This window comes from Pleurodeles waltl, chromosome 1_1 (genome assembly GCF_031143425.1).
Source record: "Pleurodeles waltl isolate 20211129_DDA chromosome 1_1, aPleWal1.hap1.20221129, whole genome shotgun sequence".
Classification (NCBI taxonomy): Eukaryota; Metazoa; Chordata; class Amphibia; order Caudata; family Salamandridae; genus Pleurodeles; species Pleurodeles waltl.
In genome coordinates, this window is record NC_090436.1 from 690401234 (window position 1) to 690473322 (window position 72089).

General features: G+C 42.3%; 1 pseudogene; it reads left to right on the forward strand.

Moving 5' to 3' along the window:
- Nucleotides 1-18150: 18150 nt before the first annotated feature.
- LOC138286659 (peroxiredoxin-6 pseudogene) lies at nt 18151-19700 on the forward strand (annotated as a pseudogene).
- Nucleotides 19701-72089: the final 52389 nt, after the last annotated feature.

The window sequence follows — 72089 nt, forward strand, 5'->3', positions numbered from 1 at the left end:
CTGTACATATGTGGATACACTGTTGTCACACATGAATACATATGCATGACGTTGGTGTAACAGACCAATCACACCCTCATCCCATTGCTGCATGGACTTCCACATGTGACCATACACAATATGCCACACTGTAGCACATCCCATGTCATTTGTATGTTGATACAGGTTGCATCTAAAGACAATGGAACAAAAACACGTTATCAGTAATTAATTCAAAATAATTGACTCAAATGCGTTTAAAACATCAGCAAACGCAAAGAATATGACACATGGGCCATTAGCGTGAATTCCACCTTCTCACTCTTCTCAATGCTGATTTTCAGTGAATTCAACACATAACGGTAATGGTTCAATAAAAACGACGCACATGCATCAAGTGTGTCATATAAATACACGCATAACTGAAAACGAGACGCACAGGGACATGAAGTGATGTAATAGGAAATTCTGTTTACAAGTATGGTACAGTGGGTGTAGTTTCACTTTCTCTTCACAGTCTGTGCCTCTTTTGACTGTGTGGTTGTGTTCTGGAGTTGGTGGTTGTGATTTCCCTGAGTATTGTATCTTGTGGTGTCCCTCCTTTTGTGTTTTATTAAATATTGTATTTGTTTTGCCCAGCATTTGTTTGTGTGTTTTTTGTGTATATTTGTATTTGTCCAGGGTAGTTGTTAAGTTGGGATAGTTGGGATTAGTTATTGGGCATAAGTTTCCATTCATTTCATTTTTTTCTAAGTATTTCTGGTAAACCTTTCCAGTAATAACATATCTGGTAGAGGGATGCTGACCAGGATGGGAGAGGAAGAGTTGGGTGGCTTTGCGTAGCTGGTAGCCCACTACCTCCCGATGATGCTGGAGATGGGGGGTCAGGTCATACAGGGCTACCTGACCGAGGCCAGGCGGCTGCAGTGGGGCAAGGTGCTCTGCCACCTGGAGAGGGTCTATAAGAGCACTAGTAATGAGCACCAGCTGAATCATCGCTGGGCAGATCTGGTCGCCAGGGAGCAGGATCTGCTTGATCTTCTTGGTGTCGAGATCGGTGGACCTGGTGGTGAGTCTCCATTTGGCATACTTTTCACTGTTCACCATTCTTGAATGACAGTAGCAGATGTGTAGGAGTGCTGCATGCAATGCATGCAAACAGAATGAAGTGTAACTGCACCAGTCTAGACATGGAGTTCACATGTCCTACCATTATACCAATGCAGGTCAGGTGTTTGGTGAGCCATGCACAACCGTCACTAAGTCACGCTTTTCAGGGGCCATGGAGACACCTGTGCCCCAGCATAGTGTCAAGTATGATATGCCAAGACACCGCCAGCCTACCATATTTACCTGGATTGTGTCAACAAAGTATGTTGGAGAAGTGTGGCACAATGGTTAGAGCAGCAGACCCTGATGCCGGGATCTGGCCCAGGACCAGGGTTCAATTCCCACCTTGGCGGGTCTTGGGCTCAATTCCCTTGAACCTGATAATTCTTGCCTCGGTGCCTAATCTAATTAATGAGTCCCACTTTGTAACTCTGGGCAATAGGTTGCTTAATCTCCACCACGGCCCTCACTTGGATGCCTGGCTTCACCCTGGAGCTGCCCAGGAGTGGGTCCCTCACAGGGAAAAGCCAGGACGGGTTCCACAGCGGTATGCATACAGCGCCTTGAGACCCTAACGGGTGAGTAGTGCGCTATACAAGTGCAAAGTTTACAGTTGTTACATGCATATATAGTGCTAATTTGTCATCAATTAACGCACATGATCCCTTCACCTGCCCTTATGTCAGAGAAGGGGGCTTACCTGCCTTAGGGGGCAATGTAAATGGGGCATTTGATACCATCAGCCAATTTTGCCACATCAGTCATGGATTACTCAGTGCATGATCAGTACAGACTTATAGTTGAGCCGCATGTCCATCACAAAATGACTCTGGGTGCCTCGCAGGACAAGCTTGAGTACCTGAGTCAATTGTCTTGCAAAGCACCAGGGAAGTGTCATGTATTTGTTACACAACTCCCCCTTATACCATGGAGTTCCATCTTCTATAAATTGCCCACATACGGTTGCAGATGTGTGGCTCTCACTCACCTTAGTATCTGGGTAATTGTGTGTTTGTAGTGGTGTGTATGTTGCTCTGTTATACACTAGGATAACTAGCTCACGCCTCTAAAATAGTACACACTGAAATTTGTTGTCCACTAGTAGTTACACTTATATGACACTAAGCATGTTTTTCCAGTCATATCTTACAGGTGGACCAGCCCCCTACACGATTGGCGAAGTGGCGCGATTTGAGGACCCAGATATATCCAGTAAGTGTGATAATGTGTGTCCTGTGAAATAATCCAGGGTTTGTTGTGAGTGAGTCATATATGTTGCACACAGTGCTAGATGTGATAAGCTGTCAAATGATCAGTTATCCAAGTTGGCTGGGTGGTGACATTGTGTCCCATTGAAAGGTTCCCCTTGCACCACCAGAGGGTCACTTCTTGTGAGGCTTGTGGTGCTAAATGGCTAGCATTGTGTAAACAAGGTGATGACAAGCCACATGTAGGGCCATATGTGACTAAGAATTGCAACACAGTGAGAATATTGGCAGTGGGGAACTCCGTCATTCTCACAACACAGGTATGCACCAGTTTGAACCCAATTTTCTGCATCTCTGTATTGCCATGAATATGGAGAACTGGGCTGGCGATTGTCCCCCGGCATAGTGCTCCATATTTTTCACTCCATGTACGTAACACTTATGAGGAATGTAATTGCTGTGCATGCAGGTCAAGTCCAAACGTGTGCTGGCATGGAAATGGGTGTGTAAGGAATAGTATTGGCAGATCAGATATTGATGGTTGTCCACACCTGGACACATGAATGTAGATGTGATAGACCAATGGATACCAGCTTCCTAGTTGTCAGCCTTTCTAACATATGGTCCTCTCCCTGACTCCATGTGTGAGTGGGCATACCTTGGTGGATGACAAGGACAGTTGAGATGATGGATTGCATGGCCAATCTCCCTTAGACACAGGAGGAGAGGAAAACCAAATTTGTAGGTAGATGTGATGCTCACAGTGTAGGTGACAGTCGTATTGATCAGGCTTGCCTGTGTATCTATCAGCACTGACCCCTTATGGTTACCAACAGCCTCCCATCCTCCCAATAACGTTTTTAAGTTACTGGTGTTGTATGGTTGAAAATTGACACAGATGATGAGGAAGTTTGGGCCTGATCTATGTGAAGTTTACGCTGCCTTTGCATTATTACATATTGTGCAACAGCAATGCACACCTCATTTGGTTTGGTTCATAATCTTGTGTGATGCTTTGGTATCAAAAAAATTATGCTAAGGCAGCGTTGTCATTGCATTTATCAGGGTCATTGTCTTATCTGGAATGTGAGTTGGAGTGCATGTGTAATTAGATGTAGAGTGTAAGCCAATAAACTGTACATACTCCACACAATGCTGACACTGATGGTTGCCTGTCTCCATTTAACAGCTGCCAAGATGAGCAATGAGTAACTGTATTTGTTCCAAAAGAGGACAGTCCTCTACCGACATATGCTGGCAGTGGGATCTGGGTTCCGGCGAATGGCTTACCGCTATCATGCTGAGAGATCAATGGGGGCATGGCAGGCATTCACACAAGGGGGCCCACACTGGCAGTGGCCACACAGAGGAGATCCAGCTCCACAGCAGTGCAGGGGGGCACATCTGCCACCACGACAACAGACACAACTGCAACATCTTTAACCTCGGTGCCCACATCACATGCTGACATGGACCCTAAAATGCTGGAGGATCTGCAGACGGATGTTTCACTAGTATTGCAACAGTTGGGCAGTTTGGAGAAGGAGGTGCAGCCAATGCTAAGAGACTAAAATACATAAGGAAAACCCTCAAGAAGGCAAAGCTATGATTGTCTTTGGAACTCTCACCTCCCAGTTCTGTCCCCTCCCTCATCATTTGTATTCATGTTTTATAGTAGGTTTTAGGGGGTTAGTGTTAGGTTAGTGTAGGTATGTAGTTTGGTTAGGATAAGTGGGTTTGGGGGGTGGGTTTTCTACTTTGTACATGTTAGTTTATGGGTGGTTGGGTGGGGTTCATGTTGGGATATATATGTGTTTAAAAAAATGTTTAAAAAAATAATATATGTTTGTTTAGCTATAGTTAGTACATGTGTAGTTTAGTATATGTTGTTCTGCATGTGTCTCGTAACATAAGGGAGGTGCGGGGCCAATGTTTAGAGTGTGTTGTTAAATGTGTTGGGTAAGTTTAGCATTGGATAGTTAGGCTTAGTTGTTGGTAATGTATAGTTAGAATAGGTTAATTTAGGTTAGGATAGGTTTTCTTCAACTTTTTAGTTTAGTATCATTGTTAATAAACAGTTTGGGGTACTCCTTTACTTTTTATGTCATATGCTTGTGTCTCAGGGTCTTCCCATGTGTACACAGTGAAAACTGTGTGTTGGCCTAGCAATTCCGTCCTTCCACCAAATCCCTCTCTTGACATGTTCATCACCTGTTTACAACTGAGCTGTCACATTGGCCGCAACAACACATCTACTTGTCTATGCATCTGCCATCCAGTGTACCCATACCTCAAGGTGACTATGTTTACTTTGTATTGGACAGGTAGGTGTGGTAATTCAGCTGTCAGTGTTAGGGTCCTGTGAAGGAATGTTGGGCACTGTGGCAAATCTGACAACAGCCTACATTTTAAAACAATTCTGCAGAACTGACCAGTCGCAATTACAGATAAGGTTAAGTACCTCTGTTTCACACCAATGTGTTCTACTGGTACTCCCAGCTGACGATATTGCCTGAGAACTGTTTCACAGCCATTCCTGCTGTATCTAGTGGGTAAAGCATACATGTTCTACATTTTTGACATAATCAGTGAATTGCTTGTAGGAGATGAGACCAACATTGTCATTTTTCATGTAGAAACCTTGTGTGTAGATATGTGCCCCCATATTCCTGCACTCTTGTACTGACACTCTGTGACTGAAGACATGGTTACACACATCACAATTCCTAAGCGTAGTAGATGTGTCACAATACACAAAGAAACGCTGGTGTAGGAGGTGTTTATTTACAAGTGTCATAGTGCAGTATTCACAATGTCCAGGTCTGTGACCCCATTAGTGAAATCCATGTGACACAACACAAGTCCAAGTGTTGAGGGACATGTTATCCAACATGCTTGGGTGAAATGTAGTTAAGTGCTGAGGAACATGATTTGCCAATTTGTAGGTGAGAGACAATGACAGTTCATAGCAGACAGGTCAACAGTGTGTCTTTGAAAAGTGCACATATCTAACTGTGTTAACACTGGCATTATTTTAAGCACAGGACAAAGGAAATAACAGGCCAAGTGGCATAGGCTGGTGCTACCGGAGCTCTTACAGGTGAAGACGATCTGTTCCACATCTTCATCCTCCGATGTGTGTGGTATCTCCTCTGCCTTTGATGGTGGTGGTGGGGAGGTAGGGGGGGTTCCACACACTTCAGTGGTTGGAGATGTGGACTCCCAACCCCGGGCAGCTGCCATCTGTGGAACAACATATGGCATCACTGCAGCAAGGAGGAACTGCTGATTTTTTAGAATAGCAGCAACATCCCTGTGGTAGGCAGCCATGTCTGCCCTGAGGGAGGCCACTTCCTTGTGAATGGAGTCCACCTTTTCTCAATCACGCTGCTGCCAGTTTGGGACAGCAGTTGTTTTGGCCTCTCCCTCATGGCAGCAGCTATGTCCCTCAGACTCTGCTGGACACCATGCATTGGAGAGTGTGAGCCTCGTTTGGCTGCAGTCTGTTTATTGGCTATAACTAGGCACGTGTGCATACCCTCTAGGCTGGCTGCCATAGTCTGCATCCCCACCCACACCTCCTTGGCCAGATCCTGCTGGACTCCAACCACTGTCCTTTCAAAGCTGGCCCCTGGGTCCTCAGAGTCCTAAGCTGTGTCGGTGCTGGCAGGTTGTACTATTGGGGTGTTGAGTGGGGCATTTGTGATGGCTTCTATATTATTACTCCTCCTTGCGACTGGAGGTGGTGTCTGAAGGGATATGAGGACATCTTGAAGGGTCTCTTGGCTGATGGCTGTCAGCTGGTCATCCAGGTTATCGGGGTACTCCAGGACAGGCAGATCATCAGGAGAGCCATCATCCTCTTCAATGAGATTGTGTAAAATCAATCTTTCTGTGTTGCGGCAGTTGATATGTCACAATACTGACTTGCTATTGGAGGCTTATTCTTATCATAGTCCCCAAACATTGTTCCTGTACATCATGGTTGCAGTCTATCAGCCCTTTGCACCACCTGAGTGTCACATGAGGGGAAGCTCAGGTGGCCCAATTGGCTGAGTCATATCTACTAGGTGTGACGTATATTCTTTCTGTGGCTTCACACCATCTTATTATTGCCAACCCTCCCTATGCATCCATTGGCATGGTGAGGCTTTGCAATGGGCGTCACAGTGCTCAAGCCACAGCACCACATATGTCAATGTGACGCTGTCCCAGTCTTACATGTTTCACTTACACCCATGTGGTACTGAAACCTTACACCACCCCAGGGCTGGTATTGCCAGGACACTATGCTCTTGCTACCATCTATAGCTCCTCATTTTGATGTATGTGTATGTGTGCTACATTGCACAGGACACATGGACTTAGCAGAGTATAATTTTATCTTCAGTCTGTGCAGGTAGGTGCGCCTTCCTACACACCCATCATCTCCCCCTCAAAGCTGCCATCCTTACACTATGATACATGAAATGCAGCATGGTGGCAGTGCAGCTAACATGACACAGGCACAGAGGTAGACCCAGGGATCGTCAGCATGGTTATAATATTTTTGCTGTGTACATCATTATGCATGGGACAATGCCTGATGGTAAATTAGTTTAAGGACATAGCCAGTTAACTGGAGTTGAACTGAGGTCAGGGCCTCAAGCTAGTTTGATGGTGATTCTGCAGGTAGTCATAATGATCCCTCATTTCATGTGTGGCAGTCCTGTGACCACCTGACTGCCATTGTCTATATGACCACCTCCAAAAGCGCAGGGGTAGTGGCAACTGTTGTTAATTCAGAATGCCCCATGGCCAATGGCCTGGCACTTTCAGGTTTCTGGCATCTTACAGACTGTCTATGCCATCCGTCTTGTGAAACCAGACCAGTATTCTGTTCAACGCTACACTCCAGGTTTGTTCCTGCATTTGCACCATCATTTTCATGGTGGTGAAACACCATGAAAAAGTTGGTGGTGATGTGGTGTGGTGTGCCACTGGGTGCCCCCGCACAGCCCATGCACCTGGCATGGGCAGTGCAGGGGGTCCCATGCCCTGCCCCGTTGTCCTTTCCACTGCCTGGATTTGGTTAAACATGAAGGTTTAACCAAGAACAGAGATATGATTTATCCCTGGTGATGCTCACAGATAACGCAGGAGGCACCTTGGGGATTCCTGACAGCATGTTTCTAGTGATACAGGACCACCCTTCTGTTCTCCCAGCACCTGCTCAGATTATTGTTCCCTGCACCCAGGGGGCATCCTCACTGCATGATGGAGTGGTGGCTTCCTTATGTGGATGTGTTGTCAATGTGCGGGGGTGGTGCTACTGTCACATGTCTGGGACAGTTGCAATGAATTGTGTGCTATAAGACAAAAACAAATGTTTGGGCAAGAAGGCAAGGCAAGGCAGTTGCAAGGTGTTACTGCAAGGGACACCACCATGACGTGACCCCAGGTATGGCATTGACTGACTACCTAGTCTCTGAAGTCTTGGTAATATTGGTAGGGTTAATATGACTATATGCAAGGGATGTTGTGATGACACAACCAGAAGCACAGTCATTAGACATGATATCCATCCCATGTGCTGCATATGTACATGTAGGTATAAAGGTCTGGTGATTGACATATGTCCTGGTTGTGTATGTGTTATGGTGCATGGCACTACCAAGTCGTAGGTACATGTGTAGCTTACGTCAGCATGATGCAACTTGCTTAGAGTGCAATATGTCCCTCTGCGCCCCTTTGACATGCATTGTGTGAGTCCTATGTGCCTCCCCCTTCTTGCCCTTGACAATTTAGCATTAATTTCCCCCATGCAACTTACCCTGCATTTGTGGAGTTTCCTGACAGTCTGTGGTGTCCTGCGATTCCAGTGACCAGTTCCTCCGAAATGACTGCTGCAACTATCTTCTCCATCTCGTCCAATTCCTCTTGTGGTGCTGGACTACAACCTCCAGTTTGCAGTGCTGCCTTCCTGTTCCTTGCCATGTTTTCCTCTGTTCTTCACTTACAATCACGCCAGCATTTCTTGCACTCTGTTATGGTTCTCCTCACCTCTACCACACTGTTGATCTTGTCTACTATCTGCTGCCAAATTGCCTCTCTCCTGCCAATTGGAGGTGACAAAGAGTTGATGTTGATGCTCTGTCACCTTTCTCACCAGTATTTTGTGCTCCTCTGGACTGAAAGAACACTTTATCTTTTTCTTCTCCCTCCCCTGGGTCTTGACTGTGTCCTCCTGGCAGGTTGCTGGTTGATTCGGGTCACCCTGGGGTCTCTCTTGGCTTTCTGGATTCATTTTGCCTCTCCTTTGCACTGTTTTCTCTGTTAGCGTCTGTATTTGGCACTAATGCTGGTAAAAATGGTGCATATCTGCTTTACAACATATTTATGTGTCTTAAAATGGGTTAGAGTAATTTTACCGGCGTTAACGTAATTTTGTCTTACGACAAGGCTCTAACATATTTTTAGCGCCAGCCAGCACCATAGTATAAATATGACACGTGGGTGGCATTCAAAAATTCTGTTAGTCAATGCTAAACTTTTTTACGCAAAACTGCGTTAGTGCAGAATTGCATCAAAAAGTATAAATCTGAGCCTTGGAATTTTCATGTCTTAGCTATTTAGTCCCTGATTTAGACTTTTTATGCATCACACTACCCTCATTTTTTGATGCAAAAGTGGCACAAACTTACAAAATACAATTATATTGTGTAAGTTTGCACCGCTTTTGCGTCAAAAAATGACAGTAATTTGGCGCAAACAAAAGTATAAATCAGGGCCTTAGTGTCTGCAGCCTGTCTCTGGTCACATGACTGGGTGTAGCTGACATTTGGGTTTTCTGTACACCTCCTAGACAGCCACACGCAATAGGGAGATAGGGAGCTTCAGTATGCATGGATGGGCCATCACTGGCAGGATGGGAGGGACGAGATGGGCACAGCCACACTTACACCTGGATAGGCTGTGTCCTGCCTCTACAAAAAGGGCTGCCTATCCCCTGTAGTTAGCTTGGAGCCAAGGCAAGGAAGGCAGGGAACCTGTGTTCTTCAAAGCATGCCTCTAAAAGCCTCTCCCCAATTCAAAGGCACAACTGGGTATAGATACCGGACCCCAGACACCAACTCTTCAATACACTTTTAGACCTGTGGATACTTTTCTAGAAAGAAGGTCTTTTGTCCTGCTGAATGGACTGCCACTCTTCTGGCCTCCTGATCTGAAAGAACCGCTGCCTTTCTGTGCCAAGTTGCTGTCTGCTGCCCTCTTGCCAGGGTGGGAAGGGCTGGACCTGCATCTGTTCAAACCAGGACTCCAGAATGACTTCAATGCTTCCTGACTGGCCTCCTCCCTTGAGATTCTGGAGCAGAAGACTCCAACAACCTTAGTACTAGCACCTGGACTCTGCTGGACACAATGGAATGCTTCCCTGTAGCAGGGAAGACTGTCTGTGAGTCTTCCCTGTCAAGTGGTCATCCCTATCCGGACCCCTTCGAAATGGGCCTATGGTGTTCTGCCAGCCTCTATGGACCCAATATAGGTACACATTGCCACATTGTTGTATCCTGGATTGTTTTGGGTAAGCAAGCATTTTGTACACATGCTCCGAATATATTTATATTGGAGAGATACTTCAATTGTTGTGTATACTTTATTTATAAAGGTTTATCTTCTGAAAGCCCTTATTCATATCAGAGAGCAAGTGCTGTGGCATTTACATTATGCCGGGTCATACGGTAAACATGTGATCACTCTTTTCCATTGAGTAGATTGATGTTTATGCTCATGTCAGATTTTATTGAGTCCCTAGTGTGTGTTGCGTTCTCTGACGCACTTGGTAACACAGTACACTTACACACTTTCTTTGTTGTATGGCCTGGCCTATTCGTCTGTGTTCTATACACATTGAAGCACATAGTGCAATTATGATTATACTTACGGCAACTTCTAATTTGAGCTTTGTATGAGTTTAGGGAGCACTTGGTAAACACTTTTTGTGATTTAACCATTACTCTTGTTTCAGGTTCATTTTTACTAGTCATTGAGCAACAAGGAATCTTGTGAGAGCAATTTTTGGAGCTCTTTGCTACTGTAAGGCTTGCACAGTGATTGCTTTACTTGGCTTTCATTGTAAAATTAGTTTTTCAACTGACCACTGAACATAGCTCACGGTCTCTCAGTTATTGTCACACATGATGCCTTGCATTTTTGGTTTGGTCATGAGGAAGACCCCAGTGGATGATGTGAGCAACACATGTTGATCAAGGGGATGAAACGTCAATACCTTAATATTCAGCACTTAGACTACTAGCCTCTGGTTCTGATACAATTCATGTCATTGCCCCACTGTTAGATGAATATTGGAAAATGGCTTTCAGCCTTGCTCTGCTAGAGGAAACCAATCTACCACAAAGTGGCTAAGTCCTTACATAGAGTTTTTCGCCAAGTGAAGGAGAGAAAAGTATCCACCAGCAAAGGACCTTCCTTAGTTATGAATTTTTAATATCTCCAACTCTGAGCTTTCCACCCAAAAGTCAAAAGCTTTATTGAGACCACATGCAATGGCTATCTCAAGCCCTAATTTGCCACAGCCTGCTTCTTTGCCCCACTGAGGATTTGTGACTTAATTTCAGAGACTAAGGGCCATATTCATGGCCAGGTAATGCAGCACAGCAAGTCACCTTGCTGCACTGTGCTGCACCACAGAGAAAGATCAGGAATGCACCACATTTAAACAAATACAATGCATTCTTTCCTTTGTCTGTATGCTGGGGCTGTTTTGGCAGCTTAGCACCATTGTAAGAAGGATTGTTTTTGTGCCGGAAGGGCCACCTTCTTGCTCAACAGCAATCCCCTGAAGCATATTCCTCTTTCTATGTGTGCAGCAGAATGCAGCACACACAGAAAGAGGAAGTAATGAGGAGAAATAAAGATATTGCTTCTCTTTATGCCTCACCTGGTGAGGCATAGGTTTTTCATGCCTTCCCAGGTCTATCACTTCTGGTAAATCTAGGAATGCATCAAAAATCATAGATGTGGTGTGGAAACACATTTGGAACAGCAATGGAATGCTTCCCTGTAGCAGAATATGACAACACAGTGATTTGCATTGAATTGCTTTACTTATGATTTATATAGCCACTCAAGGTCCCACAGGGTGGCCTTGTGTGGGTTCATAAATCTAATTTTAGGCTTCCATCACTCCTGCACCATGTTAGCGGTGTGAGAGTGAGGGAACAGGGCAAGTAAATAGCGCCCCACAGTTAGAAGATAAAACTTCCAACTGGGATGAATCTAGTTTCTGTATCTACCCCACACTCCTACACAGTCAGCCTTAAATTGCACCTAGTACCAAACACACCTAGATGACCAAGGTGGAGTTTACCACTTTTTGGTGCTATTTTTATTTAAACTTCATATCTCCCATTTCTCTTGTTGGATTTTTGACATTTTGCTGTCATTTTGTTCATTAAATTATTCTCTATTTTTAAAAATTGGAGTAGAAGTTTTATTATGTTATATTTGTGACTTCTTAACTGTTTGATCCTACTAAATTCTTTACACATTTTCTTAAGTTAAGCCTTTCTGCTCTTTACCTTGGCTACCAAGGGTTGAGCTCCTGTTTAAATTGCTGAACCCTTTACTGGACCTAACAAGAACAGTGGCAAGTCACTTCTGGTGAATTGCCACCCACCCCAACTGATAATCCACTTTCTCGCGCTGCCTACATCTGTAGGAAGCCCTCAAAGGTTTAAAACACAAACTGGAGAACAGAAAGAATTCTGTAATAACATCCAATATTTGTTTCACAAATTTACAAATGACTAATTATCACATACAGTACATAGTGAAAGCTAATATCTCCGAGTGAAAGGTGCACGTTCTGTAACTAGCTTCATTTTCCATCCCATACAGAAATTAAACATCTATTTTTATGTTAAAAAGGATATTATGGTAGGGAATTAGGGAGTAATAGTTTTTTTTGTATGATGTTTACGTAAATTTGCAGGAAGCGCCCAGTCAGTTTTCAACTCCTGTTCGGTGTCAAGCATCAGTTGTATATAATAAATAAGATGATGGAGCTCCTTATAATAATGCAAGATGGTAACTCCCAAATGTTTTAGTGATTTTAAATGATTAATGACAGCATATCTGGCTTTTAGTCTATGTGATGTGAAAATTAATAATCTCTCTTTTAGCCATAAACAGCTAGAGATTACGTTTTTCTATTGTTTGAAATAAAAACATGACACTCTACAGAAACAGTACAATATTATAGGAGTTTAAACACATTTTCAAGTTCTAGTTTACAGGTTTTTATCTTGTTGCTTTTTATGACATTATTAGACAGGAACTGTGCGAGTAGGCTTTAGGGAATACTTTCCGGCTCCCCTTTCTATTTCTGCTGCGCACTGTTTCCTAAATTATCAAGTCTGCAGTACACGGTATACTATTATGAACTAGGGGAGTTTCGTGATGTCTAGCATTTCCCACAAGAACCTTCAGTCCACTATTCCTAGATACACCACTTCCACGACATATATATTGCATGATTTGAATCATAGAATGTGTGTTTACTGATTTGCGAGTCATCTATAGAGAACACCCATAAAATATACTTTTATAGGTGGGTAACAGTCAATAACAGAGATGTTTTTCACCAAGAGCTTCAGAGTGACTTCAAACAGACAAAGAGAGAAAAGCTTTAGTTGTCCGTTATACCACTCAGCACATTGAGATTAAAAATTTTTTTATTCACTTTAGACCCATCTAAAACTGTATGTCATGTTGTACCCTCAAAATCATCTGTGCTTGTTTTCAATTGCTATGCAGAGAAAGGAGAGAAATAGAGGACCCACGCACAATATGACCTCTCTTCCCTGTACAAAATGTACAAAACTTGTTTGGCTACCTTCGCCCACCCCACCAATATCTGTGTCCTCCCACACCCTACCCTTCAAAAGCTGTGCTAGAGCCAGTGTTTCACTGACATGCTGTCTAAGAGCCCTATCCTCAGCCTGTAGTTATTTTATGATGTAGCAAATATTTACTGAAATATTGCATAGTTACTACCCACATGGGGACCCGTGGTGTTTAGGGCACATCCTATAACCTTGATGGGAAGAACCTGATGGATTCCCTTCCATCCACTGGTGATCAAATACAGATTTTAAATGTGTACATTAATTTTCCTGATCCTGAAACTGCCATACCTGCATGAATTCCTGCTACAGGAAGCACGAGGTCCATCTTAGGCAGGATCTGGACATAGCTTATTATGTTTCTTCTAGAGAGAAATGCTTCACACAGTACATATATAACCCTAGTTCTTCACTTAGGATTAGTTATCTTGTTTTATAGCCTCTTAAAGTAGTTGAGGAATACTTGGTTGACATGTCCTCTTTACTATTAAACAGATTTGTGGGCAGGATCCATAAGGGTTTGCTATACTAGACTCTGATTCCCTCTCTACACTCATGCCAGCTTCATTCCCTTATGTATGTAACTTTTACTGGAACTTGAAGTGTCACAGCACCCCAGCATCAATATCAGATTTGTTAGAGCCTTAGGGTGGTGTTCCCCCAACTTTTGCCTGCCTCCCTCCATTTTTCTGATCTTGTGTGTGCTAGGTTTAGCACATTGTACCACTGCTAACCAGTGCTAAAGTGTTGTGTTCTCTCCCCTAAACATGGTAACACTGGCTCATACCCAATTGGCATATTTCTAACAGGGATGTTTTTCACCATTACCTGTACTTCCCTAATAAAGTGCACTAGAGGGCCCCAGAGCCTGTAAATTAAATGCTAATAGTGGGTCTCCAGCACTGATTGCACCACCCACCTATGTAGCCCCTTAACCATGTCCCAGGTCTGCCATTGCTAGGCCTGTGTGCGTGTATGTGCAGTTGCACTGCCACTTTGACTTACACAAAGGTCACCACAAATGTAGGCCCTAGGCAACCCATAGGGCAGAGTGCAATGTAAATAAAAGGCAGGACATGTACTTATAAGTTTTACATGTCCTGCTAGTGAACCCCCCCACCCCAAAGTCGTTTTTCACCACTGTGACTTGTCCTATTTGGTATGGCTGGAATGGTAGCACTTACTGCCATCTGTGCTTTAGAGCCTCTCTCTAATCCACTTTTGGTCTGTGTTGGTTGACAGCTCCCCTTGTGCATTCTGTCCAGACAGCCACAAACACAGGACACTCAGGTGCATCTGCATTCTTCTGCATATAGATGGATTTCCCTGGGCACGAAGACCAGTGGCCTGTCCTCACACATAGGAATGAAACCTCCCACATGGCTCCTGGTAGACAGGGCTTGGTACAAAGGGGAACTTGTGCACTTCAAAACAACTCTTTGAAGTTCCTCCACTTCAAAAACACTTTTGGGAATATAGGCCCTCATTACAACAAAGGTAGTAAAAACCGAATACCGCCGCGGCGACGGTCGCCAACATACCATCACTGCGGCTACCATCTGTCTGCCATTTTATGATCACTGCCAGACTTCCGCCACAAGAAGGGCGGAAATCCAGCAGTGATCACTCTGGCGGACGGTAGTAAGATGGCGCTGCTACCACCAGCACGGCCAGGCCAGTTGAACACCACCAGCTGTATCATGGCCTGGGATACGGCCTGGCGGTGTTCTGCTGGTGGGGCACTGCTGGCGGTAGGAGCACCCCTTCCCGTTGTCTGCTGGAAGACCTTCTAGACAAAGGTAAGTCAGGCTTCTGACTGGGAGGGGAGTGGTGGGTGTTGTGTGTGTCTGAGCATGTGAGTGCTTGTGTGAATGCGTGTGTGAATGTGTCTGTGTGTTGTGTTGCTTGTGTGGGTATATGCGTGTAAGTGAACACGTGTAAGAATGGTGAAGTGAGTGCGTGTCTGCATGTCAGTATGATTGTGTGTAAGAATGTGTCTGAGTATGTCTGGAAGCATGTGTGTATGCCAGTGTGCGTATGAATGCGTGTATATGTGGTGCATGTCTTCGGTGTGTGTGTGGGGGTGGGAGGGTCAGTATATGAGGGGGTGGGGGAGTTTGGACAGAGGGGGTGGGTGGCATCTGGTGAGTGTTGGAGGGTGGGCGAGCTGCCTATCAGTGACAGAGAAGGAATTTCCCTGTCACCAGTAGGGACTACCGCCATGCAAAGCCACGAAAACCATGCTGGTAGGCAGACTCATAATGCCGTCATGGCTGATGAGTGGAGAAGTGGCGGGTTGTCGCCATTCTCATAATGTGGCGGTATGTACCACCAGCCTGTTGGCTGTACTTCCGCCACATTTACACTCTCCGCTGGGGTCATAATGACCCCCATATACTGGGTCTGTGAGCCCACCAAATCAGACACTTCTAGATCTACAAGTGGACTCTGTCAGAAGGACTGCTGAGCTGCCCAAATGACTCATCTGGATAGCTTTTTTAGAAGGACTGCTATCCTGCTTGTTGCCCTGCTGCCTGCTGCTCCCTTACTCTGACTTCCTCCACAAGTGCTCTCCAAGGGCTTGGATTGAGCTTGCCTCCTGTTCTCAAGTCTCAGGGACATCAAAGAATTGAACCATCTGCACCTGGACTCTACAAGCTCTGAGTCTGCTTTGCCTTGGATGTGGGCCTAAGGTGCTTTACCTTCTATGGTGTTCATCAGAACTACTGCAAAGTAACACACAGCCTCACAAAACCTCACCGGGCAGCTGCCGGCTTAATTGGACTCAACTCCGGGCAGTGCAATGCCCTGCAAAGCCTTACTGTGCAGTTGCCAGCCCATCAGAACCAGTGCACATCAATGCCAAGCCCTGCAAAGCCTCACTGCTCAGCTCCCCAGGATTGAAGCACAGCTAGACAAAGCCCCACAAAGCCTCACCACACAGCTCCCTGGGATCAATGCAAAGTGGTGCCAAACCCCGGAAAGCCTCGCCCCACAGCTTCTCGGAACCGACGCTGGATGGCATCTCAACAACAAAAATCTGTGGCTGGAGCTGGTGAATGTCATTTTCTACAGTGTGAGCTGTCAAGTGGATGTTAACACAAATTAGATCACATGTGGAACTGCAGAAAGATGCAAAGAAAAATAGTTGTAACCCTTGTGATGTGGCACATGATATACTATGCTAAATACATATCATGTAGCAACCTCTGTCTTACAGGTGCTAATGACGAGAGTCACTTGATGAAGCTGAACCATTCACCAGTGGAGGGTGGCGGTCATTCCGAGGAGATAACCTGGTCCTCCTCCAAGCAGCAATGTCAGTGGTCAGCACATCTCCTAAAGAGGAGGATGAGGAGAAAGAAGATAAACAGGTGCTGGTCACGGGCGAGGACCTGGATGAGGAGGAGTGTATTGTTGGCACAATGGTCAAAAGGCTGAAGGTCTCCCAATTCCGTTCTGAGGATTGCCTGCTCCCAGCAGTCAGCCATCTAGCAACAGATTACACCTCCACCAACAGAACCATCACCTCCTCATAGCCCTCACGTCCAAGACTGGTATGTTGTTTCTACTACACACTCCTCCCATGACTGTGCACCCGAGGCCTTTTCTAAAGCATCTGCAGGACCTAACACCCCTGGTGAGGGACAGGTACTGCCTAGGGATGAATCCACTCCCCACAGACTCTCACATGCCACCCTTCCCCATGCTGGTGGACTTGCAGATGCTTATGTTATCCAGACAAGAGACTGATGTGAGGCAGGACATTTGTGCAATAGGGACTAATCTGTCTCACATTTAAGACTCACTATAGGAAATCCCTCAGATGGTTGACAGACAGACCTGTGTCCTGGACAGTATTATGAAATGTTGCCAAGACATGTCAAGGATGCACCATGACCACATATCAATCTAAAGGGAAAAGAGTGCAAGATATCATGCCTTAGCCATAAACATAATGGAGGGCATGTTTAAAATCTTCGTTCATTGTCAACACATGGAGGAGACCCAACACACCTACCTGTACGAAACCCAGCCATCTATTGATCACCGCATAGGCCCCACTCTCACGTACATAGGCACCCCATGCATATGCCCCTTATGCATAGACATGTTCTCTATCTGTACTGGCATGTCTCCCACCTGTACCTGTGCAGGCAACCCCCGCTCTATACACAGGCACATCCCCACCTGTACAGGCAACCCCCTTGTGCACAAGCATACCCCCCACCTGAACAGGCAAATCCCCCACCTGTACAAGCATGTTCCCCCCACCTGCATAGGCACATCCGCCAACTGTAAAGGTACCTTCACCATATATACAGGCATGTCTCCCACTTGCACAGGCACCCTCCCCATCTATAAAGTCACACCCATCAACTGCAAGAGCACTCCCATTCTGTACATGCACATCCCCCACCTGCACAGGCACTCACTGCACCTATATAGGCACACCCACAAATTGTACAGGCACACCCCCCTCAGCTTGCACACTAACACACATTCCTAGGCAAATTGGCAACAGCCACCCACACATCAGCAGGAACACAGAATATGCACTTACTTACAAAGAACCTCGCCACCACATTTGCAAAGTTGAAAGAACAATCCCCCATGAGAATTGTAAATATGTAAATAGTAAAAAAAATTGTAAATAAAAATAAATTATCACAATTCATTACTTCAATCCTATGTGGATTAATGTTTCTTGATTGTCAAATGGTTACTCTGGTTATAGGACTTATATGTGGCTATAAGTTCATCACAAGGTATCTTGTTGAAAGCATAGCAAATGTAGACTTCCCTACTTTAAATGCAGCAGATATAATGGAAAACACAAGACAGAGATATGGTTTTCAACAATATTTTATACAGGGTTGATGATTTTAATGCCAAAATTGATCCTCACAAAAAATTGTCAATACACACTACCCATTTCGGACCAAGCAAGCCTTCTGTCACTGTACTAGAGAGCCCAACAGCTGAAGGAGCCCTCTCACGGCCTGTCATCCCAGCCTCTTCCGCCACAATGCCTGGTATCCTACTCGGTGAAGTGTTCCCCAACTTCGAGGCGGACACCACCATCGGCAAGATCAAGTTTCATACGTTTCTCTGAGAGTCATGGGGCATCCTGTTTTCACATCCAAGGGACTATACTCCTGTTTGCACTACAGAACTAGGACGAGCCGTGCAGCTGGCTCCTGAATTTGAGAAACGTGGTGTCAAAATGATCGCCCTCTCCATCGACACTGTTGAAGATCACTTTGGCTGGAGCACGGATATTAATGCTTACAATGGTGAGCTGGAGCCCAAAGAAACCCTGCCCTTTCCAATTATTGCGGACCCCAAGAGAGATCTGGCAGTTCAGCTGGGCATGCTGGACCCTGACGAGAAGGACAATGAAGGCATGCCAGTCACTGCTCGCTGTGTTTACATCATCGGCCCTGACAAGAAGATGAAACTGTCTGTCTTGTACCCAGCTACCACTGGAAGGAACTTTGACGAGCTCCTTAGAGTGATTGATTCCCTCCAGCTGACTTCAAATCACAGTGTGGCCACACCAGTTGACTGGCAGTCCGGAGACCGAGTGATGGTACCACCAACCATGTCCGAAGAAGATGCTAGCAAGAAATTCCACTGTGGAGTCTTTACCAAAGAACTTCCTTCTGGCAAGAAATACCTGCGTTACACTGCTCATCCAAAGTAATAAATTCCAGAATTGGAAGAACCTGGAGACAACAGTTGCAAGGCCTGGATTCACTAACCATGGCATGAGTGTTCATTTGAACCACATGAACATTCTGCGGCTCACCATTATTTATATATATATATATATTTATTTTTTTCTTCCCGTGGGAAATGGGAGGGGGTGTTATGATCATGTCATTTTGGCTAATGTGACTTAGACTGTCCCAAAAAGAGGTTAATTGAGTTGCAGGATTGGAGTAAGTGACCGGAGAGCACATGCCATGAAAGGAGTGCTTTTGTGGGTTTACTAAGTATTTGGGGAGAGAGGGAGCAGTCTTGCAAGTTCTACAGCTGCTTTCGATTAATGGTAAAGCACTGAACACTATGAAAAAATTAAAAACCCAACAGGAAGTGGCAAGATTTTTGGGACAGACTTTTCACAGCATTTCTACCCCATTCTGTTTGAACATTTGCAAACGAGTGGTGCCAATATTAGCACTCCCTGCTCCGACCCAGTGAAAATTCTAAATACCAACTGAGTATTTCCTTCATGGATACCTCAATAAGCTACTTCAAAGAATGATTTAAGATTTGTGTGAAATCATCTATTTAGGCATAGCTCACAGGTTATTGTTGGGGATTTTAGAATTGTGCAAGTTTTTCCTTAACCATTAAAACCTATATTCTGACAATCTGAAAATGTGGCATTGGTTGCCTCGCTTGCCACAAGACCTGAACTGGAACTTTGAGCAATATGATGGTGGCCTGTAGCATTAAAATTGTTTCCTTTAAAAAAAAAAAAAAAAAATACACACTACCCATTTTAAAGGGAGAAATAAAATAAAATCTTCTTTCAGAATGGGCAAAGAACTTGGAGGGGTTGGGCCACATAAAGGAAAAAACATCAGGAAGAGTCAGGGGAACCAGTATATCTACAATTAGTGTGAGTCTTTAGTCAAAACACTGCCCTAACAGAAGAGTCAATGATCAAAGTAAAAAAACATCCACGCCCCACAAGCCAAATGTATTTTCTATGGACTCACTCTAGCTGGTTGATACAGGACCAGACACCCTACATGAGTGGATAACATGAGGGGTATGAGTGGTAGCAGGAGAAACAGAAAGGGAAGACACTCTTGGACACACAGCAACAGTGGCATGGGTGGATTGTTGGGACAGTACAGACAATATGGCTGCACCCAAAGAAGTGATGGGGGCATTGATGTTCTCTAATAGTCTGGACTGTGATGCTTTTAACATATGTAGTTCATACCTGACATCCTGTAATCTCTGAGAGAACACAGTTCAGGCATCATGAGCTTACACTATTACCTCCTGGGGTGCAGCCACAAGAGAAACCAAAAATGAAGAGGTTTGGGTGAAACATAAGTTTGTGGGGTGTCGGGGCAGATGTTCTCCTCAACTCTTCTAAGTAGGCACTTCGAAGAGGAGTAGTGTCAGGGGGTGTAGCTAGGGGCCCCTCTGGAAATAGGCCTCAAGAGTTAATGAGGGCGTGGTGGCTGGCCCAAATGGTATTGGGGCCTGCTCAGGGGACACAATTTCCAATTTAAGTTGTGTGTCAGAGGGAGATTCACATTCGTCTTACCCCTGGTTATGTGGTGTCCATCTCAATGTCCCCACCTCCAGTCCCCTTAGCCTCTACCCGGACTGTAGATGGTAATGGGTGAGTCTGTGTGGGCGCACTAACCCTGCTTGTTGGTTGATCTCCCTTCTTCTCCTCTTCACAGGTGGTTTCCAGGGGATATGCCTGCTGATGAATCGATGGTGTCCTGCTCTGCCCTTTGTCCCACCCAGATGTTCCTTGGCCAGACCAGTCCACTGAAAATGAAGACAAGCAATCATGTATTTAGTGTACAATTTATAATAAAGATCAAGACAACATAAAGCAAGTGTTGACACTGTACTACCTTGATCTCACTAACCAAAAGTTGGTGTACTGTCCTTGTGATGCCCAGAAATTAATTACATAATAACATCTTTCTCAATTCAGGTCAGTATAATCTTCAATATTTAGCAACCCTCACCTTCAGCAGTAGTGCAATGTGATGGTCCGGACATTTAAACATGGTTACCTTCCAATGAACCCCCAGAACCTCGGTGAGTAGGTCAAAGGAGCAGACAATATCGAGAGCTTCAGCCTCTGCTGAGGAAGTAGTACCATGTGCAATGCATACAGCAGGGGAGCCAAAGGTTGTGGGAATCCTGGAGCCATAGCATCCATATCCACAAAAGGTGGCTCATAAAAGGCATCCTGAAGTAACTGGAGTCTCATGGGACAACTCTGTAAATGAGCCCTCAACAGGAACATCAGCAGATTCATGTCTTTCGATAGTACCAATTGCGTTGCAAGACAAACATCCACTGCACACTGGGAAAGGGACCGAAGACAGCACAACACAAGCTGTAAACAGTAGAACCATGCTGGCAGGAAAAACAGAGACCACTTGCAATTTGGTCCTTCCAACAAAGGTATAGCAAAGAACTGTATCATACCTTCATGACACAGCTGGAAGTGTGGTAGTTCCAGGACCACTTGCCTGTGATATGGGACATCCATTGCAGAGCAATAACAAAAGTAACAAAATACCACCAATTAATGCCAATCCAAGCAGTATGCCTCCAAATACACCTGAAAACAATGACAGTATAATGCATGGAATAATTCTGATAACAGTCTGGAAGGTGCTGACAGAGCCAGATCCAATCTCCCTGAAAAAAGTCTGTGTTAGAAGCATTGAAAATGTGACTTACAAGTTTACTGAGGTGTCTTGGAAAGTTGGTGGTTAAGGAGAATAATAATGCACAGCCACACCCAGATTTTCCATAACAGGTCCCTGGTCTCAGTGGAATGCTGCTTCTACATACGTCTTGATGAAGACTTTCAAATCTTTAATAACAGTTACAAGTGTTGGCCGATTGCTGTGTCCAGACCCAGAGAAATCTGGAGCTGGAATCTTCAGCAAGCAGGATGCATTTGAATGCAACATCTGGATTCAGGTGGCTAGAATGGTCTAGATAAAAACACTGCAGAGGCTTGTTGAATACTAGGATGGCTATTTGCTGTGGGCGTTTGATGGTGGACCCTTTAATTTGTTGGCAAACGTCGCAGCTAAGGACATATTGCTTTGTCTATTTACTTACACAATGCCACCAACTGTATTTTTGTAACAAGGGAACTGTAGCCACCATACCAACATGTACAGATGCCGCCTTCCCTTGTGTGCTGCTTTAATTAATTTTAGCCTGTAGTCTTCGTTGGGAATTTCCTACCCCTGGAATAGTTGCATAAGGAATGTTTTTGGCACCTACTTGGTAGGAATAATTAGCTGGATATGCTTTTAGTAGAGGGATGCCATCAGTCGATGAATTCACAGCAGCCAGTATTTCTTCATCCACCCTCATATGTGAATGAGTAATCACGGCTACAGTAGCAATAGTGACTGAAGATTTGGCTGCTGTATCAGCTAATGAATTTCCCGCAACGTGTATTCCAAAACATTGGGGACTCAATGTGTGTATTACATAAGCCCGTGTCAGATCTTAAAATTCTACAAGCTTTTTCTAAAACACTTTGGGCCTCATTACAACATTGGTAGGCGGCAACCGCCAAGTTGTAACCACCATTCGGCCGCCAATGCGGCTGCACTCCCGCAGTGCCCATTATGACATCACCGCTGGGCGATGTCGGGCACAACATCGGTGTTGCGGCCGTGCGACGGGTGCAGTTGCGGCCGTGCGACGGGTGCAGTTGCACCCATCACGCTTTTCACTGTCTGCTGTGCAGACAGTGACAAGCTGTGTGGGGCTATGCCAGGGGGCCCTGCGACTCCCCTTTCTGCCAGCCTTTCCATGGCGGTTCCTACCACCATGGAATGGATGGCGGGAAGGGGACTCGTAATCCCCTGGGCAGCGATGCAAGCAGCACTGCCCTGGCGGATTACAACCGCTGGGACCAACGTGGCGGAAAACCGCAGGTCCAAACGGTGCGACCGTGGCGCTTCCGCCACAGTCGTACTCCGCGAGTTTGCACCGCCAGCCTGTTCGCGGTGCAACCTCCAAAACAGCCCTGGCAGTCTTTGACCGCCAGGGTTGTAATGAGGGCCATAATGCCTGATAATATTTTCTTTAGATTCTCTGAATCCATTGAGGCACCAGACTGGACAAAGAAGTATAAATCACACATTATAAGTGTCAGGAATTCAGGATTCGTATGCTTCAGTGTCAGAATCAATGCTTTTAGTACAACCAGTTGTGCAATGTAATCCTTATGGGACTGCATGAAAGTTTGCTGAGGGTGGAAATGTCCTCCCCTCATTACCCCATGAACAGCTGCACAAGCCACGGAGTACTGATGTTTAATGCCTATAGCAGGCTGAGCTTAACTCTCAGTAAATATGATGTATTTATACTGTTGAAGAAGAAGAATGGGGTATTCGAATTCAAACTGGAGATATTCTTAAGTCTACAATTTAGGGTCAAACACATAGGGGGTCATTATGACCCCGGCGGTAAGGGGAATGTGGCGGTAGTACCGCCAACAGGTTGGCGGTACATACCACCACATTATGAGAATGGCGGGTTGGCTGCAGCCAACCTGCCAATTCTCCACTCAGACTGCCCTGAAGGTTTCAGACGCTGAGCCGGAGATGTCAATCTCTAGCAAGGCGACCGGCACATAGTACTGCCGGTGGCATTATGAACCTGCCTACCACCATGGTTTTCGTGGCATTAGCAATGCCATGAAAACCATGGCGGTAGGCCCTACTGGAGACAGGGAATTCCTTTCCTGTCACTGGTAGGCAGCTCCCCCATCCTATAACTCACACCTGACAACCCCACCCCCTCCGATCCTCTCACTTTCCCCCATCTCCTCCGATCCTCTAACTCCCCCCACCCCCATAGACGTGCACACCTGCAGACGCACACACATACACCCAATCATTCACATTGGCATACACGCATTCATACATGCATACTTCCAGACATGCTTGCACACATTCCTACACACAATAACACTGACATGCAGACATGCACTCACTTCACCATTCTTACACGCATTCACTCACATACGCACTCCCGCACTCAGACACACACACAACACCCTCCCACCCCTCTCCCCTGTTGGAAGCCCAACTTACCTTTGTTGAGGAGGTCTTCCAGCAGGGAGCAGGAAGGGGTGCTGCTACCATCAGCAATGCCCCGCCAGCAGGACACCGCCAGGCCGTATCACTGGTCATGATCCGGCTGGTGGCGTTAAACTGGTGTGATGGTGCTGGTAGTAGCAGCGTCAGCTTACCACCATCCGCCAGTATGATCACTGTCAGATTTTCACCCTTCTTGTGGCAGAAGTCTGGCAGTGGTCATAATATGGCAGACAATTGGTTGCCTCAGTGACGGTATGTTGGCAGCCGTCACTGCAGGGGTAGGCGGTTTTTACCACCATTGTTGTAATCAGGGCCATAGTCTAAATCAATGGCAGTCAAGGAGGTAGCCTTTATAATAGCCTCTAATGATGGGGTGCCAGTAAGGACACTGATGTGTTTTTCCTGAGCCAATTGTCTTTCCTTAATGGCCACCAGTAGAACTGAAGTCAGTATTTTTTCAGTGGATGCAAAATGCATTTCAGCATTGGAATATTTATGCAATTCATATGCAATCGACATTGTGTCACCTTCACTGAATGTGATATTGGTAAAGCCAATGGCACCTGGTATCATCTGTATGATCAAATGTGTTTTGTTTACACGTGTCATTCTGTAGTAATCTGAGCATTTGTGTGTGTGTTCTGGGCAAATGAAATTGTACAATAGTTTTATGCGTTGGGTATAATCTGGTATGTAAGCCCTGTCAAAATTAAAAAAATACCAACAAGGATTGTAACTTATTAATGGTATTTACTGGTTGTAATTGAGCACATCTCTCAAAGAAGTGTGGTGCCAACTGGGAAACTGCCTTTTCTACATGGCCGGAGCAAAGCCTAGCGTAGCCATGCAAGCTTTACCATACTTGCCTGAACCACACGTGTCTGTAGCACACAAATATGTGGTTAAAGCACCATGCATATGCGTGGTTCAGGCACATTGCAGGAACGTCCGGGAGAGGAATGAGCTGGCCGGGTAAGTGTGTCTGGGGCAGATGGGGGGATTTTTAAGGACAGGGCAGGGTAGGTTTTAGAGTTCAGGGTGAAGGAGGAGGACAAGGTGGGGTAGGATTTAGGGTTCAAGGGGGGATCAGGGTCGTTTTTAGGACAGGGCAGGGTAATTTTTAGGACAGGGTGGGGTAGGTTTTAGGGTTTAGGGTGGGGATCAGGGTGGTCTTTAGAACAGGGAGATGTAGTTTTTAGGAAAGCGCAGGCAAGTTTTAGGGTTCAGTGCAGGTGTTAGAGAGTTGGGATAGTTTTAAGACAGGGTAGGGTAGTTTTTAGTACAGGGTATGTTTTAGGGTTTAAGGCAGGGCGGGGGGTTGGGCTAGTTTTTAGGGCAGGGAGAGTCCGTTTTAGAGGTCAGGGCGGGGGTTGGGGTAGCTTTTAGGACAGGGTTGGGAAGTTTTTAGGATAGGGCAAGTTTTAATGTTTAAGGTAGGGTGTCAGGGGAGTTATTAGGACACGGTGGGGTAGGTTTTAGGGTTCAGGGTGGGTGTTCTGGGTAGTTTTTAGAACAGAGTGAGGTCGTTTTTAGGACAGGGTAAGTTTTAGGGTTCAGGGCACGGAGTTGGGTAGTTTTTAGGACAGGGTGGGGTAGTTTTTAGGGCAAAATAAGTTTTAGGGTTTAGGGTGGGGGTCATGGTGGCTTTTAGGACAGGGTGGGGTAGTTTTTCAGGCAGGGTAGGTTTTAGGGTGGGGAGGATGTTCGGGGTTGTTTTTAAGACAGGGCAGGGTGGGTTTTAGGACAGGGCAGAGTAGATTTTAGAGTTTGTGTGGGACAGGGTTTTGGGGTAAGTTTTAGGTCAGGGTGGGGTCGTTTTTAGGACAGGGTATGTTTTAGGGTTTAGGACAGGGGTGATGGAGTCTGGGTAGATTTTAAGACAGGGTGAGGTAGTTTTATGTTACCACATATACCATGATTTTACAAAAAGTTCATTATAAAGGCATGTGTGGTAAAGACACGCGTGATAAAGATGCAGTGATGGTTCTGACCACTTTGTTAAGCCATGCGTCATTCTGCCATGCATGGTTCTGTCATACAACTGTGCCAGGCTCTTCCTTTAATTGATAACTGAATTACCAGGAAAGGGATGATGAGAAAGGCAATTTTTGTTTTTTGTTCAATTTAATTTATAACCATGTTGTGCAAATCCTAGGGTAATGCAAACTTCTCTTGTCAAATAAGTGTTTAAGTCATCCATTAGATAAATGTCATGGACATAGGGCAACGCTTATGGGTCAGTATCATGTAATATTGATTGTACATGTGCAGAAAACAGCCCTGGACTGTTCGTATACCCCTGGAGGTGTCATGCAGTTCCTATTATGAAATAAGACTGCATGTTTAGGGAAGCAGCACTACTGACTGTAGGAGACTGAGTCAACCAACAGCACTTGCCTCACCTAACCCTTGAAGGGACGAGGTGATTTGTAGCAACCTGAACCTGACACTCTGACTCCTTAAAATAGATGCATTGGAAATAAAGCATCCCCTTTTCACTCAGCTATTCAGTGACTCACACATGCCAAGGCAGAACACAAGATGCAAACTGGATTTCATGGCATTTATAGAAGCAATTTCATCCTAGTGAAAAAATGTGGGATGGGATAATAAGGGAGATGAAACATAATACAGTAATCATCATTACAACCAAGGTAAAGAGGATAAATAACCTCACTGTTCTGTATGACTCTATGAAGCCTAGAGATTCCTGCCTAAATCCTATGTCTAGATTTGAAGGCATAGTGGCTGTAACCCTTTTGCCTGTCCCGGTCTATGGAGAATGACCCTGCCCCCATACCTGAAGAGGATAGCAGGGGTCTGCCTGTTGTCTTGATGGAAATCCTCTTGGGAGGCTGAAGAGTCACCACCAGAATCAGCAAAGGTGTCTTCCAAGGATGATCATGACTGGAAAGCCTGCAACCCTCTTTAGGCCTATATGTTGTTTATATAATAACCCATACAGAGTTTGAAGTTCAGGCCTGTCATACTGATGTGTCTTGTGGATAGGAACTAGCTTCTGGATGGGTAATACGAGTTAGCATAGAATGTACTGTACATGACAGCCTAGGACAAGACACAGGGTGCATGTTGTACATTGACTGATAACATGTGCAGAGTGAACTCTGTCTTGCTAGAAAGAGGCAGCTGATTTAAATGTAAAAACAATGAGCTAAAATCAGGCTGTGCTAAAAATATGAAAAAAACAAATGTGCATGAGTGTAAAAGGCATTGCCCATGGGCCTAATGCTAAAATAAGGGTGCCCAACCAAGGTGTTACCTGGGTCCTACAACACAACATTCATTAAAATAAGTGCTGTAAAGTCTGTTTTTGTTTTTGGAAGCAAAACATGAGTAAGCCTATAATTGTTTTTGCTTGTGAATTTTATAGTGTTTTGACCTTCTTCACAGGGTTTGTCCACCATCTGGGTTAGGGTCAAGGTCACTGGTTGTGTAGAGATGAAAATGATTGATCTTTATTTCTGAGTTGTGTTTAACTACTGTTGAACAATTTGTGTTGTGTTGTAATGTGTTGACTGTGTTGCTTTGTTATGTGTTTGTGTTGAAAACAATTGTGTACTGTTGTGAAGACTTGCCTTGTGTTGCGCTGTGATGTAATGCGTTTAGAACATTTACTCAGTGTTTTGATATGTTGTATTATGCTGCATAGTGTTATAATGTTGATAATATTTGCATAGCGCTGCTATGCATTGTGTTGCATTGTGCTGTGTTACATTGAAATATGTTCTACTGTGTACAGATGCCCTTCCCAACAATACTTTATATATGTTATTGTTGTCAAAAATGTTGTCTGGTACAGAGAAATTAATTTTCCTATGTTAATATTATTTTACTTTTTTATTTACATTTATTAGTTTTGTTTTCCTTAAAGAAATTGAACAGTAAAGTTCTGCATGATAAATGTGTGCATGGTGATGGTACGCGTGGTTATGTTCACTTTATTGTGCTGATATCTATGTTTGTGGTACAGGTATGCATGGCAAAGACATGTGTGGTAAAGCTATATGTTTTGGAAAGACTGAGTGATAAAAGCATGCATGGTAAAAGTATGTGCTGTTGACTTCTGCAAAGAATTGTGCTAGATTTTACCACATGAATGGCAGGCTCTATTGAGAATAGGTTTTGAACACCTAAGTACCTACATTTCAATTAGCTATGTGCATGCTTTCATATCTAAGTTCAAAATACTACTGCTGTTTAATAGACTCCGGAATTGTGTGAATATGTAATAGTCAAGGTTATTACACAGGCAGTTCTACCTGAATGGTACCGTTTCTTTGTGAGGAAAATTCTTCTTACTGAAGGATTTGTGGGTGTTACAGACTGTGCCCACAAGGAAAGGTTTGTGAACACTCACTTTCTTAAAATGTTGTGCTATACACAAAACATTTGAGGGTGGTTTGCCATATTGACACTAGTGACGAATGGCTTAAAGGTAAGGATTTCTTCATGACCAAACTATTTTCTGTGTGGAGAAACAAAGAAATTCTATCAAGCGCAAATGTTGTTTATCATGCCATTCCACTTGCAGAAATATATTAATTCCTGTATGTGCAAATGGTTAGAAATGTCTTCTGGAATGTCCGGTGCACACCTTCTAAATTTTAGGAAAGTGCACCATGTACTCAAAACATTGGTATGAGCCGTTGTTTGAAAATGTCTTATTTTCCTTACTTTTACTTTAGTTACTGATCTCATTATTTCAATTTTTATCTTATGCTTGCAGTTCTTTGAGGCAATCTTGGTTGTGTGTATGTATGGCCATGTATGAGTGCATGGTAAGGGCAAACAATATTTCTATTTGTGAGCCACATTATGTTTGTCTGTGAGTATTTGTGGTTTACTCCTGACTTCACATGTTTTCCATGAGGAAGAGGATCACACTTTTGAGTCAGCTCCACAAATAAATAGCAGCTCAAAAGATTACTCATTATAAAGTATGCTACAGCTTTTATATGTAAAAGCTCAAAAAATTCAATGTAGTTTCTATCTTTGTTCTTCAGACTTTTCAGCTTTAATCTTTTAATGGACCACATGGTACTGATTACAGCTGAGAAGATTAAAGTTAGTTTTGTGCTAGTGCACAAGATAGCATGCGTGGGGGTCAGACCTTTCTAAAAATGTATAACATTTTCTTTGGTATTAGTAACCCTACATGGTCAGGCCACATTTTTGCAAATTATTTTCTACTGGTTCTGTCAATTAAATGCACATAATGGGATTATAATTAGGTACTGATTTGCTGACATATGGCCAATGCAAATAAAATACTCCTTGATCTAATGTAAATACCTTAATCATTCTTTAATGAAACCAGGAATGCCTGACAAGTCAAAATCTAATTGGAATAATTGCCTTAAATGATGGCCCTTCTCATTTGTTAATCTTTCAAACCTTTGTAAAGCATCTAATAGCAGTGAGTTAGTTACTCTGACAAGAGCTGTTCTAATTGTTATAATGACTTGCAATGCAGGCATTCCTATCAGGCTAATTGCACTAGTAAGAAAAAAAAAAGCTTGAGTGGGAATTTAAATAATATTGTCTGTAAAGGTCACATTTGCTATTCTTGTATTAAGCAGGGGTAAGGTGAAACTTACATCTTGGAATTAAAACCTTTTCTGCCAGTGACATTAAGATTTATGATGCACACATCACAACATTCTTTCTTTTTATCCAGTGTTTATGTGGTTTTACCTATATTGAAGTTAATATTTTTAAACAATTGCTCTTGGTGCATGGCTTTTTTGCTAAATCACATATGAAGGAACATTATAGGCAATTGGATATTTCCCCTATTATACTCTTTTGGTGGCAGTGGTGACTTTCATGTCTGAAGAATTAAGGATTTGGCAATCAAGATTTGCTTTGAATGGGCCAATAAGCTAGCTTGGCTGGAGATAACAAACAGTGCTCAGGCGGGATCTTGGGCAAGAAATACCCAGACTTCAGAACTAATCCACTGAAATATTCACTCCCATTATTCTGCCAGCTTTTGACATGTAAACCATAGGTGCAGCCAGTTCCCCTGATTAAAGTACAGCATATTCAAAACCCAGACAGTACTTCTCTTATTCGACCTGGATTTTAAAACACATCCATTTTGAGTAAAATGCACTTTTTTAAAAAGTTGGTATTCCTTATTGCCTTGTAGGATAGAATACTATAGTTCCTCCGCAATTGTGAATCTATCTTACATTCTGTTGCCTTTGCAAACTTTATAAAAAGGCGGGAGATGATTCTCGATGAAGACTGGAGACTCAGAATCCAGTACCAATTACCTATACCCTGCTGGTTTTTCTCATAGAAAGCCTGGGCAATCGTGGAGACAGATGGGTCTAATATATTCTTGACTGTCTGGAGAAAATGTTGTGTTTGAAGATGAGAATATCTAAGATCGTCTGAATAGATGCTCAGTCCGTTTGACATTGAACCCATGTCTTAGTTTGGTCGCATAATAAAAATTCAGAAAAACTGGAAAAGTCCAACTACTCTCACTTTCTGATATGACTCAGGTTCAACTTGAGGCCCAATATCCCTGAATTATGAAGCAAGATTGCAGGATGGAAGCTGGAGACTTGGTATTTCTCATGAAATTGCAAAACCCTAACCCAGACTGCAATTGGGACTTTGTACTTAGTACTTTTGGGGAGTCGTGGTATCCTGAGAAAATGAGGAAGCTGCAAACTTCTTTCTGCTAACATTTGCATAGTAGTTGAGGTCTAACGATAAGGCAGCTCTTATAGCACAATCCAAAAAAAGCGGCCTCATAATATTTCCTGAAATGTGGTAGAGCTAACTCACCTTCATCTACTGTTAGGGATAGTGTATCCAGATGTATGCGAGGTTTTGTGTTTGCCCATTTAAACTGACAGAGCAGCATATCTACATCCTTGAAAAAAAATTGAGAAACTTTAATTGTTACATTAGAAAAGATAGACAGGAAAAGAAGAAAAATCATTGTTTTGACAAGTGCCACCTGGCTAATGATTGTCACTGGACGAGCTTGACATTTCTGCAAGAGACTTTGAGCTTTGCTTAGTTTAGGGTGGATATATAGTTAAGCAGATAAAGATCTGAAAAATTATGACATACATAGATACCCAAAAACCAAATTGGGCGAGAGAGACGAAATTGCATCCGCATTGCGGAAGGAAGAATAGAGTCAGTAGAATTAAACAAAGAGCATCCAACTTAGTATGGTTTATCGTATAAGCTACCAGATCCAACAAAAACCTTGATTTTCGCTAAAAGGCCCTTTCTATATTCGAGGGCTTGGCTAAAAGGTAGAGGATCATATTGTATGCAAAACATTTCAATTTGGATGCGTAAGGAAGAGGTGGATGGATAGAACTATCTTGGTAAAGAGCAGCTGCCAGGGGTTCTATAAAACATGTGAAGTGTGCAGAAGAAAGGACATCCCTGGCGAGTACCCATACAGAGTCCCTGCTATGGTTGTGTTGACTAAGATCTTGGCCTGAGCCTTTGAATGCAAATTGCAAAGTACCTTGATCAATTTCATAGGGAAATTAAACCTATCCAGGATCGAAAACAGAACCTCCCATTGGACTAGATCAAATGCATTCTCTGTGTTGAGCTTTATTATAGCAGCACAGATATTGTTTTGGGAGAAGTAGTCAATGGCCTGTATCAAAAATTTGGTATTAGTTGATATAAGTCTGCCTGGAAGAAAGCCACACTGATCCTCATGGATTACCAGTAGGGCCACAGAGGTGGTTCTGACCACCAAAATCTTTGTCAGGAGTTTATAGTCATGATTTAATGAGCTGATCAGGCGATAAGAGCCTGGTTTTGCGAGTGGCTTATCCTTTTTTACAAAGCTTACAATGACGGTCTTTGTAAAAGAAGCCAGTACCTCCACCACATTGAGTACATAATTAAAAAGGGTAACCAAGAACTCTGCTATTTGACCTTCAATGTTTTGTAAACCTAGGCCAGAAGGCCATCTTCCCCACAGGCTTTCCCTTTGGGTGAGGGAAGAATCGCCTCTTTTACTTCTGACAATGTAATGGGTTCTAATAGTACAGCCTGTGATTCCTCACCTAAACCTGGTAGATTAAGCATACTTAAGTATTGATTTATCTGTCCCACATTAGTTGAAAGAGTAGAAGTATAGAGGTTTGAGTACTGGGACAGGAAAACCTCCTCTACATCCTTAAAGTGATTGACAACTACTCCCCCTTTTCTTACGGACCAGGCCAGAAGTCTACCCGCATGTCCATTCTCTTTATATTGTTGCTGGAAGCTTGTGTTCTGATTAAGTATTTTGCAGGATATATCAAAATCCCTCAGTTTGTCCTGGTCCTCCTTTAGTCTGAGAGCAGCTTCTGAATCCTGGGTAGGCTTGTAAATACCTTCTTCTTGATCAAGCTCCTGCTGAAGTCCAGAGGTTTACTCCCTTGCCAGTCTGGATAGTGTGATTTACAGGAAAGTGTTTCACCCCTCATATAAGCTTTACAAGCTTCCCAGATATTGAATAAGGAGGTGGACCCTTTATTGTCAAAGAACTCAGTAACCAATGTCTTAAGAATCGCAATCCACTCTTCATCTACCAAAAGAGATTTGTCAAAGCTCTGTTGATGATAATTTGCCCACTTCCCTGGCATATCTACACTGATCTGGGGAACTGAATGAATACCTTTTAGAGAAACAGGTAAACTATAGTCCCTGATGATCTTCTGCCCTACAGACATCTACTAACAACAAGTCACAAATGAATTTGGCCAGACAACAAGATGCTCTTGGTTTGTTCTGTGACTTGTTCTCACAGGAGGTATCAATCTGGTTATTGGGTATGATGTTAAACTCTCCTCCTACAATGAGCAAACCAGGAAGTGGAATTAAAACATTATATAAGACCTGAGAGGAGGTTATTTCATCTTCAATGGTACCATAAAAGTTTGAAAAGTATATACAAATAGGGGAAAAAACAAGATAGGAGATGGAAGCTAAAGGGAAGAGGGGGCAAAAAGAAGGCGTAGAAGGCAACAAAGGGAGTTGAAGCAACCAGTGTGGTGTCAATAGGTCACCCAACTGGTAGAGATGATCAAGAGAAGCTGCAGAAGTGGTCTGTGTAGCACAGATGCAGCATAAGAACTTCCCCTCAGGTGGGCAGATAGTATAGCCAAACAGCAAGAATCTTTAAGTAGGTGAGAGTGCAAAAAGTAAATTAATTTATCCACTATTTACGGCTCTTAATGCAAGATCCACGGGGTATGGGAGGTCCTCCTTGGAAATCTTGCGCCAGGTTCAGGATTCCACTCCAGGAAATCAGTAGCAACAGCAATATCATGCTAGTAATCCCGGTTCAATCCCTACACAGGTTCGGGAAAGGCCCAATGAGACATCTTCTCCTATTATGCTCCATTGGAAATTAATCAATGCTAACACAGAAAAAAATAAATCATGTTCAAAATAAGACTGGATTCAGGAGCTGATGCAGTGGAATTTCAAGAGATGTCACAGTTATGAGGAATTCTAAGTCACATCAGGGACAGAAATACTGGGCACAATGAAACTCAAATCCTCAGTCTATGGCCACCAAAAGTACGTATTGTAGCTCTGAAGACTCTTTAGGTAACGGAAAATCGAGAAGGATGAGGGTGTCAAGGGGATACAGACAAGTACTCTAAAACACATATTATGTATGCTCATACACATTAACTAAGGGTTCATTGTGAGTCAAAACCACACTGAAGTGAGTTTGAGAGCAGACTCTGCCATTCATGTGGCTCACAGAACTATATAACAGCAAATAACTACCTTAAATGTACCCTCAGCACGATAAGATTGTTTTCTTTTGACATGCTGCAATAATTTGAGCAGGCTTCAATAAATCTACCCAATATCGTCACATCTGGTCCAAAACTAGCAGTTTGAACTCTGGGGATTTTGTAATGTCTTCTATGGGTATCAGTGCCTGTGTGGGAAGACTACCGCAAACCATCAATTATTTTCCTTTACTGTTCTCTTATGCCATATGTATGTGAGGAATATCAGAGTACCCCATTTCACCTTGTGGTGTCAGCTGGCTTCCAATAATTACAATAATAATTTCATTTTGCTTAGCTCTAGTCCTCTTTCATTCTTATGGGCACAGCTACCTCCCTTGACACTCTGCATGTGTCAGGTTTGTTCTGCTTTGATTGGTTCCTTGATTTTATGGTTTACTGTTCCTACTGTAACTTTACAACCAATCCTGTGTGAGAAAGAAATTAGGTAAGGCAGACCAGTATTTACAGATGATCTCCACCTCATTCATTGTCAAACAGGGTTACATTCGGCCCCTCCGCCTGATGCAAGAAAAGGCATACAGATGAGGTTCTGTGGTTATACGAGGCAGCAAGCTTTTCCAAATTATGCTGCATGAAAAAGCAAAGATGCCTATCTGCTGAATTCTTAATAGTTCTTACCTGTTTTAACAAGTGTAAAATGAAGGGTACTGAAAAAGGGTAAATTGAAGCAGGAAAGGAATGTGGATGAATATGAAAGGGGGAGAAAACTCAGAGGTGTTTTATGAAGAATGAAGAGAGCTATCAAATGCAAACTCCACAGAGGAGATCTACCTGTCCCATTGCATCCAATGGGCCATCTGAAAACACCACAGATATTTATATGGATTAATTCAGTCTCTCTATTTGACCATTCGTATAAGGGTGGTAGCTAGTGGATATGAAATTGTGGTTCCTTCTCTCTTAGTTAATTTGCTTCATAAAAGTACCATGAATTATTTTTCTATATCTGTGTTGATACTATCAGTTATTTTTGAAGTGTGAAAACATTATCTATAAATATATATGCCAAAACAACTGACGATGAGGGTTCACTTTTTAAAGGAATAAAGTGACCCAGTTTTGTAACCAAATACAACCAATATTATGTTGTATGCAGGAGACCAAGGCAAAGCTACTACAAAATATATTGTACTCATGTACCAAGGTTGCCTTGGAATAAGTACAGTCTGAAGTAATTCTGCTGGCTATTAGCCTGTTCAAATGCTAGATACTTCTGCACATACTCTTGAATGAGTTTGGTCATCTTGGGGGACCAGAAATGTGTTTTTACTAATACCTCTGTCTTCTCTATTCTAGGATGTTCTGCCACTGGCAGGTCGTGATGATACTGCAGAGCCTGTCTTTGCATTATGTTCATGTAAGATTAAATTATCCCCCTTAGTATAGTAAGGTTCCCTGGTTACTTCTGTTTTGAGGATCTTTTTGTTTTCAGAACTCTTCAACGATCTCATGTTGGGCAGTCATGGCTTTTTCCCAATAACTCACAATCTCAGTGACAAGTAAGAGAATCTTAAGAGATGATGATAAATCTTCTTTACCTTCAATTGTCACCTCAGAACATCTGCCTCTACCTATCTGATACCTGTTGTGTAGGTAATTGTATACTGGAAGCGAGAAAAATATAGGGAACACCTTGCATGTTGGAAATTGAGGCATTTCATGGGTGTAAGGTAAATCATATTTTTGTCATTGCTACAAATGATTTTCGGGTGTTGTGCTCCATCCAAATACTCATTGTGCAAAAGCATCTTCAGGTGACAGAAGGTCTCAATCATATATAGTATTGTAGTAGCAGTAGCAGTAAGAAATCGTTTTCGGTTAAAAAGCCATAAAAGAGTTCAATACAATTCATTATGAACAGAGATGACCAACGCACTCATGTGTCATATTGCTCAGTTATAGTACAATGCATGTTGCATATATTAAGTCAAGAACAGATAATGCAAAGTCCTTCGTTAAGTTCCAGTAGATCTTTAATCGAACTGTAGTCGTCACTTCATAGTTACATCCAGACAGGTACAGCCAGTGAAATCTCAACAGATACAGCCGACACGTGTTTTGTCACACCTGTGACTTTATCAAGGCTATGGAAGCTGTAGAGTGATCGAAAAAAAAACAGGAATAAGTGTATATCGTATACGGGGAAGGCTGTAATGAGGTCAAGTAGATGTCCGAATCATCTGAAGGTATATGGTTGACCGGGAAGGTGTTCAAGGGGTTGAGACAGGCAGTAATCTGTGTACAGCCCCAAGTAAGGAAGAGAACGTGGACCTTGGTAAGTCCAAAAGGCACAGAGTGTGGAGCGTGACTGTCCGATGTGAACAATTCATTATGTTCAGATAGTTTGTACATAAAATCACTACTACTAAATAAATAGCATACTTTTTTTAGCAGCAAGATAATGTTCATGAGTAATCGGCTGTTAGATGCATTGCTTGAGTCTCAGTGTTTTATAAAGAATGTACTACCCCAAAGGCAATAGAGAATGCATCAGTTTCTATCATACATGGTAGCTGACGATCACAATTCCTTAGCAGAGGAGCAGTGGTGGCTGCAGTATTTAACACCTTTAGCTTTTTTGTGTTCTCCCCACTTAAAAGGGTAGGATTGGTAGTCTTTGAACTCTACTGAGTTCCAATGAAATGCACAGCTGATTGGGGGGGGGGTAGTTCGAAGAGACTATGGATTAGGGTATCATCTCTGCATAGCTGGGGATCCTTTCTTCTGTACCCGAAAAAATATTTTAACTTAATTTGTGTCCTGTGATTTTACAGACTGGTGATGAGTTGAGGAAATGAGGAGAACTGGAGTCATTAGAACTCACTGCTTACTTCGACTTTAGAGACATTAGAGCTCACTTCCTACTTTGACTTCTTCCTAAATGTGAGTTATACAACAGGAAAGCTGCCTCACATGCCACCAGTTGAGAAGACTTAGCTCGACTGAGCACATTACAGCAATCTTTTCACAATTCAGATGATGCCTCCTCCGCATTCACTTAGCTTGTGCTTCCCATCAATGTTAATGCATCCTTTAACCCTGTGATGGTATTTCCTGTGTGCAACATCCAGGTCACACAATGTAACCCTCTTTAAGCATCCCTATTTGTTTATGTTTTTTAATCACATCTCAGCTGGAGAGTGGAATTCTGAGTAACAAACTTTATAATAATTTAATCAACTTAGATGTGACGTGTGGTTCACACAGGCAGATGTGTGGGTGAAACAGGCGGATAGTTCAGAACAAGGTTCAGTGATCACAAATCAGTGATTAGGAATAGAAAAGTACAGGTCCCTTTGGTGGAACACTGCCTTGCATATGGACACACAGAAAAGGATTTCAGGTGGAGCGTCCTGGAGAAAATATCCAATCTCCAGGAATGTGACAATATCACATATAGAGAAAAAAGAGACATTTTCTGGATTTTCTACCTGAATTCGGTCAAGGAGGACCTGAATGACAGGATTGTGTGGGAAAATGCGCTCCAAGTGCACTATGGATGTTTTCCCTAGGACCTATCTATTGTTGCCAGAGGCAGGATGTGTAGTTTCTTATCTTTCTGTCCTTAATTTAAGCACTGGCTTCAAGCTCTCTGATCTATGGGAATATTTGAAGCTTTGTCTCCCCTCATTCCTAACTAGGAGTATTTATTTGATCTCAAATTTTCTTTTGTTTGAGATCTTCACTACAAGTAATGTAGGCTGTTTGTTATTATACATACTCAGCAGATTTACTATAAAGTTCATTTATTTTTAATCTCATTAGGATTGTACTAGAATTTCTAACTCTTAGGCTTTATTTTATGCTAAGATATATTCTGTCCACCGTAACTTGCCTTTGGATACCCTGAGATAGCTTTTGATATAAGGATACTCCACTCTAAGATGGCTGCCATTGTCACTTATAAGACTGGGTTTCAGGTGGTATTTATTAAAGCGCACTTAAGAAGGATCTGCATCCTTGTTGGCCAGGACCCCATCTGGGTGGGACTTTTAATCTGAGCAATGGCATGAGACTTGTCTTTGCAAGTGTAACAGTGGTGGGATCGGAAGCTAGTGTACGGTGTCTCCTGGCTGACATACAAGCGGATCGGGATATAAACAAACTCTCCCCTGTCTTGGATGTAAATAAACTATTGGATTTGTTTGGACCTCCTTTGTATCTTTTCCATTAACAGCACAGAGGATATGTTAAGTTAGCTGCCCCTCCAACGGTGAGTGTTTTAATCATTGACATTTACTGAATTTGTATTGGAAGCAAATAACTTTTTCTTAAAGTAATTAATATTGCAGTCTTCCATCAGAATAACAAGAACAGCTTATTTTTTCAAAATTCAATTTACCAGCTAAGAGTATGGTTTAAGGATATTGTTAAGTTAAATTATTTTGATTATGTTTACACTCCTTGCATGTTTGGAATATCTTATGACTGCTGCTTAGTGACTTTAGCTACTGTGCAGTATTATTTTTCAAAGCAACAATGAACACTGTTGTGAAGTGTGTATCCATTTAGGTTGGGAAAACTCAAAGTTAAAGTTAATGTATGGATCTCTACTGCTTCGAGTAGTGACCTTTGTTCAAACGCAATTTAACACTTAACCCATGCTATTTATGTAATATTTTAGCTGTATATTGACGAAAAAACAAAACTGAAACTGACATTTGTAATTCATGGCATTGTGCTAATTCAATTATTTAATGTTCAACCTGGAGTCTATAATGTTTGTGTTCCTTTGTTCCATTTTTAAAGATATTTTCTAAGAATGTTGTTGTATTGCTTATAATAAACTCCGTTTTAAACATATTTTGTAAAGGTATAATTACATTTTTGATGTCTGATTTTGTTTTATTACTGCATTGTTACGCTTTAATATATTTGCACTCTGTTCTGCTGTGGTTGTTTTATTGTATTGATTTCTATCAAAGCGCTCTTTTTTGAGGATATTGTTGTGTTGTTTTTAGGTTTTGTTGTGTTATTTTTCTGATGTGACATAAGTTATTTCTATGCTTCATTGTTGTTTCTACGTTCTGTTATTGTGTATGTTGATGTAGTAGTTTGTGTAAATTGTGTTGTTTTGTGTTCTTCTTTGGTTGGTTTCCCTTGTGCTCACGTTATTGTTTTGTGTTCCGTTCTGCTATATCATGTTATGATTTTGTTGTGTTGCTATTTTCTTCAGTTGTGTTATTGTGTAAGGTAGTTCCTTCACAGAATTTACCACCTTTTGCTATATTTTCAACCAAATGAAGCACAGACCGTTAATGACAACCCTGACACATTATGCCACTAATCCTGTTCTTCAGATTTTCATTCCATGACCTTACCCTAAACTATTTTAATTTCTATCCTCTTGATGAGATCATCTAGTGATGGACAAACTATCCATCTCTCTTTCCACTGCTTTTCAATTAACTCGTTCATTATAGCTGCACTATGGGGGTCATTCCGAACCCGGCGGGTGGCGGGCGCTGCCCGCCGGGGGCAGAGATCGCCAAAAGACCGCCCAGCGGTCAAATGACCGCGGCGGTCATTCTGACTTTCCCGCTGGGCCGGCGGGCGATCTCCAAAAGATCGCCCGCCGGCCCAGCGGGAAAGCCCCTGCAAAGAGGAAGCCGGCTCCGAATGGAGCCGATGGATTTGCAGGGGTGCGACGGGTGCAGTGGCACCCGTCGCGATTTTCAGTGTCTGCAAAGCAGACACTGAAAATCTTTGTGGGGCCCTTTTAGGGGGCCCCACGACACCCGTTCCCGCCATCCTGTTCCTGGCGGTAAAAAACGCTAGGAACAGGATGGCGGGAAGGGGGTCGGAATCCCCATGGTGGCGCTGCAAGCAGCGCCGCCATGGAGGATTCCCTGGGCCAGGGGTAAACCGGCGGGAAACCGCCGGTTCCCCTTTTCTGACCGCGGCTTTATCGCCGCGGTCCGAATGGCCCAGGAAGCACCGCCAGCCTGTTGGCGGTACTTCCGCGGTCGTTGGCCCTGGCGGTCGGTGACCGCCAGGGTCAGAATGACCCCCTGTGTCTCTTCACATCTTTGCATACATCTAGACAGAAGGAGATTTGAAATGTGTGTACTATAACACATGGTCGTAAAGTCACAACTAGTAGGACCTTTAGCACCATAGTTGATGTTTTTACTGACTCTGCTCCTCATTTTAGAAGGTGGGGAAATGTAAGTCTATACTTTTGAGTAACTTTACACTCATTAATGGTGAATAGCTAAAAGTAGTGAAGTTACTTAAAAGTGTAAGAGTAACATTACACATGCAGAATTGCTCATGTGTGAGGTTACCTTAGTGAATAACTACTACAAGTGTACAGTTACTCAAATATGTAGACCTACACGTAGTTAGGCCCCAAAACCATTACATAAAAGTGATACATCCTGGTGACCAAAAACTTTGATCAATTGGGATAAACTCACAACCACTAAGTAAACCTGAAATTAATATTTTATAATCAGGGCAGAACATAGGAATTGCCAGATACAATGTCAAACAGGTACACATATTCTTTAATAGCTTCATGTGTATCAACATGAAAGTACCAATCTAGAACACCATTATGTTTGTTCTTTTGAACAAATCTGTCTGTAATTTATGGTTGATCTCATATGAAGCTAATACCGGAAAGTGCCTTTGAAGGATTAATGGTGTGAGATTAGGCAAAACAAGATCATTGGGATACATAATAAGGAGAATGGAAGTGCAACCGATTTGAGGAACAAAATATCCACAGGAATTTACAATAACAACCCAAAAATTGACAACACAATAATGCAACCACAAAAAAGATACAACAGCACAATATACCACAAACACAACAGAAAATGAAACAAAATGATAACACACCATACCAACATAATACAAAACAAATACACACTATACGGCATAACTTAACACAATAACACCACATGAAAACATGAGAAAACACAACAGAACCCCTCTAAACAATACAATAATATTACATAACACTATTGTTACAAAACAAATTACAACACATTGATATACTCATAACAATCTATGATGCAACTGCACTAAAATAAAACACATTAGTAAGACAAAGGGCCTCATTACAACCCAGGGCTGTTTTGGAGGTTGTACAACCAACAGGCTGGCGGTACAAATGTGGGGATTACGACCGTGGAGGAGGTTGTAATCCGCCAGCAGCGCTGCCCAGGGGATTAGGAGTCCCCTTCTCGCCAGCCTTTCCATGGCAGTAGGAACCGCCATGGAAAGGCTGGTGGGAAGGGGAGTTGCGGGGCCCCCTGGCACAGCCCCACACAGCTTTTCACTGCCTGCACAGCAGACAGTGAAAAGCGTGACAGGTGCAACTGCACCCGTCACACGGGTGCAACACCGCCGGCTCCATTTGGAGCCGGCTCCCATGTTGCGGCCCACATCCCCGCTGGGCCGGCCCTGCCGGCCCAGCGGGGATTTCACAATGGGCACCGCGGGAGTAAGGCCGCATTGGCGACCGCACAGGGGTTACAACTTGGCGGGCGGCAGTTGCAGCCCGCCAATGTTGTAATGAGGCCCAAAATGTACTCTAAAAAGGTAAAATCAAAGTATTACATACAAAAATCAATCATCGTAATATAAACACAGCACAACAAGAAACACAAGACCACACAAGAACAACACAAAACAAACACATCAAAAGAGCCAAAGGACCACACAACTCAAACTAATAGATTGATTGTGTTGCCCTGTCATTGTTTTGCCCTTTTGATGCTGTATTGTTGTTTTATGTTGATGGACAATTGTGTTGTGATGCTGTATTGCTCTATTGTGCTGTATTGGTGTATTGTTACAGTGCCATATTGTTATTTTTTTATTTGTTTTGATATGATTTTTTATTTTACAATCGATGTACCAGTGTGTTTCCATATTATTTTGTTTGTTTGTTGTTGTACTGGTGTATTGGTATGTTGCATGGCTGTGGTGGTGTACTGCATTTTATTGTTGTCTTCCTGTTTTGTCATTGTGTTCACTGGTGTTCAGTATCTTGTGTTTACTGTTGTATTGAAGTGTTTAGCTCTAAATTTGCAGTTGCATGGCTGTGTGATTTGGTTTCTTGGCAAGTTTTTATGTTGTATTTTTGATGTGTTACGTAGTTGTGTGCTATTTGATGTGGTGCAGTATAAGCCTGATTTTATTCTGTTGTGATTTGGTTTTCTTGCTCTAACTCAGCTGCAGGCTCCTTGCTTAAATCTACACAAACATGTTTGTCACGTTTTACCCCGATACAAATTCACATCCATGCTACAGTGATAAAACAGCTATGCATCATGCCGCTGTGATCTCCACCAATAAAGTTCTTCAAAAAGATGATCTAGAATGTTTTCTGATATGGACCCAAATTTCTAAATCTTACTGTATATATATCTCAGTCAGAATTAGCTATCTGAAAGGTGCATTTGAGTTAGGTGGCTTAATTGATCCAATAACCTGCAAAAATGGGCTTGGACCAGTGAATGGGTGGTAAAAACAGAAGGAAATTGTATTTACCCATAACTAACAGAAAAAGTACAGGAAGACATAGGATTTCTGATGAGCTCTCAAACGTTCACCTTGTCCTTTTGTCAATAGAATGCCCCCTAGTTTATTTCTGGAGAGGAGATTCTAGGAAATGTTGTTGAACTGTATACAGGGCCCATATATAGCACTGCATGCTTTTTATATTGTTAAGTATTCCACCTAGGGGTTGGGGTGACAAATATGGAAAACCCACCTGCTTGATACTTAACTATGTGATACTGGTATAACTGGATTCATGGATACTCCCCACTCTCCTACATCCGAAGTTCTCATCCAAAGTTGGGATCTGTTTAGCATGGGGACAAGATAAGGTATTGATAGCGCGTCAGAGCCTTGATAAGTAAACTTACAAGGAGACACGCCTAGGTCGGTTAACCTTTGGACCACGTTCGGGGACTTCCCAGGATGAGATGTCTTTTGGCATCACAGATCAATGGATCAATAACCCCACCAATAATCGCAGTAACTAATCAACAAGCTAATCAATAACATTTAATAAGAATCAATAAGTTGAACACGCCATGACCCTTCAGTCATGAATAACCACACCAGTTTAGTTAAGTGTTAGGATATTTATTTCCCTATTTGTTACAATCTAATATCATATTTATTAGTCTCAATAGCAATAAGCGCATCATAACCACTAATATTTGGCAATCAGAACACCACTTAATTAATCCATAGATTATGATCATTTAGTACTTAAGCACATCATTAATATGTATCAATTTAGCAGAGTCTCATTAGTGCATGATTCAACAAAGCAAGAACTCAGTCATAAGTCTATTTGCGTCAGATTATCTGTGAACACCTTAACTAACCTCAAATTAGCATCAGCATGTTGGGCTTCATGCAAAACATTTTAGCAAACACAAATATAGAAAACATCTAACTATGGCCCCTGTCATAATAGCAGTTGGTATCTACAATTTCTGCATCAGATAGTTTCCAGTCCAACAGATCAGCAAACAGCTTCAGTCTTCGTCCTCAGAACATCAGTCAGTTCATCATCATATGGAGGAGAAGTAAGTATCAGGTAAGTAGAGGATGGTTTAAAAGGTAAAGGACAAGCAAAAGAAGTGAAAGGTATCTGTCTCTCTGCGTCTCTGCTCTCAAAAGGATGTGTCTGTCTTTGGGTCACTCCGTTAAATCAAAACTACCTAATTAGCCCATAATTCCTCATTGGATGATAATTTGATGAACCGTTATCTCTGTCAAAAAATTCTCCACACACTTCACCAGAATTTTCCACAAACCACAGTTCTCATGTCACCGATTGGTTCATGTTATTGACGTCTTCATCGGTTAGAATATCAGGTAAGAAAAGTTACACTTTACGCTCCAGTCAGTGGTTTCATTGTTTTCTCATACTCCAGGCAGCCTTGCACCTGTTCCGAATTACACTGTTGCATTCGTCAAGAATGTCTCCTTGAGCAAGTCGAGTCCCATGAGAAAGAATTTACTACGGCTACACACATATAACTTCTGGAAAAATAAAGCTTTGTGTCGTTCAGGAAAACAGCACATTGCACGTTAGAAAAATACAGTTTAATGTGAGACCAGGCAGCTAGGCCCAGATCCTCACTAAGTTTAGGCCTAATGATTTAATAAGCAAACTCCTAATACATGACTCTAATTATGATATGCTAATACAAATTCAAAACATTAGTACATAATTAGTTCATCATTAATAAGATTAATTAGTCTTTGTATACATTGGTAGCCACTCCCGTGGGCACATTTTAAATGTGTGCATTATTTCTATGTTAACACATTTTCTATGCAACTTCATCACACAATATATTTCAAGCTTTTCAGGTTAATATTGCTTTTGAAAAACACACTCCAACAATCCCTCCTCTGATGACTCTTGTCATCACACAAACCTTTCCCCAGAAATTTTACATATTAAAATTCTCTAATCTCAATTTCATCCCTTATTGGCTTCCCCTTGTATTCTGCCCTGTGTAATTTTTCCCTTTGTTTTTCTTCCCTCCTCTTATTATTTTTCGCCATTTTAAATTTTATTATTTTGCTAATTTTACATGCCACCCATAATCCAAATAAACAAGCTATAACAATCAGTATTCCCTGTATTATTTTAGACAATATCCCATGCCTAATGTTACTAAGCCAATTCCCCACTGAAGTAAATCCCTTTCCAACCTTTTCCCAAACACCTGGTTCTTTCAACTCCTTCAAATCCGTACTATCCTTAGTCAAGTTAGTAAGCATATTTCTAATCTCATTACTATTATCTGGTATATAGACACAACAATGACGCTCATGAAGCATCTTACAAACTCTGCCATTTTTCGCTAAAATAATGTCTAAAGCAAGCCTGTTCTGAAGAGTCATAACCCTCTCCGCAGCAAGTTCAGTATCCATCAGGAGTATAGCCCCTGAAAAATTTGTCAGCGTGTTATCCACAATAGTAGACAACTTTTGAATCTTTATGGAGTTTAAGATAACTCCCACTGAAGGAATTATCGCCCCAAATATGTCTCCTACTACACCAACAGCAGTTTCTCTTTTCTGTCTAGTATGATGTAATTCAGACAATTTCGGAAACCTTTTCAAATCGTCAAGTTGATATATCTTTGGGAAAACTATCCCCAAATAACATGTCCCATACCATCCCTTTGGAAGACAGTAATAAGCATTAAGTCCAAATATATAATAGATCCCTGGGATAGCAGGATCCTGTCCATTTAACATGAACGTCCATTTTCTCTGAAACAAAAACACATGCTTACATTCACTTGTTCCCACAAACACATTGTCATAATATGATTTTGTCCCAGATATGCAAAGCTTCCCTACGTGTAATGTATCTAGAGCTAGCTTCCCTTGCTCCCTAATTGCACCATAACCTTCACTACTGGCAAAAACCTGCTGCTGCAATCCTTTTTCTAATTTGCCCTTTAATGCCCTTCTTCCATCTTCTGTGTGATCTAGAAAGCTTTTCTCTACAGGTGTAAGCAAGCATGTCAAATTATTGCGGTGTGCATAAGATGTACTAATTGTCAATGTTTACTCAAAGAAGCCTTTAACTAACTTTATACTATAGTATCTAGCTACCTTACTCAAATCCTCTATTATGTGCACATAGGAAAACACAAGATCACAATTCGAGTAAAAGTAGTGAATCTCTTCCTGGTTATAGAATCTTGTTAGTCGCAGACTACAACTAATCCCATATGTTAGTGGCAGACTGTGGTAGGTAACCCCCTCTTGTACTAAAACAGTAATCTGTGTACACACAAAGCAATCTTTCGCATCCATTGTGTCAACATACTCACTCAGCAAGCGATAGAAAACATTAGTGGAGAGTTCCCCTTTTGCGTTAGTTCCCTCATGCAAATATCTTGTATCCTGCTCAAACCTCTCCCAAGCTGTTAGTGCAGTGGTAGTCTCAGGAATTGTAGCATTGTTGGTCCCACTCTTATCCATTAATGTCATAGCCACAACCACAACCATAATGAATATCACACACACAACACCCAAACCAACACCCAAATATTTACAACACCAACTCCCTCTATTATCCTGACTAGTGTTAGCCATGATCTGTAAAGAATCCGAAAGTGAAGGATGGTTAATACAAACAACAACAGAGGATGGTTAGAAAATAATCTTCTTTCTTTTTTTTTTTTCTTTTTCTCTTTTTTTTTCTCTTCGCAGCAAAAGTCAAACAAACGAAAGGCTTCCTTCAGCAATTATATACAGCTTGCATTTGCACTCCAAGGATCTTCATCAATTCAGGTTAGCAGCTTGTCACAATCAGTTTTTCAAAAGTCAATTCAGGTTTTCAAAGTCTCACCCGGTAAATTCTCAGTCTCTTTTCTCAATATTTTTTTTTCTCAACTTTAATTCGATCTTTATACCAATTCAGTCTCCTGCAGTCAGACTAAGGTGCCAAAGTATTGACCTGGAATTTCTTGATCAAAGCAAAACGCCAAGAACTCTTGTTGCCATCCAGCTGTCGTTGCATACGCCCATTTAGGTACTTCTGTTCACTTCTATCTTTCTCTTCAACTTGTGATCACCTTGCAACTCTCCTTCACGTAGATCTTCTCTCCTTGTTGCATCAACTTCTTCCTCTATTGCATCTTCAACAACCACCTCTCCTCTTTTCACTTGCAACTCGGGCCACTTATCTCCTTTCAGTATCTCTCTGGTTTTCGATCCTTCTTGTGGCAACCCTTTGCCCTCCTCTGGCTCTATGGTGTTTTCTCTTGATGGACCTGCAATCTGCTCAGGAGGAGTTTGGACACCCTGATTCTCTTCCGCCTCAACTCCTTCGCCTTCTGGGTCTGTCAAATACTCTAGCTAATTCCCATAATCGTCTGCTTCTGGGAAAACCTCCCTCTGATTAGGCTCTCCTGCCGCCTCGGTTAAGATAGGCTCACCAAGCACCCCTCTGGGTCTCTTCTCCTTCGTCTCTTACTAGAGTGACCAAGCTGTCCTCAACTGGCTCTCCTTCTGTCTCAGTTCCCCTTCGATCACTCTCTGGCCCTGAGACTTCCTTTTCTGTTGTTGGCACTTTCAACAACTCAACTTCCTCCTCAGTTGGACACGTCACCTTTTTCGTGTGACTGGCATGGATCCAGTTCAGAATTCCCGCACACTTCACAGCAGTAGTAGTCATTAGTATCACTTGGTATGGCCCCTTCCAACGTGGCTCCAAACACGTCTTCCTTGCGTGTTTCTTGATGACAAGCCAGTTACCAGCTTTCAGGCTGTGTCCTGGATCATTTATCGGTGGCAGGGTGGTAGCTTCCACCTGGTGAGAAAAAGAGCGGATCACATCAGCCAGACCCTTGCAGTAGTCTAACACCATATCATTCATGATATTCACAAGAGCATTCACAGGCACTGCCGGCAGTCTCATAGCTCGCCCCATGAGAATCTCATGAGGAGACAATCCTATTTTTTTGTTAGGCGTATTTCTCATTGACATTAACAACAAAGGTAAAATTAGTGGCTGCACACATTTTTGCCATTCCCGACTTCAGGGTACCATTCATCTGCTCCACTAGTCCTGATGCTTCAGGGCGGTAACTACAATGCAATTTCTGTTCAATGTTCAATGCTGCGCACAATAGCTTAACCACCTCGTTGTTGAAGTGACTTCCCCTATCTGATTCTAAAGAGATCGGAAACTCGAAACGTGGTATCAATTCCCTAAGCAGCAGCTTCGTTACTGTGAGGCTGTCATTCCTGCGTGTAGGGTACACTTCAATCTATTGACTAAAGATACACACAATCACCAACACATACCTCAAGCCTCCACACACAGGCATCTCAATAAAATCCAGTTGCATTCTGCTAAATGTACCTCCAGCTCTCCCAATGTGGCTCAAATTCACCAATGTCCCTTTCCCCGCATTCATCTGTTGACAGATAATACACCTATGGCAAATCACTTCTGCAGCTTGTCTGAACTTTGGGTTAAACCAGTCAATTTTGAACAACCTGATCATGGCATCCCTCCCAATATGTGCTTGACCATGGTAAAACCTTGCAAATTGTGACAAAAGACTGTTCGGCAGGACCATTTTCCCTTCATCTGAGACCCACAAGTCATCTGGTCTTTGTACGCATTGTATCCTAACATGTCTTATTTTCTGTTTCAGGTAACAATTCCCACTGATCTTTAAACGATATACAGTTCAATGCACAAAACCTTGCGACTTGATCCGCATATCCATTTCCCATTGAAACAAAGTCTTGTGACTTCAGTTGAGCACTGCATTTCACCACGGCAATTTCATGAGGCAACTGAATCGCATGCAACAACTCCTTAATTCTCTCACCATTTTCTACTGGCGAACCAGAAGAGGTCAAGAAACCCCTCTGTGACCATAGCTGGCCAAAATCATGAACAATTCCGAATCCGTAGCGACTTTCAGTATAGATAGTCACTCTCAACTGGGCAGCGGCATGGCAAGCTCTAGTAAGAGCGACCAATTCAGCTACTTGGGCCGAATATACTCCTTGAAGCCAAGACGCTTCCAGAATGCCAGAAATCATGCATACAGCATATCCAGCTCTCAGTACTCCCACTGAGTCTCTCAAACATGAACCATCAACAAAGATAATTTGGTAATTTTCTTCCAATTGGGTATCTTTAATATCAGGCCTCGGTTTGGTGCACATTTCTGTTACCTCAAGAAAATCATGTTCTACATCTTCCACATTTTCAACCTCTGTGTTTTCATTTGGAAGCAAAGTTGCTGGGTTCAACTCTGTACATCTTTTCAACGTTACATTTGGTGACCCCAATATAATCGTTTCATATTTTGTCAGTCTTGCATTTGTCATGTGATGTGTTTTGGTACGTGTCAACAGTATTTCAACTGAGTGAGGGACCATGACTGTTATAGGATGTCCCATCACTATACTTTCACACTGTGTGAGGTTTTGACCAACTGCTGCTACTGCACGCAGACAACCCGGTAAGGGTGCTGCACCTGGGTCCAAAGTAGCTGAAAAATATGCTACTGGTCGGTTAACACCTCCATGGACCTGTGTCAGGAAAGACAAAGAACAAGCATCACGTTCATGACAAAACAGAACAAAAGGCTTCATGTAATCAGGCATACCTAAAGCTGGAGCCCTGCACATGCTCTCTCTTAACTCAGTAAATGCTTTCATTTCCTTATCTTTCAACACTATGACATCTGGCCCTTCCTTGACTGTCAGTCTCACCAATGGCTTGGAGATGACTGAGAAATTCGGGATCCACTGACGACAGTAACCTACCATTCCTAGGAACATTCTAACATCTCTTCGTGTAGTTGGGGGATTCATCTGTAACAGTGCAGTCACTCTTTCCCTGGACAACTTCCTCGACCCTTTCTCAGTTTGTTGACCCAAGTACTTCACCTCTTTCTGGCAATATTGCAATTTCCTTGGGGACACCTTGTGTCCGTTCTTTCCCAGGTGATTCAGTAAGGCAATCGAATCATACTTGCACTCATCCCTTGTCTTGGATGCTATCAACAAATCATCAATGTACTGCACTAAAGTCGATTGGAAAGGCAATTCCAATGACTCAAAATCTTTCTTCAGTATCTGATTGAATATGAAAGGTGATTCTGAAAAACCTTGAGGAATTCAACACCAACTGTAAACCTTGTCCAGGAATTTAAAACTGAAGAGAAATTGTCTATCCTCATGAAGAGGCACAGAAAAGAATGCTTGGGACAGATCAATGACTGTGAACCATTCTGCATCGCATGGAATCTGAAACATAATCACAGCTGGATTTGGCACCACTGGGCAGCATTTCACCACTATGTCATTGATCTTTTTCAAATCTTGGACAATTCGAACCTTCCCACAGGGCTTTCTAAGTCCCATTATTGGTGAATTACATGGGCTGCACATCACTTCCTTCAAGACTCCTTGTTTCACAAAGTCTGCAATTCATTGCGCAACCTTTATAAGGACATCCTGCGCCATAAGATACTGCGGTACCTGGGGGAACACAGCATTAGGCTTCACACTGACTCTAACTGGTTCTCCTCCTTTTATCAGTCCTACTTCTTTCCCTGTCAAATCCCACTCCTCCTCCTGGACGGTTCCCTGCAAGTCTGCTGGGAGGTCAGCCACTGTGAGCATCGGGAAGAAGTTAATCAGAGGGTACTCCTCGTCTGTAGTCTCGGTTTCAGGTTCTGAAACTTGCTCCTCTTCTCCTTCATCATCACTGTTTGTCTGAACCTCAGTTCTCTCATTTGAACAGGTGATTGAACACCTCATTTTGCACAGTAAGTCTCTTCCCAGTAGGGACACGGGACTTGAATCGCAGACCACAAATCTGTGCAATCCCTGGAAAGTGCCAACCTCAACCTGAACCGGATCTGTGATTGGGTGAGTCAAGAGTTGGTTTGCTACTCCCACTACCTTGACTGTACGTCCCGAAAGAGGCAGCTTCGGAACCTCTGCACTTCTGACTATAGAGCGTATAGCTCCTGTGTCAACCAAGAATGAAACCTTGTGACCCATCACCTTTCCCTGAACATAGGGCCCTTTCTGATCTACCTCTAAGGACGCTGCAAGCCTACACTCCTCACTATCTGAACTCTCATCCGACCATTCCTCGTTTATTCCATTCTCACCACGCAATGGGAACGGTTGTACTGTGTTATTTTGACTTATCCTTTGACCTGTGACCTGTTGAGGAAGCATCACCTGTTGCTGTTCCATTGGTGCTAATGGCACTTGCATTTGCTGTCTAGGTACCATGGGAACCTGCTGTTGCATTTGTTGTAACTGCATCGGCTGTATACGTGGCATCTGCACTTGGTGCATGGGTTGAAAACCCTGCATCTGATTCATATTATTCTGAAAGTTCGGATTTTGACCTCTCAATCTCAGTCCTCTCACATTTTGGAATGAACTGAAATCATTGCTTTGTTGAACAACACCCTCCTGCACCATCATCGGGCACTCCCACTTCCAATGTCCAACGACCCCGCAAGCATGACAAGGTAACATCTTCTTCATCCCTTGCACATCATTTTGAACCACTACAGTGTTCAAATCTGGACTTCAGTTCACAAAACCTCCTCGACCTTTACCTCTCACTTGCACCTGAAACATCCAGTTTCCTTGCGGTTGTTGTACCATTTGTTATAGACAACCTCCCTGCATCCCTGACTGTGCTGCCTTAATCTGCATCACCATCGCTTTCTCCTTCAACTTTCTCTGCTTTAACTCAATCTCGTCACTACAGTACTTTGCATTCTGCAACACCTCGTCAATCGGCTTTGATTGCCAGCAAATCAAGTGACTCTTAATCATTTGACTAATCTCAGGTCTCCACCCTTCAACAAATCGAAACACAAGGTGATTCATGTCCTTCGCCCCAACAACCTCTGTACCACTGTAGTGCTTGAACACCTTCAACAACCTCTCATAATAGACATGTATCGACTCCTTGGGTTCCTGAGCCGCCGATCAATCTTTTGCCAATCAATATTCTTCGCCAAAACCCTCGATTTCAGAAACTCAATCACCTTATAGTAATACTTCATCACCTCAGGAGACGGTGCTCCTGTGGTCCTGTCCCTTGCCGGTTCCTCAGTCGGACAAATCACACCCCTCTTGCATTCAAGCCACAAATCAGCTGGAACTATGACCTCAAAGAGAGTATTCAAGTCTTCCCAAAGACATTTTGCAAGTTTCACAAACCTGTCCGTCTGCTGATACCACTCTATTGGCTTCTCCCTCAGCCTGGGAAAGTCATTCGTAAATTACAGGATATCACCTCTAGTACACGGCACATGGACAAGAACCCCTCTGGCAGTCTCTCTCATTGGTAACATCTTTACCGCACCGGTATCCGGTAAGGCTTTCGCTGGCTGTTCTATGCAATCACTTTTCCTTCCCACTTCTCTAAGGCTCCCCAAACCAGTGTACTCTTCAGTATCCATTAAGGTCTGCCTTCATCCCAGTAGACCTCATATGTTCGAAATCCTTAGGCTCAAAGTCTAACCTGTAACTCCTCTTCAGATGCTTGGTATTTTCTAAATCTATTCCGTATTTATCTGCCAAATTTGCCAACCTCTGGTGCACCCTCCTCACTTCTTTAGTTATCTTTGGACACAAGTATCTCAATTCTGTTTCTGTGTATGGCTCTAGCCTGTTCACTCCCATGCTCCCTTCAACAAGTTCATCAGCCTCCATGCCCAACCTCACAAAATTCATGTACTCTTCTCCTCCGTTCTCCCTGCTGCTGCAGGAGTAGACTGTGGAGTATTAAGCTTGTCTAACCGGTCGTTCAACTGTTGTGCTGTTAACCCTTGTAAGGAGGTATTCCCAGCCTGCACTAAAGGTGTCTGCGGTATATTCCACTCGAGATCTGCGGAGTTAACAGTCTCAAACCTGTCTGTCTCATGGCCTCTGGAGGAGCCCCTATCGGACTGAAGTCTAACAAAGACCTAGATCCTTCAAATGTCGGTTCCACTGGAGTCATTCCTTGAGAGCTCCCTACGAACCCTCCTGTTGTCATCTCCTGAGTCATTATCCCTTGATCGCATACACTAGGCTTCGCCTGCGAATACAATGGTACTGGTGGACCAACTGTAAGGGGGAAGGATATGGCGGCTGGCGGCTGTCTGTTTCCCAAAACCTGTGGTGTATTAACTCCCATGTTCTGGTTCATTGTTGGTGCCATGGCTGGCTGCGGTCCCGTTACCGAAGTATAATTCGGAATCATTTGCTGCTGTACCTGAGGCAGAAAAGATGGAGTTGGATCAGCCTGAATCAGCTTTGGTCTCGAATATGCCAGCTCTGTCGGCACCATCAGATTTGCTGTAGTCTCTAAGATTGGGACATCAGGGTAAAGTCTCTGAACCTGTGGTGGTTGCAGCTGAGATTGCATACCTTGAGCTGTGGACACTCTAAAATTACTCTGCACCGGGACTGGTGTTGAGACAGGACTAGCCTGTATCGGACTCGTTGTCATCTTCTCTTGAGTCGAACCTGCAGGACATGTACTAGTACTAGGTCTATTGTCATCTATTGCATATGGTGGTGGTTGGTCATACAGCAACTGATTAAGGAACTCATCATCGTCCGATTCATCTAACTCTGACCAGGGCTTCCTAGCCTCTTTGTCTTTGGAGGGACTTTTGTCAGACTTACAAGTAGTTTTCCCCCCATTTGTCTTCACCGTCTTGAGCTATTGCTGGAAACATCCTGACCCCATCTATTGTTCCTCTCCTCCAAACTCTCTGTGTACTGTCCCACCTAGCCTCTGCTAGTGTTTATTTTTTGCTTTCGATCAAATTTCTGTTGCTGTTGTCGTATTGCCATCAGTTCCCAAATTGCTAATCCCTCAAACTGTGCTGGCCTCGGAGGTGGCTTTAACTCATTTAGCACCCTCCACAAATTTTCCAAAACCCTCAAATTGAACGTTCTATGCTCTGGAAACGCCAAAACCCTTCTTTCTCTGTCACTTTGTCCCATTGCTTTAGCCAAAGACATGGCGCAACACCCCTTTCCTCCATTACAGCATAAGCCGGTGTATCCTCTGGCGGTGTAATCTCCCCTACATTTGCGGTAACATAGACATCTCCCCTCAAAGCGTGCTTTAAAGCCTTGAAAAATTTTATTTTGCGTCTTTTATTTTGTTCACAATCAAATCAGGAAGTGACTTTAATTCCCAGAACTCTCTTCGCCTACCTTCTCAACCAATTGCCTCTCACGGATGGCTGCCAATCCGTGCACGACCCTTCTCATTAGCCAACCTATCCCAGCGCGGCTCCAATGATGTCACACTCACACACTGCGGCTGACAAAGTCTTGCGGCTTGTCCTCCCACTCTCAGATTCACACAAAACTAATGCAATGTATTGAGAGCACCAACAAAAACAAACTATAATTTGCCAGTTTACTACAGGAAAGGGTAACACAATCGCTTCAGAACTTTACAGAGATTTCTCTTAGCCTCGGCCGCTACTCTCTCCTTCTCAGATCCCGCACTCGCAAGCAAAATTTGACCCGCAAATTTTACTCTCTACTTGTCAATGGATTATTGTTCTAGTGCACTTTATAACTCACCAAATCTCCACCCAAGTTTTCATTCACTCACTTTGACTCAAACTCAACTCGCCGATTTCACCATCAACCTATTAAACTGCACAAATTACAACATAAACCAAGTGTCTCATACACTTATCAATATACTCCGGAGTCTTAGACCACGCAGGGCCCGTATATCATAAACAACCATGTGGACAATTTTTTGAGCATAAAGCACCACACTCACATGAAGTTCGCAGACTTCCCTACTCTCACACTGCGGAGTAAGCACACTCCTACTAAAACATCCTCATTTGGCCTAAATTCCTCATAAACTTCACAATTCTCCTGCGGTATGCATAAGCTGTGCAAGCACAAAACCTACTTCATCCACACTATCACTAGAACGCCGAGTACATACTCAAACTCCCTTCAGCAAGCTCAGAGATTCCGGGAAAGTCATTTGGGACTTAGGGGGCACATCATCTCTCCAATTTGCATCATTGAGAAAGAACAATTTTCCCAAAACCCAATTTTCTGATACACCTTGCTTACTTCCAAACTACGCCCATCATTTCATCAATTCCTACCGGACCTTTCGAACCATCAACTCTATCGAACCGTAGTCCCTCGCCCTGGGGCCCCAAAGGGCCAAACCATCCTCACTGCTAACAAAAAACGCGTCAGAGCCTTCATAAGTAAACTTACAAGGAGACACGCCTAGGTCGGTGAACCTTTGGACCACGTTCGGGGACTTCCCAGAACGACATGTCTTTTGGCATCACAGATCAGTGGATCAATAACCCCATCAATAATAGCAGTAACTAATCAACAAGCTAATCAATAACATTTAATAAGAATGAATAAGTTGAAAATGCCATGACCCTTCAGTCATAAATAACCACACCAGTTTAGTTAAGTGTTAGAATATTTATTTCCCTATTTGTTACAATCTAATATCATATTTATTGGTCTCAATTGCAATAAACTCATCATAGCCACTATAATTTGGCAATCAGAACACAACTTAATTAATCCATAGATTATGATCATTTAGTACTTAAGCACATCATTAATATGTATCAATTTATCAGAGTCTCATTAGTGCATGATTCAACAAAGCAAGAACTCAGTGATATGTCTTTTTGCGTCAGATTATTTGTGAACACCTTAACTAACCTCAAATTAGCATCAGCATGTTGGGCTTCATGCAAAACATTTTAGCAAACACAAATATAGAAAACATCTAACGATAGCCTCTGTCAGAATAGCAGTTGGTACCTACAATTTCTGCATCAGATAGTTACCAGTCCAACAGATCAGCAAACAGCTTCAGTCTTCGTCCTCAGGACATCAGTCAATTCATCATCAGCAGAGAGAGGAACGGGGCAAAGTCTCAATACAGCATAGCTAAGGAATAGGACTCTTCCCTCATATGGAGGAGAAGTAAGTATCAGGTAAGTAGAGGATGGTTTAAGAGGTAAAAGACAAGCAAAATAAGTGAAAGGTATCTGTCTCTCTGAGTCTCTGCTCTCAAAAGGATGTGTTTGTCTTTGGGTCACTCCGTTAAATCAAAACTACCTAATTAGCCCATAATTCCTCATTGGATAATAATTTGATGCACCGTTATCTCTGTCCAATAATTCTCCAAGCACTTCACCAGAATTTTCCACAAACCACAGTTCTCATGTCACTGATTGGTTCATGTTATTGATGTCTTCATCGGTTAGAATATCAGGTAAGAAATGCTACACTTTACGCTCCAGTCAGTGGTTCCATTGTTTTCTCGTAATCCAGGCAGCCTTGCACAATGTCTTCTTGAGCAAGTTGAGTCCCATGAGAAAGAATTTACTTCTGCTACACACATCAAACTTCTGAAAAAATACAGCTTTGTGTCCTTCAGGAACACAGCACATTGCACGTTAGACAAATACACTTTAATATGAGACCAGACAGCCTAGCCCAGATCCTCACTAAGCTAAGGCCTAATGACTTAATAAGCAAACTCCTAATACATGACTCTAATTATGATATGCTTATACAAATTCAAAACATTAGTACATAATTAGTTCATCACTAATAGGATTCATTAGTCTTCGTATATATTGGTAGCCACTCCCCGTGGGCACATTTCAAATGCGAGCATTATTTCTATGTTAACATATTTTCTATGCAATTTCATCACACAATATATTTCAAGCTTTTCAGGTTAATATTGCTTTTGAAAAACACACTCCAACAGTATCATGTGGCAACTATAAATAACATAAAAATTACGAGCTGTCTGGTACCTTCACTCAACCTGATAAGGGCATGTGAAAGAAATATATTTACCCTCGGACAAACCACAAACTACTGACAGCCATTTTCATTCTTCCTCTCCAAATAGCTTCAATTAATTTAAAAATCAGCAAATTAATTAAACACAATAGCCAAAGTTAGATTAGTTGTATTACCGTCTTGGTGCCCAATTGTTTGACGGAAGTTTTGCCTGTTGCCTCTCAGAATGATTTGTCCGTTGTGCATTCTCGTCAGTTTATGAAGACTGTTTGGGCTGTCTTCCATGCAGGGATATAAAAAAAAAAAACTGGCATTATAAAAAGGAGGTACAGAAGGTCACAGCTCCTCCATGTAGGATTGGCAGACGAGGGACAAAAGAAAGGGAGACTCACAAGGCTGGCCAAAAGAGGTGGCACGCAGGTTGGGATTTCAAACTGGTGTAACACCATGGCAGACTGCTTATATGAATCTGGTAATTCATTTCTTTTAGGCAACTGATTATATGAATTTGGCTATTCATTTCATTCAGGCAACTGCTTATATGAATCTAATTATTCATTTCGTTTAGGCTTAGATTGTCAATGAAAGACAAAGCAAGAGAAAATCAAGCCGAAATTATGCTGCCGATATCATGGACTAAAAGCATGCCCAAGGCATGAGAAATCCAAATGGTGTTGGCAACAATTCTACTTCTGTCATCCGATCTAATCACTTTTGTATTTCCTTTACATTTCCTTTTCTTGCATAAAACGTGGTTTAGCAGCTCCTGCAGTTGAATCAACGCTAGTTGCTTTGAACCCTGACTTTTATCAGAAGTGTGTTCCTCAGTAATATTTTTTGTTACTTCATTCTGGAAATATTACGGACAGTGGATGCTTCAGCCATGCTATCATTTTGCAGGAAAAGGGATTCACTGACCACCGTATAAAAAGCACTCACATTAAAGATGGCTTTCTTAACTTAACCCCTTCGCTTCCAGGCCTTTTGCCCCCTCAGGTGCTAGGTCTTTTTATGGCTATTTGGGGCAGTTTGGTTTAGGCCTTCATACCTTTTGTCCACATAAGCCATCCATGCCAAATTTGTGTCCTTTCTTTCAAACATCCTAGGGATTCTAAAGGTACCCAGAGTTTGTGGGTTTCCCCGGAGGAGACCAAGAAATTAGCCAAAATACAGCGAATTGATTTTTTTTTTTTTACTTGGAAAAAAGGGCTGCAGTAGAAGGCTTGTGTTTGTTTTCCTGAAAATTGCATCAACAAAGGGTCTGCGGTGCTAAAATCACCATCTCCCCAGCTTACAGGAACAGGCAGACTTGAATCAGAAAACCAAATTTTTCAGCACAATGTTGGCATTTTACTGGGACATACCTGATTTTTACTATTTTTTGTGCTTTTAGCCTCCTTCCAGTTAGTGACAGAAGTGGATGTAAAACCAGTGCTGGATCCCAGACAGCTAAACATTTCTTACAAGTAGACAAAATTCTGAATTCAGCAAGGGGTCATTTGTGTAGATCCCACAAGGTTTTCATACATAAAATAACAGCTGAAATAAAAAGATATTGAAATCGAGGTAAAAAAAACAGTCATTTCTCTCCACGTTTTGCTCTGTAACGGTTTCCTGCCATGTCAGATTTTCAAAAGCAATATACTGTTACGTCTGCTGGACTCTTCTGGTTGCGAGGATATATAGGGCTTGTAGGTTCATTAAGACCCTTAGGCACCCAGAGACAATAAAGAGATGCACCTTGCAATGGGTTTTCATTCTATACCCGGTACACAGCAATTTATTTGCTGAAATATAGAGTGAAAAATAGGTATCAAGGAAACCATTCTATTTCCAAAATGGGCACAAGATAAGGTGTTGAGAAGCAGTGGTTATTTGTACATCTCTGAATTCCGGGGTCCCCAAACTAGCATGTGAATGTCAAGGCATTTCTCAAATAGACTTCTTTTTTACACACTGTCTAACATTTGGAAGGAAAAAATTTAGAGAAAGACAAGGGGCAATAACACTTGTTCTTCTATTCTGCGTTCCCCCAAAACTAACAAACCTATGCATTTTTAAAAACTACACACTTAGGGGAATCCAGGATGGGGTGAGTTGTGGGGCTCTCACTAGGTTCGGTTACCCAGAATTCTTGCAAACCTCAAAATTTGGCAAAAAATACCTTTTTCCTCACATTGTGGTGATAGAAAGTTCTGGAATCTGAAAGGAACCACACATTTCATTCCACCCAGCATTCACCCAAGTCTCCCAATAAAAATGGTACCTCACTTTTGTGAGTAAGCCAAGTGCCCGCAACACGAAATACCCCAAAGCATAACGTGGACGCATCACATTTTCACAACGAAAACTGACCTGTTTTTTGCAAAGTGCCTAGCTGTGGACCTTGGCCTCTAACTCATCTGGCACCTAGGAAAACCTAGCAAGCCTGTACAATTCTGAAAACCTGACACGTAGGAGAAGCCAGGATGGGGTAACTTGTGGTGCTCTCACCTGATCTGTTACCCAGATTCCTTAGCAAACCTCAATATTTGGCAAAAAAACACTTTTTCTCACATTTCGGCGATGCAAAGTCCTGGAATCTGAGGGGAGCCACAAATTTCCATCCACCCAGTGTACCCCCTGGTCTCCCAATAAAAATGGAACCTCACTTGTGTGGGTAGACCTACTGCCTGCAACAGGCAATGCCCCAAGACACTATGTGGACACATCAAAATTATCAAATACTGTACAAAACTACCTGCTTTTGCAGGGGGCATCTGCGTTTTTGGTCTTTATGGCCCACTATCTCCAGCAGCGTTCTGTTGTGAACAATATTTTCCCATGAGACAAAAAGAATCAAATTAAGCCTAAAGAGTTTTTTTGGATTGTTATCTCGAGGACATGATTTCACCCCTGCACCCATTGTGGGACCAGAAAAAAATGTGAGGAAGTCCAATTTTTGATTTAAATGGTTTTTGTTAAGTTTTTAAAAGACAAAAGTGCAATACATAGTACTCATGGTTTATCCAGTTCTTTAGTCTTGGTCAAAGCCATCAAAAAGTCCACTACTATCCTGGGATTTGTAGTTCACTTCCCTAGCAGAAAATACCTAAATGATAGGCTTTGTTTCAAGACGATTTCTTCGTCTGAAGTATCATGCATCATCGTGATTCTAAAACCTTCCAGTCACGCCTAGAGTCCAATAGCAGCCCACCTTGCCAAGCATATGCACTCCAGGATACAACCCCACTGGGTGAACATGATTAATTTTACCTCTCTCAAGAAGAGAGGACTAAAACATAACATATTTCCAGACCTGCATTGAATATAGTTATGTAATTTGCCCCATCCCCTTGAATCATCTTTCATTTTTTTTATTTTTGAGAGAATCATGCTCTTTGGTGATTTTTAAGAATAAGGAATATGGATTGTATCTCCATACTGGGATCAAAGATTTTCCAAAACATATTGTTTATTCAATGGTGACATAAACTTAACATGGAGTTTCCAATGACCCCACCCTTGAATGTTCAGTGGCAATCTGCTGTTTACCTGAACGTTTGACAGTTGAAAGGTGACCTGTAACCCCTGTAAGGTTTCCGTAGGAAAGTCACAGTTTAAACTTTGTTCATCATGTGGTCCGCATGGCATTCATGAGGAGGGCCCCGGTAGTCCATATTGTTGACCCAAAGTGGTTGAGAATGCTTTTTTTTTTCTTCACAAGGACTGTAGAAGAAATGAACACTGATGGTATAGTTTCTCAAATGAGCCTTGAGGGGTACTCATATTACTGAAGTAGTAATTATGTCACTTGTTTTGAAAGCACAGCAGGCAATTAGAATGTGAGAATGTACAGAGTGAATATAGGGTTTGTGTGAATCACTCTGTGTGTTTGCATTCATGTTGAGGTTCTAATGGTTAGACTATTTGGAGCCTAAAGATATGCTGACTACACATATTACATCTGCAGTGTTTGATGGTGCTGGTGGTTATAAGAAATATCCCCTAACTCTGTGTCAGTTCCATGGATCTGAACACTATGAGAAATGATGCTGTTGATAGGTAGGTGACCCAGGTGGTAAATGGACACTGAATTATTTTACCTGTAACAGAAAGTACCAAAACTGGCTTGTTGAAGAAAGGGATTAATCAATGCTCAAAGGACATTTTATTTCAATTCATTCGGTTTGAAAAAACTCAGGCAACCAGAGTTTGACTGCATTGCAACTAACACAGATGCATTCTTGTTACATTCAGTTAGTTAGTGGCAAAAGTCACACTTGGACGTGCCACCTAAATCACCCCAAAGCCTGCAGAGCCTACTGAGATAACCACATAGAAAACCAAGAACAATGTGTGTTCCATGCTCATCGAAACAGAGATGATAGTAGACACTGTATCGACGGTGGCAGTATTTTGTGACTGCAATGCATGGGCTTAAAGACACCAAAAATCTGTCTGCACATATGTACTAATAGGCTGGTGTTAAATCTGAAATCCTTGGCATGGTGGTCTCCTAACCTATTTGCTTCCTTGCTAAACTTGTTTTGTTTGGCATTAGGACTCTACTCCAACCAACAAGTTCTAAGGTGCGTGAGCTCTTTCCTTCAAGCATGGCAATATTTGACTGCTCCCAACTGGTTAAATATTTGTAAGTGGCTATTAAATGGTACTATGTGTACCGAGGGCGTGTAAATTAAATGCTACTAATGGGCAGCAGACTCACTGTGCCACCCACTAAAGTAACTTTTTAAAACATGTTCCAGGGCTGCCAGTGCAGCCTGTAGCACCGTTTTAATCTTCCACTCTAACCTGGCAAAACTAAACCTTTTGCAACACCTAAATGTTGCTTTTTAAAAGTTATATATTTACCCTAGAGCAAGACCTGACAGCCCAGGATATAGTGCTTAACATTTAAAAAAATGAACATGTTGGTTTACATTTCAATGGTTGAACTCAATGCTGTCATAGTTTTGTGCTTTTTGGAGGTATTTGCTTATCTGTTTTAACTAGTCTGAGCTTTTCTTTCTAAAATACTGTTTTTTTCTGTACATGAAAGGCCTGTAGCTAAACTGTTGTAATAAACTTGGCTTGAACTCAAATTAACTGGCTGTCTCAGGCAACACTGAGCTGACAAAATGCTGAATTCTTTTTACAACTTCAGGTTCAAAAGCTAATGCCCTGATTTACAAAGATTTGATGAAACACAGGGCAGCAAGCAAGGGTGAGAGCAGAACTGTGCCATACCCCTAAAAGTGGCACAGGCCTGCTCCATCCCTGCACTGGTGCACTTACAACAGCCATGTGCCAGTGCATGTACCCTTGGGCCACAGTGAAAGGGTCTCTACATTGTGGTCAGCATTCCATTCTTGCACAAAACCTGTGCTGAAATGCAAGTTCCTCTTTGTAAGTTTGCTGCAAAATGCGGCACACATGCAAAAAGGAACAAACGGGTAAAATCTTTAAATATTTCTTCTCGCTACACTATCCTCAGGGGGGACGGGGTTTTGCGTAGGGTTTACTGTAACACTAACTCAACACAAAATCTTTGTAAATTTGGGCCTGAAATGTGTCACGGATGAGCTGTTAATGGACTCATAGTCTAGAACGGCTCACAGGTGATGAGATATACTCAGTTTCCAGGGTTCCTGCAGTTTTGCATACAAAACGATTCACAGTAAATCATTGAGCACGGATTGAGACATTATTGTCTCTGTGTTTTCCAGTTTATGATTTACACGGTGTTCATTTATTTTTTTATTTTGTAAAGTGCACGGTTGCCCCAAAAAGGGGGCTTCCCAGCACTTGTCACAGGTATTAAGACACAAGTGAAGAAAAGCAGGCTAGGCTTAGTAAGAGAATAACCAGGCCTTTATTTGCTTCTGAAAGCTTAAGTGGTTTTGAGTCTGTCTTACAGAAAACGGTAAAGAGTTCCATAGGGTAGGGGCTAGGACATGAAAAGAAAGTCCACCCATTCTGGGTGGCGTAGTATAGAAGCCAGAGTCAAATCTGCTAAGCGTAAGGCTCTTGTCGGGGAATGTGAGTGCACCAGAGCAACAAGACTTGGCACTCCTTGTTTATAGAGAATCTTACGGGAGATGCAGAGCACTTTAAACTTTGTGTGCTTCTCAACAGGAAGCTAATAAAGCTTGATTAGGAGCTGAGAGGCCGGACAGAATTTTGAAGAGGGAAAAAAGTAGCCTGGCAGTGGCATTTTGGATGACCTGTTGTCACTTCAAGACTGAAGTTTTAGGGTCCAAGTAGAGACTATTTCAACATTCTAGGCGTGAAATGACTAGTGATTGGACAAACAAGTGACTAACTAGTAAAGTGAAGAATCCCATGATGGATCTAAGGTTTCTCAGGATGCCAAAGCAGTGGCCTGCTAGGGTTTTAACCCAGGTTTTAAAGGATAGTGTGTCATACATTCATACACCACAGACTTAGGTTTGAGAGGAGGTCCTAGCACTTCTGGCCACCAATAGCCTCCCCATAGGTAGGTGTGTCTGCCCAACAGAAGGATCTCTGTCTTGCTGGCAATGAGTTTTAAGCAATTTGCATGCATCCATCTTGTAACAGCTGTAAGACAGTTTTTACAGTTTTCACTGTGATCGGCCGACTCTGAGGACAGGGGAATGATTGACTGACTATCATTGGCATACGACATCAATGAAATTCCAAAGGATTTTACTACAGCAGCCAGAGGTCCGACAAAGATAATAAAAATAGTGAGGCTGACCACTGAGCCCTGGGCACACCATGTGCTAGAGCTCCATGGGAATAAGTGAAAGGAAGGGAGATTACTTGAAAAGACTGATCCTTTAAGAAAGGAGGTAAACCAGATCAAGACTTTGCCTTGCACCCCCAAATCACTGAGGCGATGTAATAGGACTGTGTGGGGAACAGTATAAAAGGCAGCACTTAGGTCCAGGAGGAGCAGTGCCTGGAAATAGCCCATGTCTGCAGTATTGCACAAGTTCTCTGTTACAGTCAAGAGAGCAGTTTCTGATCTGTGTGCTGGCTAAAACCATTCTGTGAGTGATTTAATATTTGGCTTTGCTCTAAAAAACTGGTAAGGAGATTGTTCAGATGCTTCTTTACGACATTCGATATAAAAGGTAATAGGGAGGTGGGGGTGTAGTTTTCAGGCTGGGCAGCACCTAAAGAGGATTTTTTTCAGGAGAGGCACGACTTCACATGTTACCATGACTTTAAAACCACTGCAATACTTAGAGAAAAAAATAACTAGTTCCAGAAAAACTAGTGTTATAGTCTCCTGACATTTTAAATGTATTCTGGCTTACGTGGATCACCAGGGGAGCCTGATTTAACCCGGTGCATTATGGTGGCGATAGAGTCTGTCTCTAGTAGCGCCAGTTGGTGAAGAGTTTTCCCTTGTGCCAACTCGGTCGTTCTGACCGGAGTGTCTGTCTCATCTGTAGCATCCTTCATTTTAAAATGGGAGTAGATGTTCACATTACTATTTGAGCCTTAATGGACATGCCAATGATTTGCAGATTTACAAATAAACACTGCTCTTGTGAGTTTTCTTCCAATGTGATCAGATTCACTGACAAACTTTGTGTTGCAAGAACAATATATGAAATGACAGGAATAAAGTATAAAGAAAATAAGATACATGGCATCTACAACTACACATTGGTATGTATTACTACTAATACCAACTCAGACACGAATAGTAGTTTCTCCATCTACACTGCACAGTTCCCTCACTGGACATATGTTTATTCAAGAGGTGACAGGACACTTCACACATGCCCCCTCCATACACACGTAGCAACCATATGCAAGGTAGTGTAAAGGAATAGTGAAAAGTATTTTGTATACAGTAAGGCTTTTAGAGCAGCAAATTCCATGTATGTAAATATGAAAATAATTGGAAATAAAAAGGTCACCGATTTAATGTAGAAGTACACATTTATGTTAATGTCAACTCTTGTTATTCTAAATTTCTAATCGTAGATGAACATTTTCAATTAAGTGGATGGGAAGGCTCATTTTAGGACAAGCACCTGAGCTGAACTCGCCTCCTTCTGATACTCAGAACACATTAATCATTTGTCTTAATTCTCTAGTTAAACTTTACTCTTTGTTCCTGGAGCAGCCAGGAGATGACAAACCGTACCAAATAACACACATAATTTAATTAAAAAACAGACATTTGTGTGTATAAAATGTGCCTGCTTCTATGCATAATGCCTTCCTTTTCAGAATACTTTTGTCCCCTTTTCAGATGTTTTTTACTACCGCTCTCTGTGTGTTTCTATTATGACAGTGTTCAGCTACTCACGCTATTCCCCATGAATATTTTGCACCATTATCATGACAGCTGTCATCGCTGGAGCGAGAAGCAAATAAAGAATCCCAATCGGCAATGATCGGAATATTTTAAGGCTTGCAGCTCCCACTACCTGCTGAGAAGAAAGGACACTTTATCCTCGGCGCTGCATAATGTCATTTGAAGGAGCGGGATTAGACAGTCTGAAGAGAGCTTACATGTCATTACTTTAAATTACTCACTCCCAGATGGGCCAAATCATCTGCGTTCTAAGCTTTTCTTAGGAATCAGAAAGAGTGTTACAGAATCCTCTGTTTGTATATTTCACAGAGCAATGTTAAGAGAACAGACAATGTGTATTTTTATCTGTAAAGTGCTAGATAGCTTTTGGTACAGTGCACAAGTGTATCCTGATAAATGAACCTTTCAGCACGTTAAAGGATCTCAAAGTATTTGAATAAATTGTCAATGGAAGGAGGAGTAGATATATATGAAACAGAATACTAAACTTGTGTGCATGAGCATTAAACGTATACTTTATTTTTTGTCTTAACACTCGACACTTGAATTCTTAATTAAATAGGTATGCAAACACCATTGTTGTTAATCCTGGAAACTGCAAATGTCAGTACTTATACGTTTATACATGTTTACAAGAAAGCTACATACACCCAAAGCGAGCAACGGAATGTCACTGTTTGGCGTTTGTTAGGCTTGGACGGAGCCTCGTTGAAACCTCATCTCACCGACAATACCTTTCTGAAACATTTTTCATTAGTATAACAGAAATCTGGTTGCAATTCGCGAAAGGGTATACTCGGTAGGTTTAGTATGCTGGGATGACGGCAGCAAAGCCTTGTACAAGCGCAAAAGTCAGAGAGCTTCTGTTAAACCACAGAAAAACAAGTTGATCATATTTAGTGGCAAAGAAGGTCCTTTGGCCCAGTTTCTGTGATAGTCAACAAACCCGATGGTAGTTCGAATAGGCTTCTTCTAATTTCAGAAGCACTTTCAGAGATCATTTTGTTGTGCAAGGGTATGTTATGTGCATACACCTGCCTACAAATTACTCTATGTAATTGTATTGGAGGTCTCCTATCTCAAGATTAAAAAGCTGTGTTGGATCTAGTCAATATATGTCAATGGTTCTCCATTTTTCTGGTTAATGTGCACTCAGCGATAACCGTCCACTATAATCTCATGCCATGTAAAATAGTTCCACAAGCACCCCACTTTCAGGAACACATTATTGTAAGTTCTAAGGGAAATGACCCCCTGAAAGATGCACCACTATACAGCTCGGTAGTCAAACTCTATATAGAGAAATATGAGAGGTTAGGTACACTTTCAGTTCAAAAGCTAGTAAATATATGCTGCTGCGTTTTACTCGGAGACACACTGGAGCCTTGTGGGTGTGGTGCATCAAGATGCAATGCATTAGTCTGACATCTGACATTATATCGTCACTACACATATCATGACAGCCAGGCAAGAGTGGCCACCAAGGGCTTTTGGCGGGGGAGGAGCGGTCTTTATTTTATATCCTCTCAACCTCTTTATTTATGAGAACACTTTCAATAAGGAGTTCAAAAAAAGGAAAGACTGTTTCTTCAACCATAATACTTGTTTTGAGTGTTACTCATACACATGACGGATTTGCCTTAAACACATCTGTGAATGTTACTGATGAGCATTATATAAAATACAGTGATTGCCTGTATTGATAAGGAAACATTGTTCTTAAATTTAGTAACCACTAAAATGTTAAATATATGATATCATTTATGTTCATTGAAGGATAAACTATAAAAGTATTAATTAAAAATCGCTGTTTATAAGCACTTTTTGTATTCATCTGAAATAAAATTAAAGTCGGTGGTATGGAATGTGGTCAGAGCGTGTATCTAATCTAGAATATTCATATATGTGTGTAGTTTACCCAAGAATGGATTTGATTTAAGCTATTCCCTCTCCGTTGAAAACATGGTATCTTGTCATTAGGTTCAGTGGTATTGGTAACCAGCCTACATACCCACTATTGTTCTGTATTTAGCAGGCAGGATTGAATTGTGTTACTATCACCTGTGGCATTAATCTGTTTCAGAACCACTGATTTAAAGTGCCCAAATTGCACATGATGTGCTGTCACACATGTGTTATAGTAGTGGCAATAAAACCTGCTCCTTTGTTCACTGATTCTGTTCTTCACATTGTGCACGGTCATTTTCTCATAATGTAGGCTGCAGGTACATATAACCATACATACCACAGGTCTCTGTATTTCAATTGACATGTGATCTCAACTGCCAGATGAAATTATTACCAAAATCTATCCCTTTACTGGGTGTAGTGAATGGGCAAACCACGCAGTGGCTATAAGGGTAATGCCCCATGACTAGAGGAAATCTCTGAATTGTCTCTCTGCGTTCCAATCCAATCCAATAATAACTTTATTTCGGCTAAAAACCATAAAAGGATATAAGGAGCACTTATCACAATTATGCGATACCATATTACAGGGAAGAAATAGACAGAGTGTATCAGTTAATACGTTAAAAGACCCTGAATAAATTATCAAATCAATTACAATTAAAACAGCATAAGCAAACATTAATCTTAAAATCCATAAGTGTTAAGATGTTAACATATACTGTGCCACTATATCTTAAAACCAATCTTTTAACAGCTGTTACATTAAATCATTCTAAAATACATTTGTTAAGATGCACAATTATAACAGTTCTCTGGTTCTTATAGCCCATGCACTTTGCAAGTATTTCGCAGCTGAAAAGACTACCTTATCAGTTGTATCAGTTGTCAAGATACGCAATGATGTCTTGTATTCCCTTGTCCCCATCTCTCTGCGTTCAAATGTGAGTACTTTTTGGGTCTAGTGTGGACACGATCTCTCAGGTTAGTGGCTCTGAGATGAAAGACAATATTGGTGATTCCCATGAGGTTGGATTAGCATTATAAATCTCCCAAAGCTTCCTTAACCTTGTTTGAGGTAGTTGAGAAAGTTGTGAAACAAGGGATCCTTTTGTTTTGTGCTAGTTTATTGTTCTCTAACAACGCCTCTCTGTGGTTATTACAAGCCTTTTTCTGGGATTTTCGTGCATTCTTATATGGCGGCTGTTTAGTCTGTAATGTTTTTGTAAGAGCATCTGTTTGTTCCTTAGATCTTTGTGCTTTGGAACAGTTTAGTTGAAGCCTAAGGAATAGTCCATGCATCAGATTTTCCCTGAGAGCCCATGGATAAAAGCTTTTGAATCTTAATTGACAGTTTCTGTTCATTCTTTTGTGATATACATCACTGTGGAAAACCCCAATATTATGATATAATCTTTTAGTCAAGAAAAGGCAGTTTTTATTATTCATGATATTGGTAGATTTCAGGCGATGATCTCTGGTGTTGATCCACCTAATAAATCCAGTTGCTATTATGGGGTTCCATCATTCCACGAGCACTATATACTACATTCTAACATTGTCAAAGATGGGGTTAGAAGGAGTCAATATGTGTTGTTGATAGAGGTTGTGAACATAGACTCATGCTAGTCTGGGTGCCAATTAGGTCTGAGCAAAATCTAATTTATACTATCGTAATTTTGGGAATTTTGTGTTTTGCTTGTTACGTAAAATTCCCTAAATTACACTATTATTCAGTTTGTGTAACTACACTCCATTGTGATAACAATTTACAGCAAATGCACAATTCATGTGAAAAAGAAATTACCACAAATAGACACAAACATCAGAATGCAAGTGGCTATTGCTCATTGTGCTTTTATGTAAATGCCAAAAATTGAAGTGAGGATGCATTTTGCACTTAAAATATATCATAAAATGACCAAATTGAATTTTGTGTGACCATGCCATAATTTGGCATATTTAAGGAAAAAAATGCATATTTTGCACACCCCTGGTGAAATCGTACTTCCCATGGTGGTATTTTGAACCTACTGGTATAGCTGTCATTAACCCTCCAAGAAATTCTACATTAGTGCTGAACTAGCACTGTCCATAATGAAGGTAATTAGTCTCATGAACTGCCATTCCTGTGCAAGTAATATAAAGTCTATTACTAGAGGGTTACCTACTGTGGAACTCGTGTATACAGAGTAAAAGAAATCTAAATTAATGATGAGTTCTAATGTAGGGTGAAATTGAATCTGACTAGCCAGTTTCAGTATATCTATTTGTATCCTGTTTTTTGAACCAGCAGTCTAAGGACTTAGGGCCAGATGTAGCAATCTTCCAAATTGCGACTTGCAATTTGCGAGTCCCAGCGACTCGCAAATTGCGACTCGCAATTTGGAATGCAGAAAGGTGTCTCAGACACCTTCTGCGAGTCGCTATGGGGTCGCAAAGACCCACCTCATTAATATTAATGAGGTGGGTCGCAATTTGCGACCCCATAGCGATTCAGGCCACTCACAGGGATGGTGGCCTGCTGGGAACAGCAGACCACCATGTCCGTGACTGGTTTTAAACAAAGCAGTTTTTTTTTTTCAAAGTGCAACCCGTTTTCCTTAAAGGAAAACGAGCTGCACTTTGAAAAAAAACCGAAACCTTTAGTTTCGGTATTTTTCAGGGCAGGTAGCGGTCCATTAGACCACTGCCTGCTCTGAAAAATTATTTTTTGTGCCAGACACAAAGGGTAAGGGGTCCCCTGGGGACCCCTTCCCGTTTGCACCTGGGTTACCATCCACTTCAAGTGGATGGTACCTGCGCTTTCATTTGCGACCGCAATCGCGGTCGCAAATGAAAATGCATACCATTGCGACTCGCAAATAGGAAGGGAACACCCCTTCTTATTTGCGACTCGGAAATGCATTTTGCAAGTCGTTTCCGACTCGCAAAATGCATTTCAACATAGCAAAGACGCATTTGCGACTCGCAAACGGCGATTTTCGCCGCTTGCGAGTCGCAAAGTCTTTGCTACATCCGGCCCTTAATTCACAAATTTGGACATAAATTCAAGGAGAGACCCAATTCCACATTCCTATGGATGACAAGAAGGTGGTGTCCTTTTTTTGTGTATTTTAGAATTTGTATAAAAGTATGAGAACTTGGACTGTTATGTCACCAGAAACACTGCACCCTATTTTGTGATCCATCCTTCTGTCTAAGCTTCCTTGACAAATGTTTTAATCTCCCTCAATATAGATGGAGATGAGTCCTGGTTTCCAAATATATAGCTGGATTCATCTGATAATAGTCTTCACAGTTCATCACGGTACATAACAGCTGCCCAGAGCACAATGGTTCGACCCTTGTATATTGGCTTAATGACCAGATCCCTGTTATTCATCAGTTCATTGAGAGCCAACCTCTCTAATCTGGACATGTTGTTGTAGAGGGTATCAGGTTATGTTATGTTAATTTGTATAGCGTACTAATCACCAAGACGGTATCCAGGCACTTGGGCAGGTGTGTCATTTATCAAGGTGCTTATATGAAGAACCAGGTCTTCAGCTCATGGGGAACTCAATAAGTGAGGAGGGGGCTATGATGTGTTGAGGGAGGTTGTTCCATGTCTTGGGTGTGATGTAGGAGAATGAAAAACCTCCGGTTGTGCTCGGGCAGATGTAGGGAGCGTGTACAAGTAAGATTAAGGCATAGCATTTGTGTCTGGTAGGTTGGTGTATGTGGTTGTTCAGGTATTCTGGTCCTGTATTGTGTAGGGATTTGTATGTGTACATGAGAAGATTAAATTGGCTGTGCTTATAAATGGGGAACCAGTGAAGTTACTGGAGGTGTTGTCTGATGTGGGTGCAATGTGGGAGGTTGAGTATGAGTCTTAAAGGAGTCTCTGTATAGTCTGGAGTCTGTGTAGGAGTTGTTTGGAGATTGCAGAGAGTGTTTCTGTAGTCTGTCATAGGGACACCCATATGCCAAAGAAACAGCTGGATTTGTGGCAGCAGCACCTCTGCATTACAGGTGACTGAGCCCTCCCAAACCTCCTGGCTCTCTAGCAGCACCTCACCAAAACCAAACCAGTAAAGTTAATTTGTGGCAGCGTTCCATGGAACTCTGAAAACCCCTCAGAGGAAATTGTGATAAAACAAGCTTTACCCTTTTCTCTCCACATACAAGTCTCTTACTCAGACAGAGGCAACAAAAGAGATGCAGAACACTTTTCAATGCAGTTATAGAAAAGTCTGCAATCTATGATAAAATGCAGGAGTTGCAATGATTAGGATAATGAGGTATAACAAAATCAGGATTGTGAAAATTAGAGATGTAAATATGCACAGCCCCAACATATTATCAAAATATGAGTATCCAATTCCTACCTAAAAGCCTAATCCTGAGCCCCTCGGTGAGGGCTAGGCTATGTAAGCCAAATCTGTCCATACAGTGTCCATGTGAAGCACACCCCACCCCTGATACATTGGTAAAAGGTCAGGCTGCCAGTATCCAGATCTGTGAAGATCTGTGGAGACACAAAGCTGTGGTTGACCGAACACTGGCATGCAACATGGATTGAAATTCTGGCTGGAACCCCCTCTAATGCCCTTTATCTTACAAGATGTTTTTATAGGGGACATATTTATGTTTATGCACAGAAGCCTGACGCGGGTGTGTACCTAAGCGTTGGACTGTTTACGCAGTCTTGGGGCCAGAAATACAAAATATTATTCAATGTGCCTCGCATTCTGTTCGTGTTATTCCGAAGATAGGAACAATATGCGAAATATGTCGGCCACAGCACTGATAAGGACACTTTTGCAGAATAGCAGATGTTGGTGAAATTAAAACAATGCCACTAAAAGAAGCAAAAATAAAAAAAATGACAATGAATACAGGGGTAAAGAGCATAATAACTAAGTAAAAGGACAAAGACCGCAAACCTAAGTTAAGCTATCACAACACCCTCCCCTATTTCTGGAACAAGGGTGTGAGGTCAGAAGCCTACAATTGAAAATGTTCTACTTTAAAATCATAAACTTCTAAAAGCATAACTAAAATCATACATAAGAGACAAATGTCTAAATTGACAAGCCAAGCAGGTCAAATTAGAAACACAATTTGGTGTTGCATTTCATTTTTTGAAAAAGCCCAATTGTTGAATTTTAATCTTGCAAAAAATATCTGATGTCATCAAGGATTGAGATGAGGAAGGACTCCACTGCGGCCAGCGGAAAGTTGATCAAGATATTGGCAAAAGCATCCACGGAGCAGAAGTGTGAATAAGCCTCCAGCGCAGACTAAACTGTATAGGTAGCACTGTTCATTGTGCCAGATGTCATTGGAGCCAGCAAATCCACAAGTGGTTGCTCATAGCATGCCTTGCGAATCAACCGCAGTCCCAAGGGGCATGTCCGTGAATGACCCTTCATTGAGAACATTAACAGATCCTTGTCCACAGGAGGTGCAGATTGCATGACAAGACACAATGGGGGTCATTCTGACCCTGGCGGTCCAAGACCGCCAGGGCCACGGACGACTGAAGCACCGCCAACAGGCTGGCGGTGCTTCATTGCCCATTCCGACCGCGGCTGTAAAGCCGCGGTCGGAAAACCGGGTCCGGCGGTTTCCCGCCAGATTTCCCCCGGCTGGGC